The sequence below is a fragment of the Strigops habroptila genome, chromosome 1 (assembly GCF_004027225.2).
Source record: "Strigops habroptila isolate Jane chromosome 1, bStrHab1.2.pri, whole genome shotgun sequence".
Taxonomy (NCBI): Eukaryota; Metazoa; Chordata; class Aves; order Psittaciformes; family Psittacidae; genus Strigops; species Strigops habroptila.
In genome coordinates this window covers 102628765-102689712 of record NC_044277.2, presented here as the reverse complement: position 1 = coordinate 102689712, position 60948 = coordinate 102628765, and the positions used below count along the sequence as shown (strand labels likewise).

Sequence of the window (60948 nt, the reverse complement as noted above, 5' to 3'; positions counted from 1 at the left end):
GGATGATGTCCCTTTTGCTCTGGGGACTGACCCTAGGGTTGGTTTCCCATTGTGGGACAGGCCCCATGTTGGTGCTCAGCCTTGCAGGCTCCCCCCATGCCTTTCCTCCATGCAGGGGCATGGGGATGCTCTTCCCTGGACTGCTTCTGGGGGGCTGAGAAAAAAATGGACATCCCCAAGCTCAGGAGAAGCCTCTTGGAGGCCACCAGGCAGCCCTGGTAGGATGCTCCCATCTCAACCCTTGAAGTGGAAACCCAAGGGCACCCATTAGCTTCAAAAGGGGTTGAAAAAGTGAAAAAACAAACAAAAAAAAGGGACAACTACAACATACAACGCAGAATACATGCACCCATCATCCAAATCTTTGAGCTACAGTGAAGGATAAAGAGGGTAAAGACGCGGCCATATTCAAACAAAATTCTTTTATTGAAAGTGTAATGGAAATTTCTTCATATTGCTTTGATGAAATGAGAGACAGCAGCTGTAGACAAATATGCTTTTTTATAAACAAATGCAAATGGATAAGGTAAAAATAAAGCTTTTTTTTTTTTAACTTGTACCTTTAAGCAACATAATCACAATATATACACAAAGAAAGCTAAAATAAAGCTATGTTGAAACCAAAGCGTTTCAATCAATACATTAGATAATTACAGATTGTGTCAATAAATAGCCAGTTTTTAAACTGTTTAACAGGCAACTTTTTACACAGATACCGAGAAGGAAAAAAAAAAATATATTTACAATTCAGTGCCCTGGGGAAAAAAAAAAGATTAAAAAAATCTTTTTTTTTTTTTTTTTTGGCACCAACACAAATAAAAAGAATAAATTATAGAAAAAAAGAATCCACAAAGGCAGGAGTCTATCCCGGTCATTCATTTAAAAAAAGTGTGTGTGTATATATATATAAAATATATGTATATTTTATATATATAAATATATATATATGCAGAGAAACCTAGGAATGTTATAAAATATATTAGTGCCAATAAATACAGAACGGTACCAGACTTTCAACTGTCAGTATTTTTGATGCAGTCTGAAGGATAGAAACTACCACCTAGGAGATAACTGAAGGAGATTTTTCAGTCTAAAGAAACGACAACAACAACAACAAAAAATAATAATAACAATAATAGTAATAACAATAATTATATATATATATCCAGGAAATCCTCCATCTGCCAGTAGTATTCCTACAGTCGCCCTCCTGCCCGGCGGGGAGGTCTCCGGGGGTGATGCTTTGCAGGAGGATGAGGCAGCGAGCGCAGGGCAAGCACCCGCCCACGGCCATGGCGGGTCAGCTCCGCTTCCAAGTTGACCGGCTCAATACCAGAGAAGATGTACAATTAAATAGTAATAATAATGATTAAAAACACCCAAGCAACCCAGCCTTCACCATATTCGTACGCCAGAAGTTCCCCAAATTGCCGGCAGAAATAGCAGGTATACCCAAGAGCATCACCATCCCTGCTGTCGGGGATATAAACAGTTCAGCCAATGGAAAAATCCTCAAATCCGTATTTTGGGAGTCTCTGCATCTCCAGGAGCTTCCAAAACCAGGACATCCACCACCCCGCTCCCATGGCAGCAGGGGTGGGATGCGAAAGCTGGAACCTCCCTCAGTACCGGTAATGCCAGGGATCATTCCCATCACCAAATCTTACATTTTCCAAGGTGGAATTTAAAGCCGGTAGGTTTCAAAGCTGTTGGTTTTTTTAACATACCACTGGCGTAGGCACTTAGTGTCTCACTGACGTACAGATTTTATGTCCAGTTACATCTCATGGCCAAATAGTGTCATGTTCTCAGACTGATTTAAATAACAAATGGCCAAGAGGGCCTCTAATATTATTCTTAAACATGGTAATCTCTAGTCTTAAAAACCAAAAGCCTTCAAGCTTTTCAAACTTTCTTTTCAGGTGTTATTCTTTCTTCCCTCTAAAACTGTACTCAACGGATAAATAACCCAATAACCTTCATATCCACCTTTTTTTTTTTTTTTTCTATTTACCTACATAAAAAAGATATAAATAGTGTGACCCACTAGATTTTGGAGCTGTGATATCCTTGATGTTGGGGAGCACTCGCTGAGGAGCACGAGCACAGTGTTGCTGTTGTTGGCTTTGCTCTCCCAAAGACCCCCTGGGGCTGCAAAGGTCCTTATACTTACATCCCCACCCTTGCTAACAGTTCCTCTGCATATTCAGGCACCATAATTGATCGGGAAAGATCTCATGGCCAAATCCTTAGGAGATTAAATAAATTATTAAATAATTTATAAAAAGGGTTTGGGTTGGTTTTGTTTGTTTAGAGCTAGTTCATGTTATTTCTTGAATAGTTGAAGGTTTTGCATGTTGTGCTCTCCATCGCAGTATTATGGAGATCAGACACCATCATCATGTCTACAGATAGAAACCAAAGGACGCTGCACAAACGTTTGCCCCATCCCTCCCAGACGCTTGCATTCGGCTTTTTTGGAAATGTGAAGACAAGACCAAAACAGCCACCATCGTTCAGACTCAGAAAAACCATGGTCATCTACAGGATGGGTGCTGCTGAAGACATTATTGCCCTTCCAGGTCACTGACAAACCACAGTGCTATTCATGTACTACAGGTAGAAAATAAATAAATACAGATATATTATGCAAAAAAAATATGATTGTACACATAATACATCTGAGGTATTACCAATTTAAATAAGGTTTCATGCTAGTTCAAGCTTCAGTGGCTAGTTAAATTCTGGAATTTGCAATAAATAGGTGAAGAATGATTACGTATATAGTGTATGGATCTCTTTTGTAAACCTTGTCCGATTTAAACGTAAGAGTGTGTTGGGCTAACTCTTACGCAAACCACAAATTTTCACAATAAATACAGCTTCAAAAAGTTGTCTTAAAAAGTTCCTGCAACACTGAAACATGTCTAGAAGGGGCTGTGTGTACGACTGGCAATGTTAGCGAGGAGTATTTCTCAACAGGTCTTTTCATACAAAACACAAGGAAATTCATACGTGAAAGTCTTTTTCCCTCCCTCCCCATCCCACCCCATCATGAAAGTTTAGAAATTTTTGCACAAACAGCGAGAGAACTGATTGTAGCTGCAGTATGTCAAAACGTCCATGTTCTATAAAGACCAAAAATAGTTTGTTTGCTTAGAAAGTCCTTTTCTGGTTTTTTTCCTCCTTATTTTTGAGTAATGCATCATCCTTTTGGTGAAAGTTTGCCCGTACGACTACTCTTCGGTTTTCCTTCAGGCTGTTCCTTGCTGCTTGAGCCACACGGGCATTTCACACTTTCACCGTCTCCATCAGCGATGACTTGATGGCATCCTCCAAAAGTTGATTGTCTGTGAAAGGGGCCGGGGTTTCAGGGACGGATTCGGACAAACCGATAAGGGACTCCAAGAAACAGGAGCCCTGATCTCCGGCTTGTGGGAAACCTGGGAAATTAGGCAACTGAAACTGTAACGCTGAGAAGTTATCGAGGTTCTCGTACTCCTTTAAGGAGTTGTAAAGGGGTCCCAAGTTATAGTCCGAGAAGGACTGGAAGAAATCCAAGGAGTCAGAGGAAAGGCTGAGGTCGGCATAGCTCTTGGAGCAGGGCTCGGCCAGGGATGAGGCGCAGCAGGACAGTCCATCGCACCGCGCATGGGCAGGATCCTCCAGCAAACCCCCACCATCCTGGTTGGCATTCTCATCCAGGCACTCGGAGAGGTGGGACAAGTGGCCAGGGACAGGCTTGGCCTCGCTGCTGTGGTCCTCGATGAAGAAGTCGGTGGGGTGGAAGCAGCTCAGGTCATCCTGGCCATGGCCACCCTCTTCCTCAGCATCCGAGTCGTTGAAGTGGAGGATGCGTGCCAAGCCATCGTCGTCCACGTCCGACTGGGATTTGTCGGAGGGGAGGCTCTCATAGGGCTCCTCCAGGTCTTCGCTGGGGTGGGAGGAGATGGAGGAGTCCGTCATGTCGCTGCTGCAGCTGTTCTCCCCCAAGGCCTCCAGGTCAGGGCTGAACTGGAAGGCGGGTGCCAGCGGCACCGCACGCTCCTCCAAAGAGCCCTTCCCTGCTGCGCATCCCAATGGTGGGAGCCGTTCCCGAAAGGGGGGCTCAGCCTCTGCCACCTTCTCACTGCTCTGCTGCTGCTTCTCCAGCTCCAGCTTCATGATGGTGTGGATGAAGTGGGTCTGCACACGGGCCTGGTTGAACTCGATCCTGCCCTCAGTGTTGCCACAGCCATCCTTGGTGCAGCCGCAGGGGAAGGAGGTGTGATCCATCTGGCATGGGCAGAAGCAGAGGCAGAGGGTTAGGACCAAATCCAGAGGTGCAGGATTGAAACCGCCCATGACTCACCCACCCTGAGGAAACAAGTAACAGCTGAGGGGTCTAAAAGCAGGCTAAAAAAACCATAATAAAGTAATTTAAAAAGGCACCCTGTTCTTTTGAATGGTTGTCATAAAAAAGTTGGGTTTCAGTAAAACTGAAAGAAGAGGTTTCAAAAAAGCAAAATATAATGCTCCAAAAGAAGACAAAAAGGGGAAAACGTGAGTTTTTTATATATTGCATCATGGTATTTAATACCTGATCCATATCATGAGGTTCTGCCCCTAGCTGATAAAAGGACAAACTGCTCAACAGGCATCTGCAGCAACTTTATGTCCCTGTTAGCAGCAGCCGCTAGAGGGGGGCTGTGACCCACTCATGGAGCGCCCATCCTCCTGTGTGCACCCACCTGCCTGTGTAACCCACCCTACACCAGCCCCAGCCTGCAACCGCGGCACCAAGGGAGCCAGCAGCACCCCGAATATGGGATATGGCTCCCCAAGCACAGCTGGGCAGGCACCCATAACAAATAACATGAAAAATGTAATAAGCTAATGGAATACAGAGGTGGTCTGCACAGCTAGCTGCGGGCTGATGCTCAGCTGGCACTCCCACGTTTGCCTGCACACGCTGGGAGTTGTGACACACCAAGGGGAAATAAAACTAAAAATAAAAGCAGGGGGAGGAGGAGAAATCACAGCCTTGTGTGAGGAGCGAGAAGCTTTCATTTGCAAAGACATTCCACGTGGCCCATCTCCAACAGAAGACCAAGCAGGTACAATTCTCATGAGGACAGAAGGGGTGGGTGCATTCACGCTGCAGGCTCGGGCACACCCCCATGGCTGCAGCAGCAGCGTGGGGACGGCTGCACGTGTGATTTGGGAATCGGATGCTTCTGAGCAGCGTCTGCTTTGCAGCCTGGGGATCATCTCCAAGAGCTTTTCTTGCCTGCTTTGCTCTGAGCACAGATGGGAACAGATGTATTTTACAGGCTGTCCTAACTGTGTCCTGCTTGCTCAAACCCTCCCTGCTTTAACGTACACATCAGCTGGAGCCACAGCTTTTCCCCCATGCCCAGAGGTAAGGGCAGTACCTGACATTTAATGCCTGCCAAGCTGCAGCTGCAGGTCTCCGGGTCGCAGACCTCCCGGCAGTCGCAGCCACAGTCCTCCCGGGACAGGCGGATGTTGTGCAGCTCCCGCTTCTCCTCCTTGTCGATCTTCTTCACCCCCACGGCTTTCAGCAGCGCGCGTCTCTTCTTGGCAGGGTAGGGCTGGAGGAAAAAGCCATCCTCCAGGTCCACATTGCTGACTTCGATGTCATCGTCAGAAATATCTTCAATGGTGAGCTGGTTGGCCTCCTCCGACTCCTTCGTGCCATTCATGGTTAGCTAAGGGCAAACAAAATGGGCAAAACATTAAGGATGTGTTGGGGACAAAGAGTCATCAGCACCCCCAGGTCAGGAGAAACAAGAAAGGAAAGATCTGCCCCCCATGCTGGTGGATAACAGGACCAGCATCTGTGTCAGAGCCCCCAAAGACCTGACAGACACCTGACATGTGGAGTTCAGGGTCTTTTCCATCACTTTTCAAAGGTGTAGAACTGAGCTGAAAATCCCACACAGGAGCCTGTATCTTTTTTGGGACCCAAACAGGGTTAAGAACCAATGCTCCCAGGTCTCAGAGAGGCTTCTACTAAAAACTGGCCATTAACTAATGAGACGGACCAGCTCCTCATCAGCCCAGCCTCATGCTCCTACTCACTTTCCATTTCAATGCCTCCAACTTTTCCTCTTTTAATTTCTCTTCAAGTTTCACCCGACGAACATTTTCCTGCTCCTTTGAAAACTCCGCTAGCGTGAACTGCCGGGAGGAGCTGTGTTTGCTCACCATCCCCAGGGTACAGCCCCCGCGACTAGGCACGCTCGTGAACCCCTGGCAGCGTGGGAAGTAAAACACAGTGACCCGGTCAAACTCCACATTGTTCTTCTTTAGTCGCTTGGATTTCTTCAGGATAGATGTGGCTAAAAATGGGGGAAGAAAAAACCAGCACCAAGTCAGTACTGCCATCCTGCAGGCAGGATAGAAATACTACAAACAGGCTGTAAATATTACAAACAGGCAGGACTTGCAATTATTCACTCAACAGCGACATGACGGGACAAGGTTACAACATCACTTGATGGCTTCTAGTGTTTTCGGATCTAACACTTTAAAGGCAGGATGAGGCTGTAAAGGAAACTAAGCCAAATCCTGATGTGCATTGGAGTCACTGATCAGATTCACCCTAAGAAACGGCTGCTGCTTCTCTTTCCTGCCTGTCTTTCCCAAGGAAACATACATTTTCTTATTCTTCACATGCAGCAGAGCGTAACGAACAAGTAACAAACTATCCTACATGCCTGTCTTGCTCTAACCCCAAGCACCCTGCCCCAAATTCAAGAAGCTCATGTCTGCCAGAACACCAACACTCCAGTGCTGCATGGCTCCAGCTCTTGTGGCAGGGCAGAAAATAGCCAAAAAGGCTGTTTTTCTGGTACTTCCTTTCATCATCCACTGGGAGGAACTATGAATCTATAGCTTATTCTTGAGAGACTCATTTAAGAGCAGCTGCAAAGATGTTAATCTTTATGCAGGTGATCCCAGGGTAAACATGGCAATACATGACTCTGGTTTATCTTAAACTGCTGAAACACGCTACACACCATTTAAAGCGGAGCCTCTCCAGAGATACCTGGTTCTGCACATTTGCACATGCAAACGTAGCAGATGAAGCAGGACTAATTAACCAGGGCAGTTTCAGAGTCAATGAAGTTCCACGAATGCAGCTGGCCATGGAAAGCAACATGCAGTGGTACCGGGTTACAAAGCTGCCTTTTCTGCTGCATAAGCATGTCAGGGACAAGAGCAGCTATGCAGAAATTCAGTGGTGGGGTTTTTTGGTCCCATTTTCTTCTGGTGCAGGGATGCCTTGGTTGCCACCATGGAGAATAGGGGAAAAAATAACCCAGAAAGGCTTGGTGACTTCTGCAGGGCTGGATCTGAGCCCTCTTCGGGTGGCAGACCCGCAGGCAGTCCTACTGTGGTGAGCCAACCAAAAGGGCTGATGAAAACCCGAGGGGCTCAGCTGGTTTGGCTGACCCTGAAGGCTGGGAAAGTGTGAGACTGGACAGTTAGCTGCACCCATGTTTCACAAGTCTCACTTGCCAAAATACAGCATTTCAGTTTCACATGAAAAAACCCCAAGTGTTCACCCAGCTGCATCAGCAGCTTCTGCTGAAGAGCTGGGGGTTTCACACTGCTCCCTGCAGTCACTTTGATGGTATCTTTGCACTGCGCGTTGCATTTTCATAATAACCTTGACTCAATCTTCTAAAACATTAGCTCTTTATCAAAAGGCACGGTTAACTACCGCGATCATCTATCAGCTGAGCTGCTGCACTTTGGCATTTGCTTCTCTCTCCCTGCACCCCTCCTCCGAAATTGTTTTCCCATTCCTGACCCTTTTCCAATTGAGCCAGAGAATACAAAAAGTTCATTGTTTTGTCACAAAACCTGGGAAGACAAGCAAGAATGAGACTCTTTATTATTACAAGACTTCTAAAGCCTTTTCAGACCGCTGCGTGTTTGTGTATGTCTGCTAAGTAGACCTTAACTGCTATATACAGTGGGTGTTCAGTATAATTTACTAGGTCGGACTATTTCTTCTCTGTGAAGATGTTCCCCCATTGTATCTTTTATTTTTCCCTTCACATAGCAGATAAAGGATTTTACGAGCTTGCCTTCTGTGTGCTTCCCTAAAAGCTCTCAAAACTCATATTGCTGGGAAAACAAAATAGCATTTATCTGTACTAACAGCAGAGGCAATGTCAAACGTGTCATGTTCTTTGGCAAAGTACCCAACTTACGTAGGAAACGAGTTCTGAAATGGTAATTGCGCCACTGGTTAATCATTTTTTAAAACCAGCGTTATGGGCCTTTGCTGTCTGTTTAGTTTTTGGCTAAGGAATAGCTTAACAGGGGATTGACGGATGGTGGAATTGGTCCTACTGCACTGGCTTGGAGGCACCTGCATGCCTCTGCACACCCAGGTCCTTGGGTTTATACTCCTGGAAATCTGGACTTCACCAAAACATTGTAAGGAACGATAAATGCTGGGAGGAAGGGCTAAAGAAGACTACCCTGAGGATGCTGGCCCATTATAAAGCCAAGACAAATTGGTGTAATGACAGGGAGCTGCCGTTACAGCTGCTTCCACTCGTAAAGGTGTGCTCCAAGGGGGTCTCTGCACGGTGATGACTCACCACCAAGCTACAAAAAAACCACACAGATGAAAGTCTGATCCTGGGAAAGGGGTTGATGGAGATACTCACGGGTGAAGCTGGGCGTTAAGGCAGAGCTGGGCTTGGGCTCTCCGCGGGAGCTCTCCTCATCTGTCTCCCAGCCTGAAGACGCTGAAGAGGAGAGGGGGGAGCAGGAGGAGGAGGAGCAGTAGGTACTGTCATCCCCCAGCTCTTCATACTTCCTTTTCAATACCCCGCTCATGGTGATGCTGTACTTTTCATATAACTAGAAAACAAAGGAGAAAAGCAAATTAAGCAACGGAAATACCGGCAGTTTCTGGTGATGAGCAGGATGGCTTTAACCCCCAGCACGGCTTCTCCACGGCTATGGAAGGGTGATTCCCAGAAGTGCTCCCCCTAAAAACCACACCTTGCTACCCTTCCTGTGCACACCTGCTGAATCTCGCTCCCTTTTTACGATGCTGCAGAAAAACATGACTATCACACACAACAAACTGTCCAGAAACCAATTCAATCAACACAAATGTTACCAAAGAGTAAGTATTATATTGTGCTTACTAATTCTTTTATGTTAAATCCTCACGCAGATCGCTTTCTATGCAGTTACAGCTTTAACGTTTTGCTAATTACAAAAATAAGCCAGTTTGCAGAGTACAATCTGTTGGCATGATTTACTTGCTACAGCCCCCTGGGGAAACAGACTTATTAAATGAAGCACTGAAATACAAATATATCAACTGTGAAGAACAGCCCTTCTCCTCACAGTGCCTTTCATAGTCAGTCCTCCATTCAATAAGCTATTCTTGTTTAGGCTGGGTTATGTATCAAGCATAGCAGCAATTAAAAACAACGCAGCTAATTAAAAACAAAGGAGCTCTGTACTTGCCTAGATTCCTAAATTTCCTGCATGCTTTTCCCCTGCTCATCTTAAAGAAAAAAAAGGAAAAAAAAACCAACCCCAAAACCCAAGAACAAAAAACCCACCAAACCAACCAAACAACAAAAAACTTTGTTCCATCTTTTAACCTTTGCTTTTATAAAGTTTGTTGGGTTTTTGTCTCTTGAAATTGCACAAAAGCTGCATGCTTTGCCTACAATAGGCTAACAGATATCAGAGCCCACCTAACCTGGGATGATCTTGCCTAGGTGATGGACTGTTTCTCCTTTTAGATGCTGGCAACAGTGCACCAGATGCCCCTGCTCCAGCAGAAGTTACTGCTAGCTTATTTTGAAGCCAGTGAGCCATACCCAAAGCTGAGATCCAGGCTGCTGCTGGAGGAGCAACTTACTTTGACCCCATCCCACCAGGCTATAAGGCACAACCACAGTGTGAGAGATGCAGCCCCAGTCCAGAAACTTCCTCCAGCAAAAGGGGAGAGCCCCAGCGACGTGGGATGCTACCAGCCACCTCACCGATAAAACCATAGGTAATACACAAACCCTAAAGCATCCCTAAAATTCAGATGACACTGGGATAGGCATATACATCCCAGGAACACTGCCAGTGCAGATATAGGGTGCTAAACACCCAGTCCCCATCCCCCCTGCCAGCTGAAAGTCCCCCACCGGCCAAACTTCTTCTAACTGTAGCACTTTCTCACCTTCTTTTGCATGTCTGAAGTTAATTTAAGTCTCTGGAAAAAAAAAAAAAGAACAACCCCAAAACCAAAAAAACCCAACAAAACACTAACCCCGCCCTCCTGAGAGCCCTGAGCAGGCAGCACAGAAACCACACCGGCTTCAAAACCTCCCAACCATGGATTCTCAGTATCTCGATAGCGCCGCACAGTAACACGTAGCAGGATGGGAGCATGCACAGTGCCTTCAAAGCCCTGTGCCAACCCTCATTAATTATGTTTACCAACAGCTTCTCAGGAGACAATAGTCTCATAAAAGGTCAAAAAACCCCTGGGTGAAGTAGCTCCTTAGCCTGAAAAAGTTAATCATTCCCTGCAATGCACGCCTATAGGGCCAGTGCATCCCCTACAGCCCCCTGAACCTGTGGGCTGGGAAGAAGTGATCCCCTCCATCCCTCCTCCTCCTCCTCCTCGGCAGCCCCATAGCTGCATGTGGTTTTGCCACAGAGGGGTTGTTGGGTTTTTGGCCTTAATCCAAAAGATGGGAAAAGTGGATTTGGCCACCCTCCAGCCCCAGCAGCTCATGTCCTACCTGATACGTGGGTTAACCCATTCTCTTCCTGCATCGCAGCAAAGCAGAGCTCACAGGCAGCCACGATGCCCAAACCAGCTACCTGGCTGTATTTACAAACTTTGCTCTGTTTTACATTTGCTTTAAGAAACCACCAGAGCAAAGAAGCCCTCTGAATCCATGGCAGGGGTCCAAACCAAAGCCTGAGCTGCAGCCAGAGGTTTGTTCATCCCAGCTGACCCCATCATCCACCCAGAGGGGACAAAATCTTTGCAAAAAAAATCATGCGCATGGCTTGAAAGAGCATCAGCTCGTGCCACAAAGCAACTGCTCACTGCTCCAAAAGACACCTCACCTCCAAAGTTGCCAGTGAAGGATGCCACTGTCTAGCCAAGGGAGGGAGAAACCAGCTCCCCAAAAAGCCCGCAGGACACATGTCCTATGGAAATGCCCTGGAGAGGCAATGTTGACCACATCCAAGCCTCACAGGAGACACTGGAGGGTGCTGGAGCAGCCAAGATCACACTGCTGAAATGGATAACTCAAGCATCCATTTCTACTGAGACTTACGTGGTCTGCAGGACTGCCAGAGAAGCGAGAAGGCGGGAACCATGATGCTGCAGAGCAACACAGCCCTGACACTCAGGTCTCCTGCAAACCCAACAGCGCCCATCATGAGCCACGCTGCCTCCCTGAAACCACACAGCAAGAAAAAAGCCAAAGCGTTTTCCCCCAGCGAGCTAACCGAATTAACACAAACTCTGAGCCAGAGCCAAGGCAAGCTGTGTATGAGATGGTGCAATTTTATTTATTGTTTTAAAATACTATCATCCCTGATTAGCCACGTCTGGCAGAAGGATGAAGGGAGGTGTGTGCATCTCCCATTTATGAGAATAAGTCAAATGCATAGAAAAAAACACCTTTGGCATGCCGTCTTATTCAAAACACCTATTGTTTTGTTAATGCAAAGTAAGAGTCGTGCAAACATGATTCTCAATTAATGGGAAAAAACTGGTGAACCTGCTCCCCACCAGCCAAAACACATTAATTTACCCCCAGAAAGCCTTCCCCTTCTTTGTTGATTTATGGCTGAGACGTTTTCCAGGTTGAATATTCAAATCCTTCTCAGCAGCTATACACAATGTAGTGGGGCTGCACCCATTGGTGTCTACTTGCATCCGCCCCCAAAATATCCTCCAGACAGGGGTTTTGCTGTCAAGGCAAAGGTGATCCTCTCTTCCCCTTCTCACCCCAGCACTTGGGAGCAGAATTCAGAATTCACAGTGATTTGGACACTGCCATGTCACTGAAACCACTGGCCACTCAGCCAAAAAACCCAGAGGCCAGTTCAGACACAGTGAGGATATTTTAATTGCAGTAATGCTGCAAGTAATGTTAAATCCACACTGACGTCTTTCTTATAAGGAAGTCCCCAAAATGTGTACAGCAGCATGGAAAAAACATAATATATATATATATGTATATATGTATCTGTGCTTGCCACTGCAAATCTCAGCAGGCACCGAGTGCAGGATTTTACCACCTTCTCTTTTTTTTTCTTTTTTTTTTTTTTTTTTTTTACATAACCTGAAATAAAATAATCCTATCTTCCTTTCAGTTGCCAAAAAAGACATTCTGTTCTTGGCTAAGACTTCTTACTCATCTATTTTACTGAAAACAGCTTTTGGAACAAGTACATAATGCAATGGATCAAACCCGCAGGAATTCCTCTCTGGCACCAGAACTCCCACTATCCTGGGAATACTTTCTAACAAATATTTAGCCCAGATGTGCATTCCTTTCTTTTTCTCTCCCTCCCCCCTTTTTTTTTTTTTCTTTTCTTAAAGCATTAAAGTTTGGGTGGGGGGAGTAGGGAGGTGGTGGCTGTCTAGTTGGGGGGAAGGGAATCAAATCTGCAAAGTCCCATTTCTGGTGCTCGGCAAGTCACAGGGTAAAGCCCTAATACACTGGAATGTGAGGAATTAATGTTTTAACTATCCTCCTCTTGGACGACGTCTCAACAGTAAATATTTCGAGTAATTTAGACTTAAGAAGGTTTGGCATTTGTTAAGCCAAGCACAGAGGAAGGCGACTACAACCCCTTCCAGTGTCCACTTAGTCCATTTATAAGAGACTGCACAAAGAGGCATCAAGGCTTTGTGCAGAAGTATGCAGAGATGTTTCAGCGTTATACTGTGGGGCTGTAGATGTGCTTTGCACTGGGCAGGGAATGCAGCAGTGCAAGCGAGGCAAAGGGAACTTCTCCCAGCAAGTCCAGCGGCTCTGTCTGCTTGTGCCACAATTCCCTCAGTACTGGAGAAGAACACCTATGAGCAAGAATATTTTAAATTTTGGGGTTTCTGCCAGTGGAGCATCCTAAAGAATGGAAGGATCCCAAATCTGTGCATAAGCTATTGAAAGAAAACTTTCTTCTGCAAAGCAATTTGGGTAAAAAACAAACAAACAAAAAAACCCCAGACCTCAGTGCAACGCACTAGAAGTATTTATTTTCCAGTGACTTTTTGAGCCGGTTTGCCAACTTTACAAGCACAGCCGTCTGCCTGCAGCCTAGGAAGGCAAGGTGGACTATTCCCGGCACACTGGGACAAGGGCTCAGGCGCCAGCAGCGAGTTAACAACTCTGCTGAGCCATGAGTCAGAGCAGCTCCCGCTCCCTCCCCCAGAGCCGCAGTGGCTGTGCAGGTCTAGCAGGAGTAAATATTAGTTTAAAAAACACCACTGCATATTTTAGCCAGGTACGGCTCCAAACACGACTTGTGCTGCAAACCTGCAGGGGGCTTGGGGTCACTGCTGATTTGCACGCTGCTGCTTATTGCGGGTCAGGCGACCTTGGTGCAAGTATCACCAAAAACTGGTGTGGAGCTGAACTTCCCAGTTAGCTATCCCAGATATTTGATGTCTAACGCAGTGGTGATTCCAGTGACGCCTCTGGGTTTCCTAATAATCACCACGCTATCAACACTGATTCATTGCTCGTTCATTTAACTATTTTAATTCTTTGCATATTTACCTAAGTGGTTTCCCCAGTGCCGCTGTGACAGCCTCCACGATGACAACACTTCCCAACTTGAGGGCTGACTGGGATCACCCCATTGGGACCCTCCAAGGGACGGTCCTGCTCGTGTTCCCAGCCATGCGAGCTGTGCTTTCCAGTTCAGACCAGATTATTTTCACCCAGCTGGGTCTAAGGTTTCATAACCTTGCTCTGGTTAAAAATAGCCTCTGCCTACTATGCAACAGCAAAATCCAAAGTACCCCGTGCCGCGGAGCAGGAGCATGAATCAGTTCGTAGCACCACGAGTTTATTCTCCTGCCAGAGACTGAACAGGCAAAACGCCTTCCCCGGGAAGAGCATCAGAAGCATTTTCTCCATCTACTAATTTCCAGAAGGCCACAAAGAAAAGGGCTTTTCAGATTTTTTTTCTACCAAGCCCTTACTTCTCGCTGACAGCTTGAAAGATAAATAAGAAACATTAGCAAATACATTAAAGGTTATCTGACACGGGCCGAATGAAACGAGGTTCAAATGTACTCGGCGCAGATTGTGCTGTAATAAATATGAAAACAGCAAAGTGTGCTTTGTCTAGGAAAATCCTCTATTTGATTACACCTCATGAATAATTCACACCAGGTTTCCATATTTGTCCTCCTGTAGGTACACGCTGTGCATTACCTTGCCTGCTATATATACGCACGCATTTCCTGCGTTGAATTATTAAAGGCTTGCCGGGAGCTGCAGAGTCTCTCCTCTCCGCACAGAGAACAAACGCACCATCCCGAAAATTAACCCCCCAACCTCGACGGGCCTCATCTGCAAAGTGCTCAGCAGAGGAACAATAAAAATATTCTCAGGGGGAGAAAGAAATAAAGAAAAAGAAGAAAAGGAAATAATAACTGCTGATGGGTTCCCCGTAACAAATTACAAGACTCTGAGGTCTGAGGATGGCCGTGGGGGTTTTCTCCCCATCCCACCGAGGCGCTGTCAGTAAAGACGTTGGCGAGGCAGGGCTGCTTTAGGAAAGGGCTGTCCCTACATGTCAGCCTCTTCCTACAGCGACATTATGTAACTCGAAGGTGACAGACACTTCGAAGGATGCGGGGGGGGGGGGGGGGGCGCAAAAATAAAATATGCACTGAGAAAACTTAGGAGGTTCCCACACACACACATTCTTTTCCCCTTTTCTCAGGTGCGCTGTAAAAACCCCGATTTTTTATTTCGGGGGATGGGGGTGTGGGGGGGCGCTCCCCGTCCCTCCGTCGGTCCATCCGTGCGCCGGTCGGTAGGTGTTGCTGTAGCGACGGGAAAGCATCCCCAGCCGGGCAGATTTGGGGAAGAGCAAGCCGGCAAGGCTAGCCTCCCCCCTCTCCTACCCCGCCGCCTTTCTTTCAACATCAGAAAATTGGAACCGCAGCCGTAAAGATGGAGCAAAGCCTTAACTGACACGGGGGAAACTCAGCGATACCCGAATAAATACGGAGGTATTTGTATGTGTGTACAGCACAGCGATGTCTGCCGATGGGGAAGAGCGGGAGGGCCGGGGAGCAGCGGAGCCCCCTCCCCAGGAGCGCGGCCCCGCTGCCCGGACCCTTCCTCCGGACAGCCCCGGTCCCCGCGCTCCCATCGCCCCGGGCAGGAGCAGCCCGTCCAGACGGCGCCGCTGCGCCGCGCCTGCGGCGGTGTAACCGACACGGACCCTTCGGCGGCGGGGCAGCGGGACGGGCTCCCACCGGGACCCCCGACAGCCGCGGGCACCGCGGCGGGCAAGCGCCAACCTGGCTCGCAGCCGGACCCTCCAACGGCCGCGCACCGCGGTCCCGGAGCACGGCGGTGGGGAGCCGCTTCCCCCCTCATCCCTACCCTATTCCCCATCCCCATCCCGGCGGGGCCCTACCTGCGGCGGCGTTGGCGTTGTCGGCAGCGGCGGCGTTGTGTCCCGGAGCGGCGCGGCGGGTCCGGCTGCAGCGGCGGCGCCTCCCGCTCTGCCGCTGCCGGGGCTGCGCCGCGCGCGCTGCCCTTTTTCGTCAGTGGAAAACTCCGGGCTCTGACGCAGGCGGTGACAGGCGCGGGGCCGGCGCGCGCCCGGCCCGCCCGGCTTCCTGCCACCGACCTCCCCCCGCACCCGCCCGCCCCGCACCTCCCCTCGGGCGGGGCCGCTGAGTCAGGGCCCGCGGGACGCCCCGCCCCGCCCCGCGCCGCTCCGCCCGCGGCACCGCTGCGGAGACAGGGGGAGCGCACGGAGTGAATGGGGAGGGGGCTGCAGGGGGACATGCACCCCAATATGGGTTGTCGGCTCCAACGCGGGGGCTGTGTCCCACCAGCGGGTGGGGAACAGCTTGGAGTCAAAATGCGTTTGAGTACCGCAGCGGGCTGGGGATCCCCAAGCGAGCGTGGACCCCAAAAGGGGTTTGGGTCGTTCAAGGGGTTTGGGTGATTCCAGGGGTTCAGAGCTCACTAAACCACCCCCCCCACAGGCACAACTTGGACCCCAAAATGGATGTGGGTCCCACAAAGGGGGGGGGGGGGAACCACTGGCGCAGCTTGGACCCCCATGTGGCTTTGAGTACTGCAGGGGGCAGGGGATCCCCAGGCAAGCGTGGACCCTGAAAGGAGTTTGGGTGATTCAAGGGGTTCAGAGCTTACTAAGATACCCCCACAGGCACAGCTTGGCCCCAAAATGGTTGTGGGACCCAATGTGGGGGTTATGTTCCACAAATGGGCTGGGGAACAGCTTGAACTCAAAATGCATTTGAGTACTGCAGAGGGCTGGGGGCTCCGAGGCAAGCGTGGACCCCAAAAGGGGTTTGGGTGGTTCAAGGGGTTCAGAGTCCACAAAGGTCTGGGCAACCACAGGCACAGCTTGAACCCCAAACCAGAGAGGGGCATCACTTTGAGCCACACAGAGGTTTACAGCCTACAAACAGACTGGGCCCCTGGAAGGGGTTTGAACCCCACAGAGAAACATAGGCACAGCTTGGACCCCAAAGTGCATTTGAGTACCAGAGGGGGCTGGGGATCCTGAAGTAGGTGGGGACCCCGAACAGGGTTTGGGTGCTTCAAGGGGTTCAGAGCCCACAGAAGGTTGGGGAACCACAGGCACAACTTGGACCCAAAAGTGGATTTGTGTCCCACAGGGGGTTTGGGGCCCACAGGCAGGCTTTGGCTCCTGAAAGGAATTTGGATCCTGCAAGGACTTTGCTTCCCCACGAGGTTTTGGGGATGCATAGGCACAGCTTGGACCCAAAACCAGAGTGGGGCATCACAGGGGCTTTGAGCCACACAGGGGTTCAGGGCTCACGAGCAGACTTGGTCCCTGGAAGGGGTTTGGACCCTGCAGAGTTTTGGGGACCCACAGGCAAAGCTTGGATCCCAGAACAGATTTGGGCACCGCAGGGGGTTAGGGCCCCACAAAGGTTTTTGGATCCATGAGCCTAGGTTGATCCCTGAAAGGGGTTGGAGCCCCACAAGGAGTTTGGGACTCACAAAGGGATTGGCCTCCACAACAGCTTCAAGCCCCACAAGCAGTGGCCTTCAAAAGTGATTTGGGCTCTACGGAGTGCCTGGGACCCACAAGCAGCCTTAGACCTTAAACAGATTTGGGCACAAGAACGGATTTGGATCTCACAAGGAATTTGGGATCCATGGGCAAGGCTTGGAGCCCCAAACAAATTTGGGCCCCACAGGGATTTGGAATCCACAAGCAAGATTTGGCCCCCCACAAAGGATTTGGGCCCCATAAGGGGTCCAGAAGCCAGATTTGGTCCTCAGAAGGGTTTCTGGACACTAAAGGAGATTTGGCACCCACACAAAAGCTTGACACCTGGAAAGGATTGGGGCCTCTCAGGGGTTTTGGGCCCCAAGGGAATTTGGGTTCCTAAAAGGGACTTAGGCTCCATGGGAAGGGTTGGCTGCAAAAATGGGTTTGAGCCCCAAAAGCAAGAGTTGCCCCCAAAGAGAATTGAGTCCCCATAAGGGACTTGGGCCCTACAAGCGAGGCTTGAGCCCCAGAGGGATTTAAGGCCCCACGAGCAGGCGACATGATTTTGGGGAATTTGTTTCCCAGCACAGCTAGGATGAAGGGGAGTGTCCAGGAGCTGCACCAGGTCACTCCTCAGCTCTGGTCACTGCAGCGTCCAGCGAGGACCTTCCCATGCTTCCCACTGACCACCAGGAGCTTTCAGAGAGCTGCACCACTGGGATTAAACCCCTTGCAGTGGTAGGCAAGGTGCAGACTGACCCGGCATTTCCCAATTTCGGCACTTGGCTGAACTTTCACCCCATGAGCTGGAGCTGGGCCAGCAGCCAGTGGCATGGTCAGAGTCCCCGGGCTGTGAAGCTGCCTGTTCTCAGGGCAGCTCTTTAAAACATAGCTCAGCTGTACCCTGCAGGGTTTGCGTACAGTCAAACTGCAGCAGTCCCTGTATAGAACCAAGTCTGTGGAGGTGGGAGGACTTGCCTCTTCCAGATCCACAGAGGAGCCTGAAAACAGCCAAACCAGGGTCTCCTCAACTCCACCTCTGCGTCCAGCCTCAAAGGGGCTGCTCACCCCCTTCCTACACCAAGATCTCGCTTTGATCCTTCGCTTGCCATAGCTTCAACTCAAAATCGGACAGTCAGGTTGGATTTGCCTCGGCCTAGAAGGTGGATGAAGCACAGGAGGGATGAGTTGAGATTTTGCTTCAAGTATACAAATGTTGTGGAGGCAATACGTAATTCTAGATGGTGCCCTGATGACGGGTGGGTCCTGTCTTTGAGGCACGGGGGCCTTCCTGAATATGCCGGTGTACAGCACTCGATCGTCAAAGGAGTGGTTTTCCTGAGGTTTCATTTACCATGTTTGGACATGGCCATGATTAATATTTCCTAACAGGAAGGCGTCATGCATGCAGGCTTTCCTCTTCAGGGTTTGGGTCGAGGGTGACCAAGTTCAGGTTATACAGTGGCTCCTCACTTCCTCTGCCTCCGAGGCTACACCCCGGCTGGTGGCTGCCTCCCCGCCAGCCCAGCCCAGCCACCAGTCGCCCTCCCAGGGCCTCCAGTCGCCCATTGTGGAGCCCAGAATGGCTACTGGTGCCGGTGAGGTGCCACCACACAACCCCTGGGGACCTGGGGAGCTTCGATACGACAGGACCAGGACATGATATCCCCTACCTATATACCATGTCTGTGAGATAAAGGGGTGGTCATTTGTCACCATCCCTAGGCTGAGTTTTGAAAGAAACCCAGGGCACAGGGGAAAGGAGTTATCCTGGAAAATGGTCACAAATGCTGCCGAGGATCTCCAGTTACACATTTTGTCTCTTGCTTTTCTTAGTTTTAATGAAAGTAGAGCCACTGTGAGATAGAGTCCCATGTAGGACAGAAATTATTTAGCAATTCAATCAGGTGATAAATGAACAATTCTGACCCCAAACTATCCATATTTTTGTGTGTGAAAGAAAAGGGGGGTTTGAAACAAACTTTCTGTCTCTTCTTTATGAAGCAGCATTTGTTTTTGTTTTAAAATCAGCCTAAAAGCACTACTACGTAAATAAGTGGAAGCTTACACAGAAGGATAAATAGCCCTCAACCAATATGTTTTCCTGTTCAGGTTGAAAGAAATATCTCAGTTTGACTCAACGTGTATTTTGCTGTTGTGTCTCCAAGTCTCCTTCCTTCAACAAATGAATTCAAGAGAGAGAAAATAAATAAAATCTGTTTCTCTTTAACCTGAGCTGTGTTGGTTTGTTTTTTTAACATGGCTTTTCCTTCCACCTCTCGAGGAGCATCGTTCTCTCCCTGCACAGCTGGAGCTGCTTGCAGCCCCTGCACCCAGGAAAGCCCTTGCTCCTTTGGCAAAGGCTGCTGGCAGCACTGGCCCAGAGCTGGTTTCCCTGGCCGGGTGCCACATGAGCACTGCTCCGGCAGGAGGAAATTCCCTGCTGACCGGCTGCAGCGGGGATAAGTGGCCTGGCAGCGAGCAGCAGCCACAGACCAAGTGCAGGGAGTGGGTAGCCCAGCGGGACAAGATCAGAGGAGGATGCTGTGTGATACCCTGGGTGGTGAGATAAGAGGTGTGAGGTGGACAAGCTCTGGATGTCAGGCTCCTTGCTGCCTGTTTTGTGCTTGCCCTGCAGCAAGAGAAGCGCTTTCCCTGGAGTCAGCAGCCTCTTGGTGCTTAGAGAATAGATAAATCTGGACTATCTGGGTTTGGAGATAAAATTTCTCTTCCTAGTTTTATGTATACATTCTGAGCACGGTTCTGAAAGGGCTTATTGCCTGTATCTGTCTGTGGATGCGTTGCTGAGCACTGTAGGAACCCATCAGAGAAAGAATATGGGGACATGGGAAAAGAAACCACCACTGAACCAACCTCTCTTGAGCAATCACATGTCCAGCATCACCCCCAGCCAGCACCGTAGCCCTGACTCGCCCCATGGCCCCAACTCGTCCTATTTCGCACTCAGATAAAATGAATGCTTTGCTTTTATAACACATTGCGCAATGGCAGTGGCAATGAACTGCTGCAGCTGCTCATAGGCTACCTGTCTTGGTGCCAGGACTCCTTCCCACCCACTGTGGCTGAAACACAAGTTGAACAAGGGTTTTTTTCCCTGAAAGTTGGATGTAAAGGTGGCAAAGCAAAGACTTTTTTTCGTCCATGCTCTGGGCTATTCACACATCTGTGCTGGGGCAGCCTTGAGTGGGTGAGTCTGGCCATGCAGATGCAATGGAAGCTGTACTGCAGTTTCCATGTGATGGAAGGTGCCCTGCAGTTTCCTCATTGATTTTACACCAGCACAACTTCATCAGCTTCTGCGAAACTGCTCCAGATTTGAGCTGATGCTGAAAGACAGTCAGATCTCTAGCATTTAAAGCCTTATACGCTGTGCTGTTATATTTATTATTTATGCATTTACTGAAACGTGTTTTCTTCATGCATTTCGCTATGCTGTCAATCCTTGATAGAGATAGGGGCATCATAATATAGTGTTCTCCCAAGAGTACAGGCGCCCTGTACACTTGAGAGATGGAGAATGCGACCTGTTTGCTGAGGAGTGCTGGTAGAATTGTTAGATTCCCAACAAACATGCAAAAATCATCAACCTGAGTGAATAAGTGTTAATTTAAAATGCAGGCATGACATGGGAATTGTGAAAGTGCTGTGTAGTTTCAGCCACTCGCTAGCAATGGTTAGCAGCAAGGAAAATATGTATGACCAAAAAAAGGTGTTATCCAGACAGCTGAATTCAAGCGTGACACCTGTGTCCTCAATTAACCCAACTAATCGTTAACTTTGGTGTCAACAGAAACTCTCACACCAGGATATGGAGATGGGAAATGCATGAGTGCTGTGTTTTTCACTCCTTGACATTTTGTGAGTTGTCTGTTTTAGCGCTGAAATGTCTCAAGTGATGGGACTGTTGCAATTTCTCTTTCTAGGGTATGGCTCTTGCACAATAATTGAATCTCTGGCTTTCAAGTGTAATTGCCAATGACAGTACCTCCAAAGTTGCTTTTTCATGCTCAACTGTTCTGTCTCCTGGCAGAAAGGGCTTCCAGAGAAATAAAGAAGCCAGGGAAGAGCTGCGTGTGGCAGCAAAGGCAAGAAGCAGTAATACAAACTCCATCCTTCCCCCAAGCAGGGACAACAACAGTCCCTAAACATTGAGCCAGACTGAAATACGCCACAGTCCTGGATGCCTAACAGTCCCTGAAGGAAACGGTAGCTTACAGTACAGCTCCATCATTACCAGACTCGTTGGAAAATGGTAATTTTTCAGCACTAGGACCTGTCTCCTGCTCCAGGTTGGTAATTGGTGGTGTTGGCAGTGAGCCAGGCAGCACTAGCAGCTCTGTCTTGCGGGGACAAAAACCTCCATTACTTTATGCTCTCTAATTCTCCCAAGGTGTGCTGCTGTCTATCAATAGAGTCGCCATGAGGTAATAGAAATTACAAACCTCCCCAGACTTATTTGTCTGAAAGAGTTTCTTGTAAAAATAATTATACAAGTCTCCGGAACTGAGGTACATGAGAATGGCAGAAGAGAAAGTTTGCAAATTAAAATGCAACAACAGGCTCTTTATCACAAACTATGAGTGAAACTGGGTGAGAGGGCTATTTCCCTTCTGTTGGGTTGTCTGGTGGCAGCTTTTAGAGAGAAAAAGCAATTTTTGCTGTCTGTCACTTTGCAGTGAAGCTGCTCTAGACCCAGATCTGGGTAAGCTGATGGGTTTGCCCAGGCACCACTTGGGCTTCATTCTCTGCCCTTGCTACAGTCTCTCCCTGTGAGCTTTGGAAAGCCACTGCCCTGTCCCTTTGGTGGCTTACAATGGGGGCATCACAACTCCAGTCTCACTTGCTTTGCCCAGCTGCAGGCTGGGGATGGGGCTTTGCCTGCAGGCCCCTGCCAGTCCCTGCTCTCTTTGCAAGAGGCATCCTAAAGCCTTCCTCACACGGTGTTCTTAACCAGCAAAACACCATCCAGAGCAAACATATTTGCAGTGATGTGACAGACAAGCTCTGGAGGAAATACCTGAGCTGTTTGGAAAAGTTACTACCCCCCTGCCTCCAGCAAAGTCCCACGAGCTGACTCCCGCATCTCAGCAGGAACCTATTTTGATGCAAAGTTGGAGTGAATGGGCTGGACTGTGAATGGGAACATCTGGGGTACCCACACACCTGCCTAGCGACTGCCAGGGCTGAAGCCTCCAATGCAGGAGAGAGCTGGAGGCTCCTGGAGGTCTGCGGTGGCTCCTTAAGCCACTGCAAGTGCTCATTTCAGCACAGAAGCCAGGGTCCAAAGCCATTAAGAATAACAATATGGCTAAAGCTCATTTTTCTCCTCTAAAGAAGGTTTTCACAAGCCATCAGTATGAGGCAGGGGCATTGTTTCCCCTGGGCAGCTTTTATGATGCTTGAGTGGGACTGAAACAGCAGTAAAATACATGCATAAATTATATATGCACAAGTAAATGTAAGTGCATCTCTGTATATTTAACTTGATTGACTGAATTCACAGCAAATCTCACAGCAAAAAATGCTGCTCCTGTTCACCAAGAGCCGAAGCAGAGTTTGGTGGCCACAGCGGCCACAGGTGACACTTTGGAGCTTTCTTCTTTGTGCCAGAGCTCCAAATGACAGTGCGTGTTTAAAAATGGAAGCTGCCAAAATGGCATCAGGTATCCATTTGTGTACTGGTTTTATCTGTGAGCTGTCACTATCCTTCTGACACAATGCCCAGGGCCACCGGAGTTTAGAGTCAGATCCTGGCAGCATGGAAAATGTGCTCTGAAAAGCAAGTGCATGGAATTAAGTACAGAGTTTATTATTATTTGTCTTTGCTGGTGCTTTATAGGCTTGGTGAGAGGTCGTACTCCTGAAGTGCTTATGATCAATGTTGGGGCTTCTGAGCCAAATTCACATCTGCTTTAAAGCTGTTTAGCTCCCACCAAGAAGGCCACTGATGCAGCTGCCATGGCCGGGGGTCTTGGTGCTCCCCAGTGCAACTGTGACACCCTCACTGCTCCCTGGGAGCAGGACCTAGCTTTTACCCCCAGTTTCACCAGTGAGAAACTGAGGCACCAAGCTGGGGCTGTCCTCTTGGAGAAGGATGGGCATAGGCATGAGGTTTTGAGGCTGAGCCTATGCCAGCTATCACCAAGATCCACTGATGTCAGTGCAGTGGGAAAGTTCCAAAACCAGGGACTCTGAATTATCATCTGCTAGTTCTACAGGCAGGCCCCTACTGAATGCTCATACTCAGGCAGGGCAAGCACTGCCCTGCAAGATGGAAGCCACTTAGGAAAACCACCACTTAATAGTTTATGGCAAAATATTGATCCTTTGGTAATTTCATTGCCAGCCAAAACAGGTAGCCTTTAAAATCTGGAGGCCTGATCCCAGACGACCTGGGAGCATCCACCTCTCCCACCCAGCTGCAGCGAGAAGCCAATTGCATCAGTTCTGCTCAAGTGATTTGTGAGCTATGTATCTGGGCTTTTCCTCTTCATCTGCCCTGCAGACACTGGCACCCCAGTGCACTGTGCTTATCTCAAAATGCTTTTGAGCTCTGGCTTCTGTTCATGCAGCAGCCGGCTGCTGTGCTTTAAAAGGTTACACAGCCCTCAGCTACCTGCTATGGACGCAATCTGCGGGAGGCGAGTACTGCTGCAGAGTTAGCAAGGGCACGGGCTGTGCACCCCACATTCTCAGCACCCACCTCACCGTGTGTGGGGTGCGAAGGGCAGAGACTGTGGCACAGGCCCCTCCTGGGAGTGCTCCATCAGAGCCATTGAGCTCCTCACTATAAATTAAACAAATCAGAAATTTTAATGAACCTCTATTGTTGAGGGGTGGCAAAGAGCATGGTGGTGGTGGCAGTGTGAATCAGGTCTGGTTTGGGGAGCAATGGCGTGCTGACCTGGCCTCCTGCCCCTGCGTGAGCAGACATTTTGCTTTTCTGGGATGCTCACCATCAAAAGTATGTATGTCTTCTAAAGCCTTGGAGGACAAAACCTTTGGTTTCACAGAGCTTCCAATTAACTGTGCAAAGGTGTTAGGGACCTGGACAGCCCCACAGAGTAACAGTGAGCAGGGAGGGTGATTTGGGCTTTGATGTGTCTCACCCCATCTGAAGATTATTTTCCCCAACCACCCTGTGAAACTGAGGAGCTGCATTTATGCTTCTGCCCTTTTACTTTCCCCAGTGAGTAAAAATGAAAGTGTAAGAGGTATGTATATACACTTACAGATACTTAGGCTTATTAACATAATATATAGGTGCTGGTGACATGTGTAGGTGGGAGAAACCTCTGTAAGACAACAGTATAAATGATTGACATCCCATTTAACAAGAGGGAGAAAGGGAGATGAACATTGTCCTGCTGAGCCCAAAGTGCCCACAAACTCATAGGAAATAACAGCAGCTTGCCCAGGTCCAGCTTAAACACAACCGTGCTGAAATTCAGAGAGAATTGAGGAAGGGCAATAAACCTGGGGTCCTTTTGGTTTCCATTTTGGTTTTCAAGCTCATAAACATTTGCACATGCAAGCTTTTCTCCTCAACTGTGGCAGCTGCAAAAATGAGTTCTCTCCTCCAAGTGAAAGCCAAGATTACCATGTAATGACTTGACCCCAGGAGACAGACTTCTAAGAAAAGTACCAAAAATGTGGCAGTTTCCCTGCATCGGCAATATGCACATGCGTGTCCAGACATGGGATTTAGGGAAAGGCTTTGGTAAGCCAGCATTTGCTACACACAGTCTGGAGAGCAATGAAAAGAGAAGGCTTTTTGTTTCAAAAACCACCATTTATTTTGTTTTTGAAATTAAGCTACTCTAGACAACAGAAAAAAAAAAAGGCCGGCAAGAATAGTATAAAAAAGAGGTTGAGTTTTATTCGAAAAGTTAATGTTGCAGGAGGCCTGAGATAGCTTTTTAGGACTCAGCTTCTCCCCACAGGTGTGATTTTCTGTTCATCCATCGACCTGAGGAATCTCTTCCCTGCTCAGCTCTGCCCATGGTGCAGTCGAGGTTGTATCATGCATGTTGGAGAGCATCGCAGCCTTAACTCCACAGAAAAGCACTGCAGGGGAAAAATAGTTCTTGAAGTTGAGCATTATAATTTACTAACAGGTTTATTAAAATCTTATTAGAAGATTATTTTTTAAAGTCCATTTTACACAGCTGTTGCCCTTCTGCTGCTGTCTAATCCTGGAAAATCTCAGTGAATGAGTCATTTGCACTTACTATCTATTACACCCTCTTATTATAAGCCTGAATGTGTTTGCATTTGCTTCAAATAATATCAATAGAGCCATAATAGTGCCATAAAATCTCACACAACTCCCCTTTTGGAGTCTCTTTTGCTGTTGAAAGAGAGGCGTCTCTGTGTGGTTTCATGGGGTGGTTCTGGTGTGCATGGGGAAAAAGGGAGCATTTTGTTTGGATATAACCTTATGAAGAGGCTTTTAATGCTTGTCTTTTTGGTTTGGTAGGTCAGATCACACTGATGAGAGTCAAGTCTTTGCAAAGGACATTCCTGTTTCCTAAGGGCAGCCTCAAGCACCAAATGCTGCTGCCCATGTGCTTACATGTCATGACAAGGAAGACGCCTTTCTGGCAGTAGTACATCAGGAATATATGGGGGCCACCTTCTTTGGTTGTTTGGTTTTGATATCTGAGGGCTGCTGAGTATTAAACGTGACTTCAAGAGCAAGGATCCTTGCTTCTCTGCCTTGTTTGGCTTCAGGATATATGATGTTCCAACTTCCATGCAACCATTAAAAAGAGGGTGAAGGAGAACCCAATACAAGGTCATCAACTTCTAGAGCAATTTTGGTTAGCTGGAGGTGCAAACACACTCATATAATAATAAAAATAAAATATTTCTAGGTATTGAGTGTGGTTTGGTCACAGCTTTCACTCCCAACAGCGTCCTCTCCCTTTACCCGTTGGTGAGTTTCACCATTGCTTTGGTGGTGCAGCCACCACACCACATTCAAAGCCCCCGGCATGCAGGAGACTTTTCCTCAGCCCATCCTCCTCCTCCTCTTACCCACCCAGGTGGATGATAGGGAACAGGGACATGGGAGGAAACGGCCCTGTCTCCAGATGGGCTCTCCCTGGTTGTGCAAGCCACGTTCTCCTGGCAACCCAGAGTGACCGTTTCCTCTGGGACAGCTGGCCAGGAGTCAAGGGAAGAGATTTGCTCTGACTGTAACTACAGCAGGGGAAAAAAACCCGCACATTCAAGGTTTAAAATTGCACTTGCTGCAGGGGATGTTTCCATTGGCAGAGTAGCCACAACCAGCACAAATGATTCAAAACATTTTGCTAAATGAAATTCTCAGATGATGTCAGAGCTGAGGCTGCTTTAGCAAAACCAAAAAGAAGGAAGGTCGAAACCAAAAAGAAGAAAAAAAAAAATTACACCATTTGACAGGGAGGGATTAGGAGCTTAAAATTATATTTATAAGCTATCCAAATATTTGAAAGCTTGGAAATTCATAGTTCCAGTGCTTTAGCTCAGCTCTAGAGTCCTGCCAGCCTCTTGGTTTAAGTCACGCAACGAAGCCAGCTGGGCTGGACTCACTAAACTTGCAAAGCCTATTTTCTGTTATTCGGCCCTGGCTTCCATTTCCTGCAGGCTCACAGACAAATCCCACAACTTTTGCATGCCTCAGTTTCCCCCTCTGTCAGATACAGACAGTTCTGTCCTCTGCCATAAAGCACTTTGAGATTTGGCACCGAGAAGAGCAGGGGAGCGCTTTGGTCTCCTGTCCCGTGGCTCAGCACCCATACTGCCCAGGTCCTATTGAAATAGCAGCCTGATCATTCAAAGACCAACAGCAGCTCTTTGTGTGACCTTTTTTTAAACCTCAATTTCTGTCGGACACTGAGGACAATGCCATTGAGATGCTGTTTTCTTTCATGCCTGTTGCACCTGCCTGTTTCTCCAGGGCTGTGCAAAATAACCACGTCTTTGTCACGTCTCTACTAGCCCACTTCATTTTCATTGATTAATAGGTCATAATCCTCTTTTAGTGAAAACATAACCATGCCCACGGCTAGAGGATTCACATATCACCAACAGGAAGATTACAACCTCTTAATCTGAACACGGAGAGTGAGATGGACTGTCAGAACAAGAGCACTTTTAAAAGGAAAATCAATGGTAAGCTATTTGGGGAGAAAAAAAAAATCCCAACCACCACAAACACATTAAACACAGGCTTCAGTGCTCCAACTTTGTATAAGCCAAAATTAAACGTGACCATAATAAACTGTTTACTTGCCTTGGGTTTACGCAGTAGAAAGGAGATTCCAGTTTGCTGTAACGCCTGTGACAGTACAAGTGTTGAGTCTAGTTTGTGGTAATATGGTTGCTGTTATTAAGTTTTGCTAGAAAATGCTTCAGTAATTTCCCTTCCTTTCTTAGGGAAAGTAAACCAGCTAATTGTAAATTGTTAGTTGGGGCTGCAGCCTCGATTAGTTACATCCTCACTGAGGAGTTGTGGTGGCTCATGAGGGTTTACGAGATTGGGAGAGGGGGTGTCCTGCCCTTTCTCTTCCTTTCCTTCCCCCTCTTTCTCATTGCTGAAATCCCATGCTGGGACCGAAGAGATATTCATGCAAATCTTAGGCACATCCCTTAGCCTAGTGTCTTCTTGATGCCCTGGGCAGCTCTTTCCTTCCCGTCCTCCACTATTTGTTAAGCTTTCCCCAGCAGGGACTGCTTGTTATTACATGAACATCCAGCCTTGAGCATCAGGGAGGGATCAAAATCCTATACTCCACAGGCAGCCCACAATGTACAGAGTACTCATTTCAGTCATGGTTTTAAGACAAAGATACCGCTGTGAGTTTCTGAGAGAGGGTGCATTTAAGCATGGGTGACCCTGCAGCTCTGCTCCCTCTCTGGAGCCAGGCTCTCTGTAACCAGCCAGTTTTACCGGTCACCAGAGAGACACAGAGTTAACAATAAATAATGAAAAAGAACTAGATTTCCTTTGTTATGCAGCTCATTGAATGAGGTTTCCCACATCTGTAGAACTCACCACATCTTTTATGAGATTTGACTGTCAGCAAGATGTTATGAATCCCAGATGTTAAAATATGGATTTATTTATAACTCAGAGCTTATAATAGAGCACTCAAAAAGATTATATCCAGCCCCCCTCCTCAAAACATCTTCCTGAAATAAAAGTCTTAGCTTTTATTATATTTTAATTAATCTTGCTACATGATTTATCTTTGGTATTACCTCTTTAAGTGTCCTTTAATTACAGTGGCTTTTGGGTTGGTGTGCATTGGGCTTCAGGGACCATTGGGCAGGGAGAGCTGAGCACCGAGTACCCCATCCTGAGCAAGATTGCTGCAGTTTGGAGGCTGGAGGGCAACATGGGGTGAGGGGTGGCATGGGGGAAATTCAGTCTCAGGAGTTCCTTGCCAAAGCCATCAGCTGAAGGCACAACCAACTCTGGGCACCTGCAAAACTTGGAGCTGGAGGTGTTCTGTATCTATTGCAGCCCTGAGGAAATGCTCTGGTCAATAAAAAAGCGGTTCCTCACAGCTGGTGACCATTACACTGAGCACAGTGTTGGACATGCCACAGCTGCTATTCTGCCAGAAGATGGAAATGTTTTTGGAACTGCTTTAGGAGCATTTGTTCCATTAATGCTTTCTCCCTCCCTCGTGCTACCCCCTACTTTTCAAAACGCTGCAAGAAAAACCTGCAAGTGAAAGAAGAGGGGGCTCTCCATGGGCAAAGGTTCCATTGAGGGTTGGGGTGAAAATATTCCTCTGAATTAATACTCCAGCATCACCTCCAAGTTTTGAATGAAGTTTGTAGTTGGAGTTGTGCACCTGGAGGCAACAAGAGACACACTCCATCACAACTGTCCCATGCTGTAAACAAAGAGGACAGGTCTGAAGGAAAATATAAAAGTCTCATTTTGCATATGAGGAACAGAAAGTCAGTGATTTTACCCCAGTTCACTCAAGAAGCTAACCAGCAGCCCCAGGAATCATGAGACAAGTGCTTGAGACAGCAGTGGCCGAGAGCAGCCCTCCTTCCCATCCTCCATGCTCTCTGTCTCCTTCCCCTGCCATGGCAGCTCAGGCTGCCATCTTGTTCAGGCGCCTTGTCTGGATTTAGAAGAGCACTCTCCTATTCTCTTCCATTTCTTTTTTCAAGCTAGGTAATTTCCTGGGTCCAGTTAGGAGAATGGCTTTGGTGCAGAAATAGCAGAGTATCTGGCCAGGTGTGACCATACCATCAACCCCTTGGATGCCATCACTGCAGCCTTTAAAGATCAAACCCACTGACCACTTTGCAAAGTTGCAAGCCTGCAAAGGTGTTCCAGCTGCTAGATCATGTCCAGCCCCTGCCAGTGATGGTCTTGAAGCAAGGTTAGTGCATGGGATCTCAAGCTCCAGGCTAAGGGCCAGCTGGTCAGACAAAGCACACAGCCGGTGAGCCCTGATGAGTTTGGGTTTGCTCTCATGCCTCACCAGGTCTGTGTTTCACTAGAGAGGTCGTGGCTTTCTGTAGCTTTCGCTCTTGGGCTGGGCAATTTGGCATTTTAAAGGGAAAGCAGAAAGGGGGATGCCTTGAAATAGTACTTCAAGGTTGGCCTCCTGTACCCCGAGATTTGTAGAGCTGGAAACCTGAACCTGCATTTCACCAGTGATGAACTGATGGAAAGCCAGGAAATTGGCTGTCAGTGCTGACACTATACAAATCTCATGGCACTGTGAGGAGGAGCGGCAAGTGGGTAACTGGGAGAAACTACCTGGGCTTGGTACTTCCTGGCTGCCGGGAGATGGTATGGAGAGGGCCAGAGCTCTGGTGCAAATCAGCACAGCAACTTGGGTGCCTGAACAGAAAAATTTTTGGAGGGAGTAAATATTTACCAGCTTGTAAATATTTTCTTGGCATATCAATTTGTGTGTCATGAGATTTAAAACCTTCATCACCCTAACATCTTCCATCCCACAGAGGACTCTGATCTGAATATGATATGCACTCAGGAAAGTTTGCCAGTAGTGTGATGTTACAAAACTTGTGAAATACCTCACTTAACCACAATATTATGCATTTTCCAAGCCACATACCTATCTATTACAAGGTCTTTCAGATAGAGCTATAGACAGACTGTGGGTCATGAGATTCTGACCTTGGTGTGTTTTTACTCCCTTCTTCTCATGAATTAACTCCTGAACTATTGACTCTCCATTGAATGGATAGCAGAGTTCAGCCACATTTTACATGCAGGCTTTTCCATCTTGTATCTCAACAATTGCAAACCCCAAGGACGAGTAAATACTTCAACCTCAGCCATAAAATTGATGTGTTGCAAAATGAACAAGATGGGTTTAGTAACTTACAAGGGAGATACCATCAAGTCCATAATGAGCCAGAACTGAGAGTTAACCTCTCCGTCTCCTCAGCAATGTGTCTGGGAGAGCTGGGAGTAGATCACCCCTTTGCAGGTACTCAGTTTATATCTTCTTCACTGAAAGCAAAATCCACCTGTGGTTGTCAGATTTAAGCCTCATGATCCTCCCTGAAAGGAAAAGATTGACTTAAGAATCACAGTCACAAGGCTTGCAAAGACAATAATCAACTTTTAAGTTCTCTTCTTGCCTTCTGGGTTTCAGTCTTCAGATCAGTCCCTGCTAGGTTAGTGAGCTTTCCTCCACAACCAGAAAGGCAAAGTCATTGATGAACCATAAAGTTCCCAAGATCTTGGGAAGAACAAAAAAAGCAATGAAAGCCCAGAAATCATCCAGATTGCCAGTACGCCATTAGCAGATTAGCAACCACACTCTGCTGCTGTAGCAGGGTGCAAATGAACATGGTGGAAGTCACCACAGCTGCAGATTGTATAGTTTTGTATAGTGGCTGACTAACCATCCCTAGAGGTATTTAAAAGATGTGTAGACAGGGCACTTAGGGACATGGTTTAGCGGTGGACTTGGCAGCTTTAGGTTTACAGTTGGACTCAATGATCTTAAAGGGCTTTTCCAACTTAAATGGTTCTGTGATTGAATAAAAGAAGGCCCCCAAACCAGCAATAACGCTGGCATATTTGAAGCTGTGCAAGCTATATCTACCTTGCACATCATACTTAAGAAGCTGAAATTTAAAAAAAACTAAAAGTAAAAGGTGCAGTTTTCTTTAGAGTTAGAGGTCAGATTGTTTAAGATCTGGTAAAGAAATTGACTTTAATATCTGAACGTTGCTTGACTGTGGAGCAAAATACCTTCATATATTCCCAAGATTTCCTTCGCCATCCTGGCTCTGAAAAGCACCCCTCCATGCTCCTTTGGCATCAAAGATGAAAAGTTTGAAGCTTTTCATGCTGATTCTTCATGTCTAACTGAAACTTAAAACACAACATCCGTCTCCCCACTCCAAAATACAATAGAGGCACTGGTGGCATATTAAATAAATAATCTCACTAGCAAAAATCATGAAGAAGTAATAGGCTGAGCCTCAAAGCAGAGCATTTCCATTATCTTGGCAGGGAAAAGTCACGGACGTGCAACCCCAGATTAAACTGCAAAGGGGAACAGAGCAGGATTGATTCCACCTAGTGCAGTATAAGGATGGTAGGGAGCTGGAGAGACATGTAGAGTGGCTTTGCCTGCCTTCCTGTGTGATCTCCATCAAGTATAAACAGGGCCATAACACTTTCCTATCCCAGACATGGCTTATCAGGAGAGGCTGGTGATAGATGAACTCAGGTCACATTCAGGCTGCCTACACATATCATCACTGGGGCACCTTGGCTGCAGAGATCAAAGCAGCTGTCTGCTACCCCAGGCTGGCAGACTGGTTCCTGCTTCCTTGTAGGCCCTGTGGAGGAAGGTGATGGCAACACTTGAATTAGGTTTGGTAGTAGGTGGTCTGAACGCTCTAGTAACTAACTAGAACTTGGGCACAGGATCAAAGACTCTTCCATGATCACCAAGAAGTTAGATCATTCCCTGGCATGATTTTTGGTCCATGCAAATTATCAGGCTCCCATCTGGGCATGGTTCAGGGCATTGCATGGGCTAGGGTATGTGACCTGATAAGAACAAACAATGTGGGGCTTGTGGAAGGGGGCAGGAAGGAGGTAACTGTATGGATATGAGCTGTGCTGTCTGTAACCATATGGGTATGAGCCATGTCCTGGCACTTATACGTAGGGCCAGAAAATAGGCTGGGCAAGCTGGACCTGCTTGTTGCTGTAGCCACAGCAAGCATGGGCTACAGAGACCTCTGGCTGGAGCCAAAGATGACCCCTAAATATTAAAAAGCCATATGAAAAGGAAAATGGGCAGCTAATGTTCTTTCATGTTTAGCCAAACATCGGTTCAGATGCTCTTAATGCCTAGATCCTTCCTTGAGCTATGGCCAGTCACATAAATCTCCCTTCCTCTCCTAAAAGTCCTTCAAAACCTATGTCTTGGTTCCTTATAAAACCTCAAGCTAAGAAAAAAGAGATGAATTGGGGATGTTAGTATTGCCTGAAGTTTCCTCAGCCGGCCCTTGTGTCTCTGGTTGGATATCTATGTGTTTGGGGCGTCAGACATTTGCATGGGTTTTCAGCCTGCCCCAGTCACATCCCTTCCATATAGCGCATTTGCAGCAGTCTGAGAAGCCCAGGATATTTGCGTGCTTCATTTTTTATTTTATTCCCAGGAAATCCTGTGAGAATCTCACAAAGCGGGAATAATAAAATATGCATGATACATCAGTGTTCACTGAACACATTAGCCCTTGCTGCACTTCATTGCACTTCTTGCTCTCTCTCTGTCCTTAGGACATGGAGCATGGCCATGAGTCCTTAGTATGTGAAGAATGCTCTGGAAGGCCCAGGTTGTGTGTATGTCTTGGTCCTCACATCGCTCCACTGAAGCTGGCTGGGCTCTCTGAAGAGGGAAAGGTGCTTTAAGCAAGATGGAAAAAAAGTGGCTCCTGTGCTTCAAGGCTTGCTTCTGTACTTCAGTTCTCATAAGGAGAAAGGATGCTAGGAAAAAGGGTGAAGAAACATTAATGGGAGCACATAGGGGAGGATATGCTACGTGATGAGCATTTGGATTCATCTTATAGTCACAGATTGTTTCAGGTTAAACTCTCTACTGTATAAGGAGTGTTCACATTGAAATGTCCCCTCAGAAGGACAATATAAAGTTTTAAGACACATACACAAGGCAAAGCTTCTTCAGATTGCAAAGCAAATCAAAGTCCTCCCCAGCAGAACTTAAAACTAAGAAAGGTAAAGTATCTCTTCTGAGGTGCTTCCAGACTTTGGCTTAACATTTTCATGTAAGTTTGCTTCCATCATTTGTCCACAATCAGTCACCCATTTAATAAAGTTTGTCTTATCAGTAAATCTAGATATCTGAATTTTCTTCCATTCAGATGAAATCCACTAAAAAAACATCCGTGTTTGTATTACAAGAGGTTTTCCCCTCCTCCTTTGCATCCTGTGATGGTCTAGTGATGTGGAGAATTTCCCTTTGCTTCTGAAGCAAAGCAGCTCTGTTGGAATCACTGCTGAGAATGAGAAAATAAGATGTTTTACATGGATATCACATGCAAGCCACCCAGACCCTGCATACCTAATAAAAACACAGCAGCTCATATTCAAAGATTGCTTGAGCCTGACTGAAGAGCCTGGAAAGGCCCCTCTCAATGTCCACCACCAAGTATCCAATCCCTTGGTCTGAGCCCAGCTGGCAGGAACACTCCAGAGCTCTTCAGAAAGCGCTGTCAACCAGATGTGTGCTGCGATAGAGAAATAGGTCAGAGCCATCGTGTTGTGATCTGATTATCAGTGTACAGCCAAAGGCATTTCTGTGACTCAGTCTTTAAATACGTGAAAAAAGGGGGAATGAACCTTGGAGATGTTGCAATTACCACTGGCTGGCCCGTGCCTTTTTGGCAGCACAGGAGTCCTTCAGTTACAGTGCCTCTGGGAAGCACAGCTGAACGTCCCAGGACTGGCTGTGTGTAAGTGCCTAGAGCCTATTAGCCAAGACGAAGCTCTTGGACGTGAAGGAGAGCTCTTCAAAGGCGAAAAGGGAAACCTAACTCCTCTTGAATTTCATGCTTTGGAAAATCTATCCAGCCATAGTATTTTTTGCTTGACAGGCAAACTTAGGCTCAAGTTTCTCCTTTTTTAAAATAAGCCTGACAAACTAATTAATTGAAAAATCTAGCTATCGTGTTCTACTCTCACTTACGACACAGTAACCATTAGCACATTAGTAGGTATATTTAACTGAGCTCAGGGGGAAGTTTGCATTTACCTGGTTTGCATTAAATAGTAGGTCAACATAGTAAAGTATAAAATTAAGCACACAAACAAGTCTGATCAGGACTAGAGAAAACATTAATGTGGCTAAGGATGTCATTAATTGTTGATTCAGAAAATCCAGACTAGAGGACACCACAGAATTACTCCAGATTTATTTTCTCTGTTCTTTCAAACTGTTCTTTTGGATGAGCCCATCTGGGGATTCAGGCATGCCACAGAATCTTACCGATTCCAGCAGGACCTGAAAGGCAAAACGAAAAAACAGTGGAGACACTGTGACCTGGCAGATAAAGACTGACCTGCAGAAAAACTGATTTAGCTGTGAATTTTCAAGCAGCTGATTGCTTTGGTCCTGGCCTTCTGTCCCAAGTCTAGGAGGCAGAGTAGGTTGCTTCATGGTCCTTTAGTTACCTCCTGGATTCTGGGCAAATATAAAGATAACACATTTTATTTAGATTTATTAATTGTAAGGCCTGGAGAAAATTATTCTTGGTTTTATCATTCAAATATATGTATTTTAGAAAAAAAAAGATTTCTGAGCTATTTAAAAAAGAAATATCTATGGATGAAAAATCAAATCAAACCTTAGAAAACATTTTCTGTAGTTGATAGTCCTCATTGCTAAAAAATATGTATATCTTGTTTATAATATGAATTTGTCCAGCTTAAATTTTTTGATGTCTGATCTTATTATGCCCATGTCAAGTAAGCAGAATATTTATCCTCTGTCATCTCTTGACGACTTACCAGCGTCCCTTAGCTTTTTCTTTCCTTTTGATTTTTTCTTTCCTTTTCTAGACATCTTGAGGGCCCTTCAAGCATTCCAGTGTAGGCCATATATATTCAAATGCTTTTATCAGTCCTATGACTGTCTCCAATTTATTAATATTTCTTCAACTGCAGAAGTACAACTGAGTCAAATCTTGCATCTGTCAGATCTATGCGTCTATACAGTGGTCTGTTTTTCACCCTGGAAGATACTCTCCAAAGATGTTTTGGAAAAAATATTTTATCCCTCTAAACCACTGGAAGATATTCTCCAACATCTCTGCTTTCTGGGGCACTGTCCTATCCAGTAAATGTGCACAGAAAGTCTTCATGCCTCAAAGGATAAATGAACGAAATAAATTGAATATAGTTTGCCTGAATGAACATAGCATCAATCAAGGGTACCCTCTACCCAACCTCTCCTTCCTTTGGCAGTACCGTGATTTCCCCATCATTTGCAAACACTGGTAATGTTTTTTAGTAAAAACAGTAGAAGTGTAAGGCCAAAAGCTGCAAAGTACCATTAGAACTACAGGAGCTCAATGAACTGTATCCTGTTGCAGCTAGGGTTTGCAATCTATCAAGTGTCCAGTTCTTAACAGATTTTATGTACGCCAAGTGGATTTAATCAGCTTAAAATACCCTGTGCTACTGATACCTTTATAAAGTGCCAACTCTATTAACACTGTTGTCCCTATCAACAGCGTAAAGGTAAGTTTACTTTGACAGGATCTCCTTTCCATGATCTGATGCTGATTGGTATTGACTACGTTACTGTCTTTATTAATCTACTAAATTTGAACTGATGTAGTTATCAGTGGTTTATTATTGTGCTAGGATTGATACAGTGTCCAATTCTAACTCACAGACACCCTGAAAATAATGAAATTCAATACTAATAGTCCTTGGGCAGCTTGGTGAAAATCCTGAGGTTCAAATTATCCATTTAGCTTTAGTCACTTGCTGCTTAATGACCACAACAAGTATTAGCGGAGCGGAGGTATTTAATTTTCAACACATAATAAGACTCTATCACTGGGCTTTTTCATCAATACAGTACAGAGATATTTACGAAACAATTCTTCCCTCCATCCTTTTGCTTCCTTTATCAATATCCTGTGATTTCTGACTTCTCATTTCTACATATTGTTAAAATCAGCCTTTCTTTTCTCTGAATGTGTGGCGTTTGACTCTGTGCGTGGACACTGACGTTACCCTATAGCTAGTGTTTATTCTCTCCTCTGCCTGGGTCAGTGTCTCAGCTGTGGGTTTTGGGGCAAGAGCACCACTGAATTTGTACTTACTGGTCACATTTTTATTTAAATTCTTTCTTTCAACTTTTTTGTCTTGTAACTGAGATTGGCCTTAGGAAACTGGCCATTTTAATCAGCTCAGCATGCATTTAATGTGCACGTGTGTGTATGTGTATATACATACAGATTTTCTTCTCTATCTGCTGATTTTTATGTGTGTATTAGAAAACCTACGTACTCCCAGTTCAAGCCCTGCTTCTGTTTAATTCAGTCATTAAAGGAGTAGCTAGAGATGTTTTAGAAAGATAAGGGAACTGGGCTGCGGGAGCTGTAAAAGCCAAGCATCTGCTGGAAGCAGGACTCTGCCCCCACAGCAGAAGCTGATGCTGGATACCTGCCAGTTTCTCCTTCCCTCCCACACCAGGATTTTTTCAGCTGTCCCTGCAGCAACAGCAGTAGCAACTTTAACTCAGACAAGACGAGAAAGGCTTAGAGGTATCTCAGAAGGTTATTTCCCTCTCTCACATGACTGGTGGGACTATGGGGAAGCTTCTTAGAGCAGCTTCGATGATAGAAGTGAGATTCCTATATGTAATTTTTCTGACCTGATAAATAAAATACATGTGCCCTAACTCCAAGAACATTGTACCTCCATGGAGGAGGAGCTGCAGAAGAGGACCGGGTTAATTACAGGTATGATCTAAAGGTTCAGGGTGCATTGGCATGGTTTCTTACACCTGAGGGATAAACCAGGATCAACAGCCAGTGAAAGGGAACACTTCTTTTAGAAGAATCTGTGCTGTGGTGGCCAGTGTGGGGCTCTGAGGTTGCATGCGTGAACACCTCCTCTGGTCCATATGGCACCTGAGATGTGTCATGTGGTTCTTGGTCCTAGGCAGATTTTGGTACACCAAAATGCCAGCTGTACTAGCCAGAAAAACCCAGAAACAGTATGAGCTCCTGTCTGAGAAACATGCGTGAGCCAAGGCGATTAAAACTCCTGCTTTGGACCCTAACCTCCAGCTGCTGTTAAAACCACTCTGAGGGCTGTTACTTCTCGGCTTGGGCCCTCCAGGAGTAGTCATACCTATTCCCTCTCCATTATAACAAGAGGAAGGGATCTTCTGGTAAAGTCACCTGCCTGCAACTATTCAACCCAGCTCTTGAATAAAGACCTTATCTGTTCAACATACCTGAACTAACCACCCACTTTGGCCAGTGTGATCCCTCTCCAGGCAGCAATGGGAGCTCAGACTTGTAGCTGACCTATGTGTAGTGTAGACAATAAATTTTAGTGAAATGGATAGATTTTTTGGCTGTGAGCTGAATCTTATCCCACTATGCCTTGTTCCAGGGCACAGTTCACACTTGGACTATCATATCTTCAGGCCATGGCCAAGACATCCTGGTAGTCTGAGTACAGCCATTCAAAGACCTCTGCTAACCGAAGGGGTCTCCCCACCACTTTGGTGTCCTCTCCCACTCTCACTCTTTCCATGGATTCCTGACTCCTGTTTATTCTGGAAAAATCCACATTTCTCAGGTGTCCCAGACTAGCTCCAAACCCCTCTAATTTCAGCTGGACTTGGATCCCCGCCCATCTATATAAGACACTTAAGCTGACACTGCTTGAGTTTTACCTTGGCCCTAGCAGACTTCAAGCATCAGTATTTGATGCAATACAGGGGGATAGCCTTGATTCATGATAACACCCAAAGAATGTTCCAAGATCTCTCCTAAGCCATTGAGTGTCATCAGTAACGTCAACAAAAAGGTCAGCAAACTTTGTGGGCTAAGCTCTGACCTCTTGGATAGCTCACGATTTCCCAACACTCTTGTACTGCAACAACAGTGATACATTAACTTGATGTGCTTATGCAGGTTTGGCCTAAGGAACCTCTACAGCTATTTTTCTGCCATTCTTTTTCTTGTTAGACTTGGAAAGAAACTGAGTTTTCAGAGATTTCTATTGTTGTTGTAAAACTTTATTTGCTCTGATGCAAAGCAAGCCAGGCAGGGTGAGCTGTGACTCTTTTCCTTCCTTGCTGTCTGCCTGTCTGGCATCACTTTCTCTCGTAAGCTGGGCTCTTTAATGGAGACAGTGCATCCAAGGTAAGGATATTACCTCAACCCTCCTCTCTATAAATAGGCCTGGCTGCCGCCCCGAGGTTGCTCGTTCTGCTGTCAGAATATGGCTAAATGGCCACTTACGAATTCCAACATGTGCTTGATGTGGAGATTACAGCTGCTATGCAAAACAAAGGAGCTTTCTCTTCTCACAAAGTGCTGCTCCCTTTATGAGGCAGTTTGGAAAACTCTGTCTCTTGAGAGGGTTTAATCTATGCCCTAGTGCTTCTTTTGTGTAAGGACAACACAGCTTCCTTCAGACCTAAATGAATCCAGGACCTCTGAGCAGACTGAAAGTCACAGGGGAGGAAAGGTCTGATCCCCAATGATAGGGGGTTCACCTATGAAACAAAATGCAAGGATGCAGAGATATGTCAGAGTGTGGGGATGCCAACCTGGACCTCAAAATGGCCTTGATGCAAGAGTGTGGCATTGCCCTTGTACCCCCCAGAGACTTCACCCAAAGGGAAGATGCTTGGTTTGGGCTCAGGGACATACCAATGTGCCAGTAGTGGTAATGAGGGTGTCTGTGAGTTGCAATTAGCTGAGGGTGACTAATGAATATTTGCTGGTACAAAAGGATGAGGTTTTGCAAAGAAAATAATTTGTTAAATGCTCCTGCACAGCTGCGTTTTCACACAGTAGTTTTAACAGGGCCAAAGAAAACTGTTTTTCTCGTGCTTTGTTCTTACACTGTTATTTCCTGCTTGAGGCATTTTGCAAAGGAAGTGGGAATGGCTGCACTCACTTGATGGATGTGGGAACTGAGAGATCAGGTGAAGGGATGTTTCCTCCTGTCCCTCAGCAAGTCCAGGCAGGGTTTGGCACAGATTGCCGTGCATCCTCTGACAGAGGAGAGCTTCCCTCGCACTGAGGTACCATGGCAAAACGTGAGCATGGCATAGCAGCAGCTCCTAAACACTTGGAAAGCCTTATAGTTGCTGGTGTGGTGGGGCTGAAGCATGGCTACCCCAGAAACAACTTCTTTTTGAGTTCTAGCAATGGAATTTGGGCCTAATTTCTTCATGTATGCTTGGCTGGCATCTCCAGCTGCCATTGTGTCTCTACAAAAAAACCTCATAATTAACTTTCTCCTAGGCATCCACAAGGCAGATGGACATCATGGGCTTGGCAACAGCAAGCCAGACAGCACAGCGAAGGTAGTGGCTGGGGGGTGGCCATATTCCCCCACCTACCAGCCTTGCTACAGGAGTTGGGTATATTCTGTGGGTGGCCAGTATTTATATTTGCTTGTAAATTATGGCCCACAAAATGCTAAATGAGTCTGGCTGCAACCTCAGAGCACAGCCTGGCTCCTGTGACCACAGGTTTGAGTCTTGCAAGCGGAGCCGTGCTCACCTCCCGGCTACAAAAGAGCCCTTTGTGCATTTTCTTCTGCTCCTCTCAAGCTGTGCACTTCTTAGCTACACCACTGTCTGAGTCCATGCATCTGCCTCATTGCTTCTAGCCATGCCGATGCTTGTGACTCAGCTGGACTCTCCACTACCTAGAGCTCTTAGCTATCAATCAAGACATCTACCACTCTTCTCCTGCCATCTGCTCTTCTCCTTTCCATATGTCTCCAGGTTGCTCCTCACTCACCTGTCATTTGGTTGCATGTCTCATGGAAAGCGTCACCCAGGCAATGCTTCCTCATCCTCACCACAAATGCTCCTTGCTCCAGAAGACATGGCTTGCAGTGATGGGAATGCTGATAGTCTGCCTATGTTTCAGCCTTCACTGGCAAGTCAATGCCAGCAGCAACTGATACTTCTCTCCACCTGTAGCATCCTAGGGGAGTGTACAGGTAATGTGCACAACCTGAATCGCTAAACAAAGATTGCCATCCTTTTAGGAAAGAAGGACTCATCGTTCATGCTCTGCTGATACTGTCTTCGGCACTCAGCCTGGCATGCTCCCATGTCCTTGTTTCCCCCACTTGCTGTGGCTGTATCAGTCCCTCAGCCTCGCCACATTACATGAGAGGGAAACCTCAGCTCATGTCTGCGACTGTAAGCTCGGTTTCCTTCCCGCTGCACTCATTTCCCAGCAATGGTGACAAGCAGCTTCGATTTACTGGCTCTGAGGGAGTTTTATTTTGAACGTTTTATGCAAGCCAGAACGTGGCTGCAGCCAAGACCAGGGCTTTGGTCCCAGGGGCCGTGGCATCTCCTCCCTCCTCAGCATGGCTGTAGGTGTGGGAAGGCTATGCAGGTCGCTGGTGTGAATAAATGTCCAAAGGGACGTACTTTGCTGCTTGTCTCACACTAATGCAGCTCTCATTAGCTTATGATTTCTGATGGAGATGTGTGTGCACTAATGGGAGGTTGCCAGGCTAGAAGTAATTAAAAAAAAGTTCTTTTCAGCATGTTATAATCATTCTGAATTATTAAACAGGACAGAATTTTTAAAGTCTAATTCACTTTTCTATTATTTATGCTGCCTGCTTCAGTTTTATCCTGTCTTTTGAGAGGGATGAATTCATCAGAAAGTTTCACTTTCAGGTTGTGATGCTGTCGGCATCAGAGACTGCTAAGACTGCAACACTGTTTATTTAAAAAGCCTGGGTGGGGGCTGCATCTTTTCTCTTTCTATGTACTACATTCAAATTTCAGGCCACTTTTAGCACTGCACCTACCAGCTGAGGAATTTTTCCAGTTGCAGCAAAAGGCCACTCAGGATCAGAGAAAGAGTCAGCACATCAAAGGTGCAGGGTAGGGAGCAGCACATGGGCAGATCTGTCCTGCAGTAGGTATGTGATCAAACAGATAAGTGTCCATGCCTGCAGCCCGGTGCTATCTTCCAGCCCTTGCTAATACATCCCAGCTCTAGCAGCAATCTTCGCTTTTTAAATGCTCTGAAACAAAAGGGTTTTAAACCATAATTTACTGTTTCTTTTTTTGACATATTTCTAAATCGCTTCAATATGGTCTTGAACAACTAAACTAAAGGTTTTGACTTGCTTCCAAATCAAAGTGTTCATAAGAAAAAAAAGGAAAGGGGAGGGGGTCGGAGAGAGAAGAAAATGCAAGAAAAAGAGAAGTGCTCTAGTAGTTTAAATCAGTCAGCCCTGCACAGTGATTTAAAACTAGTGGAGCACTTCAAGTTTTCATAAGCACTTAGCTTTGGAAGCAGTCCGAGTCCTGAACATGTGCATTTGTGGAATCATTTACCATTATTAGAGAGTTTGAATGGTGCTTGATCTCTCCCTCTGCCCCGATAAGCACTCAGATTGCCTATGATTAGTAAGGTAGTTTCAAGCTTGTGCGCAGTTGAGAGTGATTATTTTAAAGTGTGCCATCGCCTGTCCCTATCTCCCAAGATCTGAGATCTTCCAAATTCATTAATTCCTTCAGCTCATCTGAATGGAAATTACTAACTAGATGTAGTTACCTCAGTGCAATTTTACAGCATGTGTCACAGAGAATAATAAATGTTTGCAACCAGGGCAGATGGAGCAATAATGTGCATGCCATAGAGCACTCCTGTGCAGGGCAAGACCTGTTATTAAGATACGTGATTGTAGAGTCTTTGTGCTTCAGCCATGGACTGGGAAATTCTGGTTTTAGATGCCTCAATGCTTCCTGGAGCTGTAAAGGGCAGAACCACAGTACCTGATATTCCCATGTGTTTTACTGTATTGTATTGTGCTGCACTGATGGACAAAACTTGGTTAACCCAGGACCATATTCATTCACCAGCATGTAGGAAGTCAAGGGGATTGTCAGATGAAGCTGTGCGAAAAGCTCATCTTTCAGGTTTGCTGGGCTGAACCAAGGAAGTTTAAAAAATTGTAAGAATTCAGGTTGACTAAAGATGGAAATGTTTTGCTTTTCTGAGCTAGCAAAAACCTGAAAGAAACAACTCTGTTTCTTGTTTTTTACTTGTAAGCTTTTTGGTTGTTAACTGCACACAAATTTTGAAATAAAATTCTGTCGCAATAAGAAAGATGGAAATGCTTTAACTTGAAATAATCTCAGCAATTTCCCCTAGGTCTTTTGCCGAGGTGGTAAAACCAGCAGAAAATGCAAAGCCAGATTCCTAGTTTTCCATGGAAATTTTTACTAGCAAAAACCCCACATGGCCCAGTATAAAAGCGACATGAGATGCCCAAATTTGTGCATAAAGCAAGCTGGGTTTGTGACGGCTGCACTGCAGTCCAGCTCCCTGTGAGACAGGGCTTTGCAGAAGCCCAGAGCTCTGCCGCTGCCAGTAAGGAAGACGACGGGAGTTTGAACTTTCGAGAGGGTCCCTAGATTCCTCCATGTGGAAAATCAGAACAAGCTGCTGGCAAAGAGGTCAAATTGGAGGCATAAGAAAGATAATCCCACCTCTGCCTCCTCCCAGACATGCAGCCAATGGTCTCCAGCACCCTGGCCCTCTCCCAAACAACCCCGGCCTATCTCAAGATATCATGAGCTGGCTTGTCTTTAAAAAGAAAGAGAGGGAGTTTTCCCTGGCAGACAAATGATGGGAGCCGTGGTGTCCTCCCTGTCTCTGGGACCCTCATGCAGGGGGCTAGTCTCTGTGCCATCTAAGCAGGACACTAAGTGCTGTAAGGGTCCTACAGCCAGGTTTGGGTCCCCAGCCTGCCCCGGGTCTTGGTCGGGTGTCTCTTCATAATGGCTCCACTCTTTGCTAATTAGTTTGCAGAGGAAGGGTCCAGGGAGGACCAGGGTGTCCCTGCTCCACAGGAGGCTGCAGTCCCAGGCATCCCTGTGTAGTTGAGGTTGGCTGGTCCCCCTCCTCCAAGGCTCAACCTTGGGTTTGTGTGTCCAGCCCAGCACTTGGCAGAAACAAGTACCTTCAGAGCATGGTTTGCCTGACCCAGACCCTTGTTTCCAGGTGACATTACCAAGTTGTTTGCCTGTAAAGGCTGGCTGACTCAGATGGAGACATTTGTGCTGCAGAAACCTGAAATCAGGGCAGATGACTCCCTCCCCACCTACCGACTCTTACCAGTGTACCCCATAACCCCACAACCCCACCGTCTCACACACAGCAACTCTCCCAGCAGCTGTTTCACAGGAACTGAGGGACTCTGACTTTCAGCAGGTTGTGCAGGTTGTCTAACAGCCAAAATCAAACCTGGGTCTTCCAAGACGTGGGCCAACATATTAAATGTGTACATCCTTCCTCCTTCCTCCATATCCTCCTGCATACTCTGTGTTTGTCTGCAGTCTTTGCCTGCAGAGTTGCAGAGCATTTCATGCACGATGCCGATGTCTGTAATGCTATCAACTCTTTCCTGATAATATCTGCCGATTTCCTCTCATAGTAATGTCATTGTCTTTACAAGCTTGCTTTAAAGAGTTTATAGGCTGCATGCAGATATCCTGAGATGATGGTGGTATAGGACTAAACAGGGCAGGGATTAATTGGTGAAGCTTAATTTTTAACTGGGAAGTTCTGCATAGTCCTCTGATTCCCCACCAAAATTCAGCTACCTGAATTGCAATCTTTCATTCAAACGCTTGTGTGAAGAGCTTTGGTTTGCAAGAAAGGATTCAGAGAATATTTTTGAGAGGAATGACAAAGGAAAAGCTCAAGCCCATTGATTTTACATCTCCAAGATTCCAGTGTCCTAAAGAAATGTATAGCAGAAGGCCCTCCCCCATCTGTACCTTTGTGAAAAAGAAAAACAATTTTGGGCCAGACCTAGCAGCCATTTCTAGAAAGCAGAAAGTCATATGTTTACACACTGCCCTGCTACCCAATAAAACATTGAGAAATTGGGTCTGAAGAGGATTATTGCTTTCTGGAAGTACAAAAGGAATTTGAAAGACCAAGACATAGCCTAAATATAGCTGTGATAAAGGGGGACAACTCTTGGGTAGCTGTGTCGGTACCTTGAATTACAGCCTGCAGTGAGAGGTGTGGCTGCGGATGCAGTTCCTGCTCTGACCACTAAAACTGCATGATGCTGTTCAAGCTATTTCACAGCTCAGTGCCTCAGTTTCCCCTTCTTCAAAAGGAAGGCTGGGAGTCAGTCCTGCCCTGCAAACAGCTGTGAGCTGTGCTTATGCACTACTGTAAAACAGAGGTCTGAAGGGTTTGTGGGGTTGGTTCCCCCCACCAGATGCCTGGATCTCTTTTGTCTCACTTTACAATCCTAATGGAGGGGGAAAATACACCTGAATTTGCCATGGTCTGGAAGGAGAAAGTCATTCTCATTATTAAGCTGTTATTTTTATGAAGCCATAACTTACAGTCTCTCAATACTTATGTTATAGTAGTCAAAAAGCAGGATGAGATCCCATAAACCATTCTTATAGTAACCAGATGGTCATCAAGGCTGCAAAGGTACCTGATAGTGCCTATTACAAGGAAACACCTGCATGAACCTTAACCGTCTCTGTGCCAGCTCTGTCAGTGGAGTGAGCTCTCCTGCAAAAGCTGGGTAGTTATTTGGGGGTCACCATCACAGTCCCTGTCCTCAGACCCATTAACTGGTGCTGTCCTGTCACAGGGATGTGTTACCAGACCTGACTGCTTCCCTTTTATTTTTAACTCCTTCTTTGGGCAGAATGTAAGTAGGTGAAATATTTACTCCAACCTTTCTCTACCCATTAGAAAACTGGGTTGACTTTTTCTTTGCTTCCTCCTTTATTTCTGCCTTCCCTTGGGACATGCCACTGGGAAGGCTCTTTGGCAAGTCCCCAGCTCACCGTGGACAGGCCTACGGGTTCACATCCCCCTGGAGACCCTTCATGCCAGGTCCCACCAGCCTTCCCCATGACACCCAGTGTAACCCCTATTGGAGGCCACTTTCCTCCCCATCTTGGGGCTGTTGGCTCACTTCCTTGCACTGGTGACAACCAAAATGAGCTTGTGTAAGTAAGTATTAGGCCAGTGCTATCTCATACCACCTTGACCAGGAGAGGTTAGCAAGCAGTTTCTGGAGCATGTTGGCTGGCTGATGGCAGGAGGATGCTTGGAGAGAGTGTTAAGCAGAGGATTTCCAATGAGAAGAGTAACCCACCCAGGCACATGTGCCAGTGCTGTTGGCAAAACATCTACATGAGTAATAATTCCTAATAGCAACAGGTTCACAGCACCTGATGTGGCAGGGAGGTGCTGTTACTGAAAGGCTGATTTCATCTCCCCTTAACAATCAGAGATGGACTGGTTTTGCTGTCTGAACCAGTAATTAAGCAGAACTGGGCAAAAAAAAAAAAAAAGAACATGAAAACCCTACGAGGAAAAACACGCTATTGGTTTTGCAGAGGGAAATGCTGCGGTTTCAAACCTGTTTTGATCCACGCATATCCCAGCCTCCTTACAATATCCTGGGACCATCGAACATTTGATTAAAATAATGTTGTTTAAAACCACTGTTTCAGAAGAAGCAACAACTTTTGAGGAACAATGGCTACCAGTGAGCTGTCAGGAGAGGCATTTTATTTGATATTATTTCTTTTCGCCCCAAACGGGCTTTTGTAACCTGTGAAAGCAATATCCCCTAACCACGTCATTAAGCTCTGTGGCTTCTGAGCAGGGGGAAGCACCAGGACTCCTGCAGTGCCCCTCTTCCCTGACAACCTGATGTGACCTTCAATTATGTGCCACTGTCCTGCATGGCTCAAATCTCTTTGAAAAGAGAAAAAAGAAAAGAGAGAAAAAAAAAAAGCCCTTACTCATGGGTTCTTTCCTCAGAAAGCCACACCGCCCTCAGTTTCCCAGAGGATGAGTCACGCGCTGGCCTTGCCAGCATCCTGCCTCTCGCAGCCCAGCCAGCGGCAGGATAGAGGCAGGGCAAGAGGGTGTTCAGCAGAGAATTTCCAAAGAAAAGGTGAACGTGCCTTGGCACTGAAGTCATCGACACCACCACTGTGTTGACATACTCTGTAGCCTTACATCCTGAAAGGAGGTTGTAATGAGGTGGGGGTCGGTCTGCTCTCCCAGTTAACAAGCAATAGGACAAGAGGTAACAGCCTCAAGCTGTGCCAGGGGAGGTTTAGGCTGGATATTAGGAAAAATTTCTTCACCGAGAGGGTGGTCAGGCATTGGAACAGGCTGCCCAGGGAAGTGATGGAGTCACCATCCCTGGAAGTGTTCAGAAACCGTGTAGATGAGGCCCTCAGTGACATGGTTCAGTGGTGGCCTTGGCAGTGCTGGGACAATGGTTGGACTTGATGATTTTAAAGGTCTTTTCCAACCTAGTTGATTCTATGGTTCTATGATCGGTTTGCTGGCAATGGCTATGGGTTGGAGGTGCCATGCTGAGCACCGTGGAGGAGAAAATGCAGCCCATCCTTCCACTAACAAACAAACACCTGCATGATGGGATTGCCCCTCTAAACATGAGCAAGCAGGGGTTTTGCCCTAAAGGAACAAGTATGCTATGGTCCTAGAAGGGGATATGTAATGTCATGGGAGGTTCCTGAAACAAATAGATAACTATACGTTCTGCAGAGTTTTTAAATTGTGTAGCTGTTGATTTTCATTGTTTGGCTACAGATAAACACTACTGATTTCTTTAGTCTAAATGCCTAAGAGTGACTTTCTAGCCTCAATTTTTTATGCCCGGCTAAGAGTCTGCCATCTAAAGATCATGGGTTACCTCCAAAAAGTACAGTCAAAAGTGATCGGGGTGGGTCTGATAATTCACTTTAGAGAAGTTTGAAGGTCCTTTAGTTGCCATGAGTCGAAATAACTTCAGGGCTGCCTCTTGATGACCTGCCTTTCCAACCTCTACCCTTCCTCTCCGTGCCTTGTCTCTCCATCCTCTCAATCTCCATCCTTATGTCTCCATCCTCTGCCTTTCTATCTTCAGCCCCACAACAGGACTGCCTTTACCCACATCAACAGTGGCATGTCCAGCTCACCAGTTGCCCTTCAGAAGCACTCTCTAATGTCTTTAATACACCATTGAAGGACAAATTTGCATCTGTCCACCAGCATCTCCACTTCTATTTTAAACCGAGCTTCCAGACACTTCCTGAAAATAGTTGATGGCTCATGTCCCTTCCTGAGAAATCAAGTGCTGTAAGCTATCTGGATTGGAAAGGGAAGATATTCAGAAACAAGAAGCAGTGGAAAGTGTTGATTTCCAGGCTATTCTGGTGTGGTATCAGAACATGATGGAAAAATAGAGGGCCAATGCTTTTGAGCTTAGGGCTGGTACCTATAAATAGAGACACCCGAAATTATTCTTAGGATTTGAGTCATTAGTTCTTAATATTTCTAGTAAGTCAGTGGGAGTTTTGTTATTTAGGACAGAGGCAGAAAGTGAGTAGGCCCACACAAAAAAAAACTTCAAAAAACCATTACTAGCCCTGTCAGTCTTGAGCAATGTTTTCCCTAACAGGAAGATGTGTTTCACAGTGAGATAACTTATTCAAATCAGCTGCACACAGCCCTTTTTAGTTATAAAGTTACAAAACACATGCCATGGCTGCTCCCCCCACGGTTACCAAGCTTTTTTCTGTTGGGTTTTTTGTCCTGAAGCGCAGCTCAGCCTTGGTGAAAGCACTGGCCAGGGTGGGATCAGGTGGTGGTGGAGGAGGAAATGGTCTGTGAAGCCTTGCCATCAGGGTTAGGGACGTGGTGTGGGTCCAGGAGTGTTGCAAAGGGAAGTTTGGTGGCATCTCATTGTGCAGTTTTAGACCCATGCATGGGAACAAGTGTGGGTGTCCTGTTCAGACAAGCAACATTTTCTGTTGTCCATCGCTGAGAATGTGTCAGAACAAAGTGCAGAGCCCTGGGGTCATTCTCACCTTTTTTTTCCTGCCTTTTCCTCCTTGGCTCCAACCAAACACATTCATATCGGGACTCCTCCATGCCAAGAGGGAAGCAGGGATTTCCCTGCCATTCTTGTGATGCTGGCTGCTGCATCTGGTCTACAAAAGTCACTCTCTTTGTGCAGGCAGGAAGAGGATGAGTAACAGAGCTCCAGAAGTTCTTCCTCTTGCAGATTTATGGCCCTTTCCCTGCGTGAGGGCTAAGTTCTTTCCCCGAGCAAAATTCCTAAATCAGTGGCTTGATTAATAGCTGAGAAACATTTTTCCCATCCAGTCTGGAAAGACTTTTCACAATTAGCCAAAAGAGCCGGAGAAGACATACAGATTTGTTTTAAATTCTATAAAGTAATCGGTTTTAAGTCAGATGAATAAAACAACCTTCCTGGGTGTTCAGTCATACAAAGGAGAACAAAATATAAATGGCCTGAAATACTCTGGAAGCCTGGGTCTCCCTTTAATTCACAGCATGCCAAAATATGTGACTAATGACCATCTCAAATTGCATAAAGACCTGAACTAGTAGAGGTCACCTTAATTTCCTCCACCTTAACTAGTGTATCTCTGATAAGCAGTGTGTGTATTAGAAGATAGGAATAAGCCAAACCAGAGCATTCCTCATCTGAGTATACACAGGATGAGGGGAGGGGGTGGGAATCTCTCAGAAATTAATATGTCTGTAGTGTGTTTCCCAGTGACTCCTGTTCAGACAAGCATAGCATTTGCAATTTCCCTTTAACATTTTTCAATGAGTTAGGGTTTTGGGGTTTTTTTATAAACATAAATAAACGCTAATCTAGTCAGAATACAAGGCTGGGTCAACACTGGATTTTGGAAAGTCTGATGCTATGTGAATTTCAGGTTCATTTATAACTGACACCACACTGTGTTAGAAGATGCAAGGCACAGGGATATGACAGGCTGTCTCTGTCTTACCATGAAAAACTACGTGCCATGTCGTAAGTCTGCGTGTAGCTCAAATACAGATCATCAATACATGAGAAGAGCAGTGATGGAAATAATGCATGCATTTTAGTGGATTTCAAAGCAGTGCACAGGTACAAATTGGACCTTTGTTGGAAATGCCCAGGCGTGGTTGGGGTATTGACAGCACTGGGTGCCAGTTGGAAATAGCAATTTTATCTTTCAGCCAAACCACATCTACTGCTCCTTGCAATTCCTGCCTGCCCTAAAACGTTCACAGAAATCCCTTGGCCAATAAGAGACATTTTCCTGCTGACAAGACAAGAAGTCTGTCCCTTCGCAACTTGAGGAGCAGAGGAATTAATCCTTCGATGGACATCCATCTGGCCTTATCTCTCTGTCCTCACCTTTCCCATGGTAGTGACTATCTAATGTGGGAAGGAAATGGCCTCAGTTTGTGCCAGGGAAGGTTTAGATTGGGTATTAGGAAAAAATTCTTTATCCAAAGGGTTGTCAAGCATTGAAACAGGCTGCCCAGGGCAGTGGTGGAGTCACCATCCCTGGAAGCATTTAAAGACATGTACGTGTGGCACTTAGGGACATGGTTTAGTTGTGGACTTGTCAGTTCCAGGTTAACAGTTGGACTCAATGATCTTAAAGGTCTTTTCCAAGCTAAACGATTCTATATTTTGAGAGGTCTGTCTTTCAGCAAGTGCCCAAGGCCTGCTGAGCAGGAAGACGTGCAGGCAGGGGTCTTTGCTTGGCATCACTCCCAACCACCTCCAATCCTCCACACCACTGCCCACCAGGACCATGTAGGGGGGCATCTTATCCCAAAGACACTCAGCACCAACTCAAGGTTTGACAGAGAATAGTGAGATTTTGGCTAAATCTTCCTTGCAGAGAAAAAGTCTTGCACACAGCCTGATCTAGCTAAGGGTGCGACCCCTTGAGTGATGAGAGCATGACAAACCATCTTGTGTTCATGAATTGTTTACATCAAATTGGAGAGTTCACATTGAACACAGATCTGTGCTGGGGTTAAACTTGACACGTAACTAAGAGGTTAGTTCTTGCAGAGGCACAATGCCTGGGTTTATCACTTCTGCTGATAACATGTATTTTAGCATGCCGTAACACCAGAATTTGCTCCAACATGAAAAAACACATTCCTCTCGTCGTGCTTTACAACCCAGCACCTCTACTAACCACCTGAGATACTGCCATGGTCAGGACTTGAGAGCGTGGGGCACCAGGCCAGGTTTAGCTGCCTGTTTGTGGAGGAGACGAGCCCTGGTCTTCCTTGATGAGATCTCCATCAGCTGCAAAGGGAGACCAGGGACACTTGCTCAGATGGGCAATTTAGGTGTCTGCTCTTGTCAAGTGAGTTACACCCAAAATATTCAAAAGCATCCTGCCTGCTGCAAACAAGCATGAAACCTTCTGTTTACTATTTGAATACTGACACCAAATCTGATTTTGCATGATAGAAATCAAGTCTATTATTACTTTGGTGTACTGAGTGCTGTTTATCAAATCAGTTTATTTCTTTCTGTAAATTTCAAGGGGTTTATTGCAACTGAAGTTTTATATGGGAACACCTCAGAAGCCCCAGGAATAGCATCAAACTGAAATAAATTTATCTTCTACTAGGACCCAAATGATGGTCAGAAAAACACACAAGGAGGAAATATGAATAGCCGGCAGCTGGAGATAACTGCACATAATCCCTTGGGTGGTATTCCAGCTCTAGAAATTTAAGACGGAATTTGGTTTCTTGTGCAGAAAAATTGAATAGGTTGTTTGCTTGATTTCTTGGCAGTTTTTCCAGCTTAATCACTTTGTAACTGACCCTTACATCTGCTGGCGAAGGAGAAAGGAATCCTGTTGAAAGGGCAGACAAGCATAGACAAAAAAAAAAATAAACAGCAACAATCAGAAATCATAACTTTGCAGCAGAAGGGTGGAATAAACATGACAAGCAGAGGGGACTGCATCCTTCCCATGTTAGACAGTCATCACTGTGGGGATGGTGAGGACAAGGAGCTAAGGCCAGATGGATCTCTGTCCTGAAGCATCCTGAGGGATGCTACTGACCATTGCAATCCCCTTCCTGGTCTCTCCCTATCTTTTTGGACCTAATAGGAGCTGAACTGGTTTTAAGGATGTGCAGCAAACCAGCGACACTGTTCAGGGTCCTACAAGAGCCATCTGTGATGACAGAGTACTCCTGTTGTGATATTGCTTCATGGTATAACCACAACATTTAGTTTAGCTGATAGGACATGGCAGTGTGATCTACTGTGCTGAACATCTGAAATCTGATTAGCAAAGCATGACACTGGAGCTGGGCAACATTTATTGAATCAAGCAATTTTGGACAGTTAAAAATGGCCTTTTCCCTAAATTAAAGACTCACAGCAACATCCTATTTTGACCTTTTCTTTTCAGCAAAATACAACCCAAACAACAACAACAACAAAAATACATCCAGTTTTCATTCATCCTCCCCCTCTTTTTTGGAAACAGCAAGAAAGAAGTTTTCTGTTTATGAAAAACTAAATGGATGGATGTTTGCACTGATAGAGCTGAAAAAATGTCATATTAACAAATAGCTCTTGTCTAAAAATTGTTGAATGAAAAGATTTACTATTCTGTTCATGAAAAGATCTCTATGTGGATAAATAATTCTATGTAACTGCTCTTAACTGCTGACTGTTCTTACAATGTAACCGGCTCTCATAGGGCACAACCTATGAATGGATCTCATCCTGCCTTGGGCAACTTAGATGAGGGATAGCTTAGGATGTAAGAGTTTCGCTCATGGGGATCTCCAGGCATGTTTTCTCTGGGTGGTCTCCTCTGAGTGTTGTGAATCAGGCTTTGCTTGCAGGATGGCTGCCGTCATTTTCTTAGACTCAAAATGTCACTGCCACACTCTTCTGCAGAAGAGGGCTGGCGTGCCATGTCCCACGACTATGGTTACTGTACCCTGGGGCAGCAGAGACCTGGCCTCCCCCCTGATCTCCTCCAAGTGCCTCTCTCTGCCCCCACTGCATATAGTGTTGTTTTTTGTTTGTTTTCCAAAAGATGAACCCCAAAACAAGCCAGGAAAGGAGCAAATACTGAGATGTTTTTTCAGCTCTTGTGAGACTGGATGCTTTGAGCAGGTTACAACGGCAAGCTTGAGAGCATCTGTGGAAGTTGTGCGACCTGCTGGGGAAATGCTGTGGGAGTTTTGCAGTGGGGTGACCTGCATTTGACCTGTGCCCACCTCTAAGTCTAGGCTGTGCACCACAGAGGGAATTGCCTCCTATCCCACACCTGAGCTCTGCTGTCTCGGTGCTAGCTTAGTGCTTGTGTGTATGTGGGGTGAGCGGCTTGCGGTCTGGAGCTGCCCCTGACCCAAAGCAGAGATGTATCTTTCCCAGCTGCCAGCAGCATGCACAGCTCTGGCCATCAGCCCCAACTCCTCCATCATTTGGATCCGAGGTCTGTGTAGGGGCTGGATCTGGTGGTTGAACACAAAGTCTTCCTTCCCCAAGGAGCAGAGGCACTGGAATCACAGCTCCCCTCCTGCTACAGACTTTACCCACTCCTGAGCAGGGGCTGGAGTCACCTGTGCACGATTTAGAATCCTACAATCACAGGGTGGTTTAAGTTAGAAGGGACCTTTAGAGGTCACCTTGTTCCAACCCCCCTGCAATGAGCAGGGACACCTTCCACTAGACCATCTTGCTCTAAGCCCCATCCAGCCTGGTCTTGAATATTTCCAGGGATGGGGCATCTACAACCCCTCTAGGCAACCTATTTCACTGTTTCAACAACCTCATCATAAAAAATGTCTTCCTTATATCCAGTCTGAATCTACCTTCTTCTAGTTTAAAACCACTACCTCTTGCCCTATCGCTACAGGTTCTACTAAAAAGTCTGTGTCTGTCTTTCTTATAAGCCCCCTTTAATTATTGAAAAGCCACAATAATGCCTGCAGGGGATGTGGGCTGCACACTGGTTTTGCTCATGTCCTGTGCCTTGATGCCCTTCCCCCTGAGCACTGAAAGCCCCGACCATTTTGAGGAAGGGCGTTGCATCCAGCAGACCAAAGTGGGAGCAGAAACATTCCCTTTTCCCAGTTCTCCTCTTTCTCTCCCAGCCTGCAGGAAATTTCTCAGTTTGTAGGTTCAAGGGGAGATTGGAGAAGTTGATGGAAAAGAGTTATTAAACAGAGAAAACCCACATCCAGCTCAGGAAGTCCCTGAGCTGCAAAAGGCTGAGGCTGAGGGAGATCTGGAGGAAGTATCACCTCCTGTCCCAATTCTTATATCCCTCCCGTGGCATCTGTGTTTGGTTGCTGCAGGGTTCTAGGCTAGCTGGCCCTTTTTTCTGGCCCATTTCAGCCACTCTCATACTCATTGCAGCTGCTGCTTGCTCTATCTCCATCAGCAGAGCTCAAAGCTGAGCTCCTGCAGGGTGGGTGGCAGGGATGAGGGTAGATGGTGTTCGCCACTGGACCTGGAACATTGGTTATTCACCTTAATTTACACCAAGTACTTGAGACAAAGACTGGCCTTTGTGCAGAGCACTTTGCACAAAATGGAGCCCATCATTTTTGCTTCGGAGCAGGGATTGGAGCTTTTATACATTAACCCATGTGGCTCCAGGGTCAAGCCCCTATTTGTGTATCTGTGAATATGTATATACAAGTATGCATGTGCTTGTGTGTTTGTGTGTGTTGCATATAATAGCTCAAAACTGATTTCTCCTAAGCTCATTTACTGGACACTTTTAATCAGTGAATGAGTTAGGGAAAAGCTGGGACAATTGTTGAATAGGTTAAAAAAAAAAGAACTTCTTTTTTTGTGCAGCTCCAGAAGTGAAGCGTGTTAAAAGCACAGAACAAAAACCACCAAAAGACAAAGAGCAACAATAGAGTGTTTTCCTTCCTGTATGTTTGTTACAGTTCTTACTGGCCATGCAAGAAAAAAAAAGCCAAAATAAAATCTGGCACACAGGTCACTATGTTCTTCGGGAATCAGAAATAGACTGAGTGGGCTTGGTAGGCAAACACACATTTCACAAGCTCCTTCTCGTCACAAAGCCAATATTTGTTCAGGAGAGAATTCTTCCTTTGGGTAATTAATTTTTTTTTTGCTATTTATTGCTCACTGGATGGAAGTTTTGGAATGCGTAAGGAAGGGGGGAAACCTGGCAGTGTTCCTCGCAGTTATTACATTGCTGCTGAGGCCTCCAACAAAAATCACAGCACTGAGCGCACATTCCTTTCGTAAGCAAAATGGATCATCAGGCCATGGAATGGCTTCAAAGGAATGCATGCATCATGCCTTCGACATTTTGCTACAGCTTGAGCAGGAGGGGATTAAAAAAAAAGAGCTATGGATAAGCACTTTCCTTAGGTCGTACATTTGTTCTTGCCTGTTCGCTGTGAAGGAAGATTTCCACTTGGCACCTGAAAGGCTGGAGCCTCAGCTATTCCTCATCCAAGCCACACGTTCGAGAAAAGCCAGAAAGTTTACATTAGAGAAGAACAGGAGGTGAAGGAAATTGTAAACTCGAGTGAGATGTTATAGGGCAGGTTAGATGCTGGTGGGTAGACTAACAAAAGTGGAATGTTATTGCTAAAATCTGGCTCCTTCCAAAAAACCCGTAACATTGTCAAAGCCTTGAGTTTTGTCTGCTAGTTTCAGACATTCCAACATATGCTTTTTATTTTGTTTTTAATACTTACAGTCCATCCAGAGACAATTCATGGCAACTGTGGCTATTGTAACACTATATAAAACACAGGGTTTGATGACAACTGATATGAAGTGTGATTGGAAAAAATAATGCCCCCTGGTAATGATAATATTTCCTGCTCAGATTGGTCTCACGATAATAGGCCTGCTCCAGTGGTGTTTTCAGAGTTATATACAGGACTCTGGTATTACATTACAGCTGCTGCCTAGTTATACATCCGTGTGAATAGGAGGGAATAAATGCACATGCAGAAATACCAGAAAGTCTGAAAATAGGGGCCAAAGAGTGACAATTTCTTGTTTGACACATGGGGGGTGGGTGAAGCATCGTTCACTTGGACCTGACTGACCAGGGAAGCATCTTGCCTCAATTCAAGGAGAAAAGAGATGCAGCCTCTGGATCGTGTCTACAGGCATGCTGGTCTCTGTAGCCTCCTGCCCCTGCAGCCAGCCTTGGTGAGCTTGTCCTTGGGAGCTTGGCAGCCTGGCTCCGGAGGTCAGAAATAGCCTGGAGCAGGAAGCTTTGCTTTCAAACAGGAGAGTGGATGTGGATGAGAAACAGAGGTGCTCTGGATGGAGTCGGGGAGACGGGGGTAGAAAACCTGCCCGATGGATGGGATTGTGAATGGTTCACTTCATCCTGTTCCAAGAGGAAACACGCTTGAATCCTTTGTTGTAGCTCTGCAAGTGGTCCGGTTCATCGGCTCAGGAGGTTTATTCTCACGGAGAAGCAGAGTCATTGCTGGCCCAAGATACCAGTGCTAATACGAGCCTGTTTATCTTGGGTTTCGCTGTCTCATCCTTCTCACTCCACAGCACTCCGCTAGGGCAGCGCCAGTGGAGATAGGGATGGGCTCTGCTTTCTGCCCTCTGGCTTTTAGCATTTAAATCCTTGCTCTTTCCAAAGGCTTCTGGGTTTCAGAGTTCAGTGGGTGTAAGGACATGAAGGTGAGGGGCCAGTTTTGTTTGCCAGAAGTGAACAAATACCCACATTGGTGAAAAAAATGCCCAAGAGGCTGGTGCTGCAGGGCTGGGACAGGGCAAAGATCCTGGTTTTATCCACTGGCTTTCTGTGACCTGCAGCAAATTCCTTCCCAGATTAAAGGCCTAAATCAACGGATGTCAGATAAGGGCACCTCCCCGCTATTTCAGTGTCTGAATCCCAGCCCTGCATGGTATTCAGGTCTGCTAAAAGGCTGCATACTTGCTGCAGCTGCAGGTTGGACATTGAAGCCCAATTGCATGGCTCATGCAATTGGGCAGCCTGAAGTGTTCAAAGCTGATTCCTGCTGTTGAAGGTGACCGCAACAGCCCCCAGGAGACAAATGCAGCTGCAAAAGTTCTCTAGAAAAGATGTGAGCAAAGAAGAAATACCTGAAGGAGGAAAAAAGAAAAGGTCAAAGGGACTTTTCTTAAAAGAACCTGGGGGAGGTATTTTGGCTCTTTCAACCTCATTTCTGCCCAAAACTGGGAGCAAATGAGGGTAAAAAGTCCCATTTTGGAGGCTGGTGGGAATCCTGGGACCTATGAAGCTGGGCTGTAGGATTTCAATTCCAGAAAGCAGGGATGCCTCAAAGACCCCAGTACCAGAGAAATGTGCTACCAACAAGAAGGAACAAGATGATTCTGGTACACACAGACTCCCCCAGAAATTCAGAGCCCTTGGACTCGGTGTCATGAAACCACATATCTGGCAGTTATCTAAGCAGAGGGATGTAAGACAAAGTCATCAAACAAGATCTGATCTCACTCAGAGAGGGAGGGAACTGAGTCACTCAGATACGCACTAACGTCAAGGGGAAACTTCAAAGAGGCCAAGAAATTCAGGATCAAGGACTCCAAGGAAGTACCTTCAAAGGCTGAGCAATCTGACCCTGCAGCTGGGAAGAGTGCTAGTGTCCACCCTCTCCAGTGCGACGGCATAAGGGGAAATTATGCAACTCATGAATGTCCGCAAACATGAGTAAAGGCACGTGGAAACTGGGTATCATTCAAGACGACTGGTGTCATGCCTTGGGAGCGAAACCAGCTGAGGCTCCCACCGCTTTCATGAGGGAGTGGGCAGGACTTTTTCTTGCCAAATCACGATGGTGTGAGCCTTTGGCTCTGTGTCACAGATACTGGGAGTGAAATTTCCAACTGGCTTTTTGTTCTTCCAAAGCCATCTTTCGCAACTGCTCCCCTGCTCTGCAAATTGTGTTGAGCCACTGCTGCTGTGGAAGGAGCCTTGGTTCCCATCTCAGTGTTGCCATGTCGGGACAGTAAGTGTAGGAGGCATTGAGGGGGATGACTTACATGTGGGGTCTTCCTAGGTTATTTCACATCCCTCTCCAGAGCATCATGTTACAGAATTGATTACCACATTGTGTCTGCCTTTGGTTTTGTCCTCAGAGGCTTCCTTCAGCCTCAAGCAGAGAACGTCTAGCATGAAGGGATGCAGTTTGCTCTAGGTTTGTTGGCCAGTGTCATGGAAGCTCATTTCCCTGTTGAGGATCCCAATGCCGTTGCAAGCCATGGCATTTTGACAGGCTTTGGAGACAGCACTACAGCTACCCGGCCTGTCCCAGTGCACGCATGCACTGACCTAGCAAAATAACCAGGAGGAAGCCTCTGGAGGAAATGGCTCTGGAGCCACTTGCCCAAGGGCAGATTTGCCTGGGACCAAAGGCAAAGGGGAGATTTGCCACTAGCAGGGATGCCAAGTCCCAGGAGCAGAAGGTGCAGCCTGCAGAAAGGCAAAGCACAACCAGCTATAATCCTGGAGTCAGCACGTGGGTATGAGTCTGATCCCTCCAGCTCAGATAGAGCAGGAAGAGGGGCTCGGATCCCCCAGCATCAGTGACAGCCAGCTGTGGTGTGATTTGAGCATGTCCAGGGCTAAAGGCTGATGTAAACTCCCAGGGCAACTCTCTCAGCCTGTCTCCATAGCAGAGGTGCTCCAGCCCTCTAATCGTCTTTGTGGCCTCCTCTGGGCTCGCTCCAACAGCTCCACATCCTTCTTGTGTTGAGGGCCCCAGAGCTCAACACAGGACTGCAGGGGAGGGTTTCACCAGAGCGGAGTAGAGGGGGACAATCCCCTCCCTCAGCCTGCTGGTCATGCTGCTGGTGGTGCAGCCCAGGACGCCGTTGGTTTCTGGGCTGCAAATGCACACTGATGGGTCATGTTGAGCTTCTGGTCAACGAACACCCCCAAGTCCTTCTCCTCAAGGCTGACCTCAGCCCATTCTCCACCCAGCCTGTATTTGTGCTTGGGATTGTCACGACCCAGGCACAGGACCTTACACTTAGCCTCGTTGAACTTCACGAGGTTCACATGGGCCCAATCTCCAGCCTTTGCACTGTGAAGGCACAGCCCTGAACAGGAAGAATGGCTCAAGGGATGGAGATGCTGAGGCCATGCACCCCGTGCACCCAAACTGCAAAAGACGAGTGCTGACAGGGTTAGCAGAGTTCTGCACTCTGAACAAGGAGCACACACCTCCCACTAACGCTGCCTGCTGCACCATGCAGCTCATCCCCCTGTGCAGCCTTGCCACAGCAGCTCCTTCCCCTGGGTACCAAGGCTGGCTTCATCCAGCTGGCACAGGGAGCTGCAGAATTGGCTAAGAAATGTTCTAGAAACCCTTGCATGAGCTCTCTGGGGGCTGCTGCTTGCCAGGCCCTGCTGCAGCCTGCGCTGTCTTGCCCTGTGCTCCCATAGATGGCTAGCACAGGTAGGCAGCTTGCCCAGAGCAGCCCTTCCCTGGGCTGGGCAGACACCAGCACCCAGCTGTGTGGGTTAGCTGTCTGCCCACGATAAAAATCGCAGGAAAGAGCTGGCTTTTTGGTAGCGGCTCTGATTTTTTTCTTGTCTTTTATGTCTACCACCCTCTCCTGAGCGCTGCTGTGAGGGGAAAATCAAACATTCCCAATTAGAAGCACAGCAAGGATGGTTTGCCCAGCATCAAGCAGAAAATACTCCCATTGCCCTGGAACCAAGCAACAGCTAGAGGCCAGATTATGATTTTAGTTATATCAGCAGAAACTTGGAAGAAATCCACTTAAATAACTTCGTTTTGCTGTGGTGTAAGTGAGATCACGGTCCCCTGCTTTGCTGCTGCCAGCCTGCTGGGCTTTGCCTGTACCCTTGCTCCAATTCATGGGTGCAAGTTTGGCTTTCTGGATGTGAATGCAGCTGGTTATTGCCAGCCAGGAAATCAGCTCGTTTGCCATCAGTATCAACAGGCTGCCAATGCCGTGACTCGGCTTTTAGCCAATATATGATTTTTCCTTTTTTTTTGCTCAGTGCTAAAGAGACCTCTGATTATTCAGAGTGTGTGATTTCTGGGGTGTTCCAGGCACAGATCTCACTGTGCATCCATTTCTCAGTGTGATTTCTGTTTGGGACCAAGCACAAGTGAGCTTGGTCTCCTGTTTTCTCTTGGCTAGAAGTTCCAGGCAGGAGACATGTATGCAACAGGGCTCTGAAGCAAACTGCTTGCCAGCAAGCATTGGCAGACTTCTCCAACCATGCATTGGGCAGATTCCAAAAGTTCCAATGAGGCTCATCCCCAAGTGCTGGGGAGACACAAACAACCTGAAATCCATCTTGAGCCAAGCTCATGGATCTGCCTCAGGACAGTGTGGAATGAGAATGTCATAAAATTGATTAAGGCCTGAAGGGCTGAAGTTGGTGGTGCAATCATGCAGGCCATGGATCCTGCCAGCAGCATGGTGTGAAGGTAGAAAGGCTAGCCTGGCAGAAGGGAGGAGCAGTCCAGGTAGTCAATTGGGTGTGAAGACTGAGGGGACCACTTCTCAGCTACCTGCTCCTCAGGTGGTTCCTAAGTAGCTCACTTCAGTTCCTAGCATCTCAACCAGGGACACCTGCAGAAAGAAGCATGGTAGATGAATTCAGGAAAACGTGTGCAGTGTGAGGCCATGGGAACATGGGGTTTTTCTACTGGCAATACCTAAAAACCTCTGCAGAAAGATCCTCACTGACTCTGAAGCTCTTGGCTAAAGACTTGCCTCTCTCCAGGCCTTGTACAATCTCCTTTCTTGCCCTGGCAGAGGAGACCGTAGCTGCTTTCGGCTGTTGCTACTTTTCCACCCCTAGGGCCTTCCATCTGGGGGTATGCCAAGCAGAAGCTGTCATCAGCCCTGGCTGGAGGGAGCCTCCAGTTTGTGGGAAATTTGGAGCCGGCGCAGCTGTCTCCATTTTAATCCCTTTCCCTTCAGGTGGGTTGGGAGAAGAAAGGAGGAAAACGGGCTTTGCCAAAAGGAGAGCCCCTGGCTTCGGTAGGCTACAGAGGAAACAAGAGAAGAAGCTAATGCTATTGTTTAGAAGTTATGATGCTTATTGACTGTAGAAACCATGGCAGAACCATGAAAAGAATTATGCCCATGCCATGAAGATGAAGAAATGAGAAGACTGACACAGGGAATACGCCCTGTACCCTGAAGCATGTTTCATGCAAAAAGATTGTTCAAATATCTCTCAGGAAATAGCCGATTCGGTGTCTTTTCAACACACTAAATGGGATGCTTCTAGGTTGGGCAGCGTCTGCTTATTTTATTGTAAGTCACATCCCATCCATGCAGCACTAAATCCAGCAAAGATAAGCACTGCAAAATGGGAATGTGCCCGTTGAAGGAGAACCTGAAAATAGTTTTGTCCAACTTTACATGGATTGTTCATCTCTGAAACTGTTCTGCAATTTTGACTATTGTGTGTATGTATATGTGTAGCTTATTATTAATTTATCCTTCGGGATTGCATTCTGCCAGGACAGAGTGTATTTATAAAACAG

At 46.7% G+C, this 60948-nt stretch overlaps 1 protein-coding gene across 1 annotated transcript; it reads right to left on the bottom strand.

Annotated features, from left to right (window-relative positions):
- Positions 1 to 411: 411 nt before the first annotated feature.
- CSRNP1 (cysteine and serine rich nuclear protein 1) lies at positions 412 to 15912 on the bottom strand. The gene is made up of 5 exons (XM_030496081.1): positions 15685 to 15912; positions 8694 to 8889; positions 6085 to 6344; positions 5415 to 5711; positions 412 to 4275 (listed from the first exon to the last, which is right to left on the bottom strand). Exons 2-5 carry the CDS (start codon positions 8863 to 8865, stop codon positions 3292 to 3294), a joined length of 1713 nt encoding a protein of 570 aa, XP_030351941.1. The 5' UTR covers positions 8866 to 8889; positions 15685 to 15912; the 3' UTR covers positions 412 to 3291.
- Between the last annotated feature and the right edge of the window lie 45036 nt (positions 15913 to 60948).

Coding starts and splice junctions, on each gene's coding strand:
- CSRNP1 (XM_030496081.1), bottom strand. CDS start 8,865: ATGAGCGGGGTATTGAAAAGGAAGTATGAAGAGCTGGGGGATGACAGT. Junction 5,712..6,084: donor TGGAGGCATTGAAATGGAAA/GTGAGTAGGAGC, acceptor GTTTGCCCTTAG/CTAACCATGAATGGCACGAA. Junction 4,276..5,414: donor TGGCAGGCATTAAATGTCAG/GTACTGCCCTTA, acceptor TGCCCATGCCAG/ATGGATCACACCTCCTTCCC.